We start from the raw sequence: 71,053 nt of genomic DNA, 5'->3' as shown, positions 1-71,053 counted from the left end.
AACAGCTGGAAGGTATCGAACTCACCAACGGTGACATAATGAAAGTGCTTGCACATGATGGCCAGTACAAATATCTTGGCATATTTGAATGCGACAATATACTGCACTTAAGAGTAAAAAATGTGACCCAGCGAGAGTACTTAAGGAGAGTACGAAAAGTGCTTAAATCAAAACTGAACTCTGGGAACATCTAAAAGGCAATAGACACGAGGGCCATTCCAGTGATTAGGTATTCAGCTGGCATGGTTGAATGGACCCAAAATGAACTTGAAACTCTTGACCGAAAAACCCGTAAACTGATGAACATTTACCACTCGCTGCATCCTAGAAGTGACGTTCACCAACTGTATCTACTGAGGAAGTTCGGAGGCCGGGGGCTTTTGCAAGTACAACAAACAGTAGAAGAGGAAAAGCGAGGACTGAATGACTATATCATGAGAAGCTTGGAAAAGTTGATAAAAGCAGTTCAGTTGGAAAATCTGATGAAAGTTACAGAAAGCAAAGAGGAGTACAAAAAGCAAGAATATGAAAAATGGGTCAATAGCTGGAGAGAAAACCCATTACCCCCATACCCCCCAAATAAAGAGACCAGACTCTGGCTTCGATATAAAATGGGCCACTTTATTAAACTTTAGCATTAACTGCAACAGAGCAACCTTCAAACCAATGTGCGGAGCCATATGGGGGAAACATTCCTAGCCGTCTACCTCCCCCCGCAACTCATAGGGCGTACCTCCTGGCTCAAGGCCCCAGCTGTCAAATAGCCAGCCTAGGTCTTTCAATGCCACCCCCCAAAGGGGGGCAAGGCCGCTGGACTTCAGACCAGCCGCCAGAGCGTCACTGGGCTGACCATCCAGGTGAGGGGTTTGCATGCCTGCCTCCTGGAGCCAGTCAGGCATCATGGGAGTGGTTCAGGCTCACCCCTCACCTTGCTGCCTTGGATGGACACCGAGCCAGATACCTACCTACCCCGCCCCGCATGTATCCTGCCAACCATAAAGTGACCGACCCTCCCAACCAAAAAACCACACCACCCCGTGCCAGTCTGAGGTAGGCGAAAAAAACAGTCATCACACTGCCAATCCAGATGACTGCAAAAAATTCCTACCTGGCCCGAAAAACGCGACCAGCTAATCCCAGACTGGTTACAGGGAGGGCGGGAGGGGTTGCTGGCTGGGAGCGAACTGAGCTCAGCCCGCGCGCGCACTCGGGCAGGTACTCCTGGCCCCGCTCACCCCTGGCCGCAACAACCAATTGCGGCCAAGCCTCAGCCTGGCTGCACGAGGCTGGGGGAAGGGGGCAATCCGGTGCTGGCGCAGATCTGGCGCCAACAGCCTTTACCCCCATACCCCCCAAATAAAGAGACCAGACTTTTGCTTGGATATAAAATGGGCCACTTTATTAAACTTTTAACATTAACATTAACTGCAACTGCCAGAGCGTCACTGGCCTGACCGTCCAGGTGAGGGGTTTGCCTGCCTGCCTCCTGGAGCCGGTCAGGCATCATGGGAGCGGTTCAGGCTCGCCCCTCACCTTGCTGCCTTGGATGGACACCGAGCCAGATACCTATCTACCCAGCCCCGCATGTATCCTGCCACAGGGGAGGACAGCCTGGCGCTTGTCCTCCCCACTCCCCAAAAGCAGAAAATCCTTCAAGCCCTGTTGCAGATTAGCCAAAAACAGATCATTACCGGTGGGGGATAAATGCACCCCATCGCTGTGGAACAGGGCAGGCTGCCTAAACCCAATAGCCGGGTGCTGAATCACGGCCCCGCCCTGCTCAACTACTACCCTCCCCAGGTAAGTGTTTACCCTTTTTCTGGTTACATCGATTCTACGAATGCTTTGAGCCCCACACCAAACATGATGGGGAAGTTGGTTGGACCAGAGGATAACAATCCCCGGGAACCATGATCTGAGCAACAAGAACTCCCTATGGGCCTGGAGCCTCAAGGACATCGACATCCTCTGGCCCAGGTCATTCTCCCCTAAATGTACCACCATTACCTGGGGCAGGGGGTGCAACTGCAAATAATCAAACAACACGGGCAGGAACTGTCCCCAGCGCATGCCCCATCTGGCAGCCCAGGTGACATTGGCCAGGCCGCCCAGCCCCAGCTGGGAACCAAAACTGCCTGCCAGCGCTCTCTTCCTTGCCCAAAAGATAATTGAATGACCACCAAGGCTGGTAGCGCCAGTCAACATGCCCCCCCTAACCACTAGGGGAGCCCGACACTTGCACTCCTACCCCACAACCAGTGGGCTTCAACGAACATAATATTTGAAGGCGGCCAAGTGCCAATGACCAATTCTTTGGATAGCTCCAGGCTGGAAACCCAGTGTGGCAGCAGTAGACGCAGCACCAATCCGAAAGGAATGGAGGCCAAACTGCCGTGGTGCCACTCCAAGCCTGCGCAAAGCCACACTAAAGACAGCCCGAAACTGATACACCGTCAGAGGAGAAACATCCTGGTGATGGAAGAAGGGCCCCTCTCCTTGAGGAGCCACACGGCGGTATTCCACCACCGCCTAAACTGGGCAAATCTCCGCACAGGCTGCCTTTTTCAGGTGGACCCACTGGCCCTTTCCCCTCTGATCCATTTTAGAGTACCTTAAAAACAGAGAGACACGGTTAACTCCCAACTGACAATCGCCCCAATGCAGAGCCCTGTCCCCAGGTGAGATTTTTGAAGCAGACAGCACCTCACTGGGATGGAAGGCCCCAAAAAACAAAACCAGGCAACAAGCCTTAGATAACACGGCCTCATACCACGAGGCGCAGTGCAGATTGAAATCGGCACATAAACCCCGCAGAAAGTCCGGGGTGACCGGACGCCTGGTGTCCCGGGCCACAGGAAGACTCCTCCTAACCCCTTCCAGGATCCGCCGGACCCGAAAATCTGATGTGCTGTCACTCCAACCGAGGGACTTGGCCTGAAAGGACAGCGCAGACATATACATGGAAATGGAGCATGCAGATAACTTCCTACCCCTAAGGGCGAGTACAAAATGCATCAGATGAGGCACAGGAACAGGCCAAGTGCCTGCCAGACCGCTCTGCCTGCGAAAAACTAAAAACTCATGAACTTTTCTTCTGTAACTAACCCTGGTAGACGCTGCTAAAGAGGCCCAAATCAGATTTTGGGCGGGTCCAAGCCAAGGCTCCATAGCCATAGAGGCATGGGTTCTGGGTCCAATCGAGCCTCCAGAGCCAGCTGCCGGAAACGCTCCTCCTGGAAATGAAAGAGAGCGTTGGCAACACTACTCTGAACCCCAGGCATGTGCCTAGCTGAAAAAAGGACACTCCAAACCCGTGGCCACCCGCCGCATCAGACCGTATCTCCAGTTCAGCTTCAATAAGCTTCCTATCCCTCCAAAAGGAAACCCCTTTAAACTGCTCAAGGAACCGCAACCACACAGCCATGTCATCCTGAAGGGCAGGTGGGAGGGCCTGCGGTGGGACGGCCTGCGCAGGCCCGACATCGTGTCGCACATGCGCCTCAAAAAGGCCCAACCGGGCGCCACGACCCGGCAGGCAAAATTAAGGTGCCCCACTAACACCTGCAATTCCCTCAGAGTCAACTTTCTGGCTGCTAGTGCCCACCGAAGCAAGCCTTCCAACTTGCGAAGCTTGGCCTCCGGGAGCCTACTACACTGATTAATGGTATCCAACTCAATACCAAGATAAGTAAGCCGAGTGGCAGGGCCCTCGGTCTTGTCGTGTGCAAAGGGGACTCCCAACTGTCCACACAAGGACACAAAACTCGCGAGCAGCATCTCGCATGTTCCAGTACCCGCTGGTCCCATAAATAAAAAATCATCGAGATAATGAGCAGTCGAGACCATCTGTAATGACCCCGTCTGAAACTGTACCGCCCATTCCAGGAAGGTACTGAAACACTCGAAGTGAGCACACGATATGGAACATCCCATGGGGAGCGCCCTGTCCACATAATAGGCGCCCTCAAAACAAAAGCCCAAATGACAGAAATCATCTGGGTGGATGGGGAGCAAGCGAAAGGTAGATTCTATGTCCGCCTTTGCCAGCAGCACCCCCGGCCCGCACGAATGCAGCCGGCCAACTGCTTGATCCAGGGAGGTATACCAGACTGAGCACAGGTCATCCAGTATGCCATCGTTCACGGAGCTACCCTCCAGGAATGAGAGATGATGGATCATCCTGTACTCACCTGGGGACTTCTTCGGAACCACTCCAAGAGGCGACACCCTCAAGTTCTGAATAGGGGGGAACGAAAAGGGGCCTACAACCCTGCCCGCCTCCACTTCCTCTGCAATTTTCTTTCTAACTACATGCTCCAAACCTTTAACTGAACGCAAATTCTCGGCCAGCACAGGCTCAACAGGCCGCTTGGCCAGAATTCGAAAACCTACACAAAAACCGGCCACCAAACGTGCGGCTGCAACTCTATCTGGATAAAAACTCAACCACCAACACAAACGGGGCAGCTTAATCCGTGTTGGCCCCCTTTGAATTGGGAGGAGGGTTCGAGGGAGGACCCCCTCGGCGGCCATGCCCAGGTCATTGCCCTGCACCCTGGCCACCTCCCCTGGGCCCCCCCACCTTCAGGCAAGAAGACACGGGGTGCTTGACCCCGCACAGACCGCACGCGTGCAGGAAAGTGCAGTTGTTCCTACCACACTTGCCAGAGGCGTTATACTCAAAGCATGTCCGCGGGTTTTGAACCCACGTGGCACTGTTAGGTGCCTTGTTGGGTTTGGACTTGTTCCTGGCTATGAGGTGACTGCTATCTGAGCGATCACCCCAAGCCGGCCTGGACAGAAGTACCAGCTGGGTCCACAACTCCCATTGCGGGATGCGCCAATCTAGCGCAGGATTGTGCAAAGCGCATAAACGAAAATGCTGGTCATAGGCCAACCAGGCAGGGCCAGTGTAGTTTCTGAAAGCCCTGTGTAAGATGTCTAAATATTTAAAAAGGGCCGAGGCATGGTTAGGGTAAACATGCAAAATAACAGAAGCGTAGATTACAAAACCGTTAAGCCAATTGGCCCAGTTCCTGTCAATCTTCCATCTCTGTACCAACTCTTGGTCCCGCACTGGCTCGCCCACCTTCGGGATGCGGCTCAGGTTCAATCTGGAGAAGGCTGAACATGTCCACATATTCACCCTTCCAGATTTTCTCCTTGACCGATAATGCCAAGTGACCCCCCCCCCAACGGCAAGGAGGCAATATCACCATAGGATACATGGGGCGGTCAACCTGATCCCTCAAAACACCAAAAGGCTTGCCAGAGGCCGCCCTAGGCAGCATCATGGTCCCCAAAGGGGGGAAAGCAGTATTTCCAAACAACCCAGGAGCCCAACCCGGGGGTGGAGGAGCATGAGTGCCTGCCGCCACCCCAGGAACCTGGGCGAATCCGCCAACAGCTCCAGGCTGTTGTGAGCCCCCAAAAAAATATGGGTAGGGGCCCCCACTGAGACCACGTCGATCCCTGCCCGCCCAGGGCAGCGGAGGGCCCTGCCATGCCCTCCCTCTCATCCCATACTGAACCCACACTACTTCCTGCATCCAACAGAGCCGCACCTGCAGTGCTCGGAGCCGGCTTCGTGCCCCTCTGCACTGCCTGCATGGCACCTGTGACCTCCACTTCTGGGACAGAGTCTCTCTGGGTGGATGATTCAGGAGTACCAGCGCTCCCCTGCTCCCGCACACGCTTCCTGGAAGATAAAAGCTTGCTGAGGCGGGCTCCGCGTCCCTTCCTAGTGGACCTGTGGAGTGGGGTCGCTACTCCAAACACCCCACCCCCATCACCTTTACCGGCCACCCGGATTGTCTTTTCCCTCTCCCTGGCCTCAAAACATGCAAGCAGCGCTCTTAATTCACCATAATCTTCCTCGCCCTCCGATGAGGACCCAAGAGGGGAAGGTATAGGAGCTGGCCATTTGGGGGCCTTACCCCCCCGCTTCTGACTCTTCTTACCCATGCTGCACCTGAAACCAAATGTCCCCCCTCCCAGTGCTAGATTCACAGAGGATACGAGTGCCAAAGGCACAAAACGTTGGAAGTGGGCCGAAGCCCCGCTCCGAGGTGCTCCCTTGCCGCCTTCACCGCCATGAAGCGGGCTCCGTGCTTTGCTCCCAGCATCCCGCGGATCCGCAGAGCTCCCTCCGCACACCCAGCCACGCGGTCAACAGCCGCACCCTCGCCGCGCGCTGCGGATGCATCCATCCTTCATCATTACCTCATCTACACCTAGACAGATGTCCGTGAGGATGAGGATTTACCAGCAGATAAATGTTGTGTTTTGTGTGTGTATACGATCATTATCAGTTGATTTGTCATTTTGATGTGAATAAAATAAATTATTATTATTATTATTATTATTATTATTATTATTATTATTATTATTATTATTATTATTATTATTAAGAGCTTGAGGTCTGTCTGCCCACATCTGGGTTGCTGGTCAGTCATTTTATGTCCTCCTATACAACTGAGATCTCAAGGACCTCCTCAAATGGTCATCTCTTCTGAATAAGTGAAGAGGAGTTTTATGCCATCCATTCATGCATCTGAATGTACCTACCTGTGGAAACTTGTAGTGGCTAAGAATGTTGGCCATTTGGATGACATACTCTACTGTGAATCCCCCAATGACAGACAAGACATCACCTTTCTTACCACACTTGTAATTGGGCACATTCCTTTGCTGTTTGAAGAGTAGGTTCAGGATGGACTTGTATGTGACCATTCCTTCAAAAAAGCTGGCATAGATTTTAAAACCCACTGTCACGTTGGGCAAGAGGTTGGGATTCCTGTTGATCTCCTGAATGGCAAAAAGGAAGGCCAGGACATGCTGATAATGTTTGTACTCTCTTCTGAAATTAGATTGACATTGAGGCAGAGATAAGGTGTAGCTGATTGTCATGTGCACCACATAAACATTTATTTATTTTAGAGATTGATATCCTGCCTTTCTATTCAATGAAGAACACTCAAGGTGTCTCACAATTAAGAACACATTAAAAAAATAACATATACATATATAAAAGACATTAAAACAATCATGTATTGGCAACCTTCAGTCTCGAAAGACTATGGTATCGCGCTCTGAAAGGTGGTTCTGGCACAGCGTCTAGTGTGGCTGAAAAGGCCAATCCGGGAGTGACAATCCCTTCCACACCGGGAGCAAGTGCAGTCTGTCCCTGGTCTGTCTCCCTGGCTATGGGCCTTCCTTCTTTGCCTCTTAGCCTCAGACTGTTGGCAAAGTGTCTCTTCAAACTGGGAAAGGCCATGCTGCACAGCCTGCCTCCAAGCGGGCCGCTCAGAGGCCAGGGTTTCCCACTTGTTGAGGTCCATCCCTAAGGCCTTCAGATCCCTCTTGCAGATGTCCTTGTATCGCAGCTGTGGTCTACCTGTAGGGCGCTTTCCTTGCATGAGTTCTCCATAGAGGAGATCCTTTGGGATCCGGCCATCATCCATTCTCACGACATGACCAAGCCAACGCAGGCGTCTCTGTTTCAGCAGTGAATACATGCTAGGGATTCCAGCACGTTCCAGGACTGTGTTGTTTGGAACTTTGTCCTGCCAGGTGATGCCGAGGATGCGTCGGAGGCAGCGCATGTGGAAAGCGCTCAGTTTCCTCTCCTGTTGTGGGCGAAGAGTCCATGACTCGCTGCAGTACAGAAGTGTACTCAGGACGCAAGCTCTGTAGACCTGGATCTTGGTATGTTCCGTCAGCTTCTTGTTGGACCAGACTCTCTTTGTGAGTCTGGAAAACGTGGTAGCTGCTTTACCGATGCGCCTGTTTAGCTCGGCATCGAGAGAATGAGTGTCGGAGATCGTTGAGCCAAGGTACACAAAGTCATGGACAACCTCCAGTTCATGCTCAGAGATTGTAATGCAGGGAGGTGAGTCCACATCCTGAACCATGACCTGTGTTTTCTTCAGGCTGATTGTCAGTCCAAAATCTTGGCAGGCCTTGCTAAAACGATCCATGAGCTGCTGGAGATCTTTGGCAGAGTGGGTAGTGACAGCTGCATCGTCGGCAAAGAGGAAGTCACGCAGACATTTCAGCTGGACTTTGGATTTTGCTCTCAGTCTGGAGAGGTTGAAGAGCTTTCCGTCTGATCTGGTCCGGAGATAGATGCCTTCTGTTGCAGTTCCAAAGGCCTGCTTCAGCAGGACAGCGAAGAAAATCCCAAACAAGGTTGGTGCAAGAACACAGCCCTGCTTCACTCCGCTTCGGATGTCAAAAGGGTCTGATGTGGAGCCATCGAAGACAACAGTGCCCTTCATGTCCTTGTGGAAGGATCTGATGATGCTGAGGAGCCTGGGTGGACATCCAATCTTGGGGAGAATCTTGAAGAGGCCGTCTCTGCTGACCAGGTCGAAAGCCTTTGTGAGATCTATGAAGGCTATAAAGAGTGGCTGTCGTTGTTCCCTGCATTTCTCCTGCAGTTGTCTAAGGGAGAATACCATATCAGTGGTGGACCTGTTGGCTCGGAATCCACACTGCGATTCTGGATAGACGCTCTCTGCAAGTACCTGGAGCCTCTTTAGTACAACTCGGGCAAACAGCTTTCCTACAACGCTAAGGAGAGAGATGCCGCGGTAGTTGTTGCAGTCACCCCTGTCACCTTTGTTCTTGTACAGCGTGATGATGTTTGCATCCCTCATGTCTTGAGGTACTCCACCTTCTCTCCAGCAGAGACAGAGGATTTCATGCAGCTCAGTGACGATGATCTCTTTGCAGCATTTTAGGACTTCAGCAGGGATGCTGTCTTTTCCAGGTGCCTTGCCAAAGGCAAGGGAGTCCAAGGCCACGTGAAGTTCTTCTAGGGTTGGTTCACTGTCAAGCTCTTCCAGCACAGGCAGGCACTCAATGTTGTTCAGTGCTTCTTCGGTGACTACATTTTCTCTGGAATATAGCTCAGAGTAGTGCTGCACCCAGCGTTCCATCTGCTGCGCCCGATCCTGGATGACCTCGCCTGTGGCAGACTTCAGAGGGGCAATTTTCTTCTGTGTTGGACCTAGGGCCTGCTTGATACCATCATACATCCCCTTGATGTTGCCCGTGTCAGCTGCTATCTGTATCTCGGAACAGAGCTGGAGCCAGTAGTCGTTAGCACATCTCCTGGCAGTCTGTTGGACTTTGCTGCGAGCAGTTCGGAGGACCTGCAGGTTGCGCTCACTGGGACAGACCTTGTATGCTGCTTGAGCTCTCCTCTTTTCCTCAATGACTGGTGTCAACTCCTCAGAGTGGGCTTCAAACCCACTTATTTGTCCCACAGGACAAATTAGAAAAGATATGTATTTAAAACAATAAAACACAATAAAAACCTGGATCGCAAATTAAAATCCATTTTACAAGTGCCATGCCCCCTGGTGTCAGTATAAAAGGCCTCCCTAAATAAAAAGATCTTAAGCCCCCGCCGAAAGGACTCTAAAGAGGGAGCTGTTCTCAATTCCAGGGGTTTTACAGTAGTACCACCCACAATGCAATTTCCTTGAGCACTGTTTTGCTACAGTGTTCTTCATCCTGGGCATGACTGACAGCTATTGTCAATCAGAGCAGTGTATTCTGGCCAATCAGTGTCAGGTTCTTGTCCCATCAAGAACAATGTCTTTTTTAGTGCTGGCTGGCACAACACTCAATTTTAGGGGACAATGGCACACACACTCTTGGATATACGCTTGTACAGTGAAAAACGCATCCCAAGGACAATGCGAAAAAGAAACAAAACTAAAACACCTTAGTGTTTATAAATCAGACAGCAGCCTCTAGGATCTGTAAAAAAGTTTGCAGACCACTGGAATATTGTGTAGTGGTGAGATGAGGAGTAGAACCACAGCAAAGTCCTAAAGAACTGCAGCCACATCCTCAAAAATCTGCTTTATTTGCAAGGCCCTCCAACTTCTCTTTTACTTATAACAGTGGTTCCCAACATTTGAGAGACCACAGACCACTGAGGCAAGAGTTGGAATTGTCAGGGACCACATGCAACCCCAGTACACTAAAAATAAATTTAAATTTGTAGTACAGCCAGTCCTTATTATCCACAGGGGTTCTGTCCTTGTAATCCCCACAGGTAATGAAATGGCGGTCGTCATCCCCCAAACTCCCAGAGGCTCTTCTGAAGCCTGCAGAGGACGTGTACATCTGCCCTCAGCCTCTGCAGGCTTCCATATGAAACCTGAACTCGTTTAAAGGGTTCTTCTGGTTTTCACCAAAAACCAGAAATCACTTTAAATGATTCTGGGCTTCATTCTGAAACTAGCAGAGGCCATGGGCAGTTGCATATATGCTCTATGGGCTTCGGAAGAGCCTCCAGAGGCAAGAGGAACACAGCTTCCTTCACTTCTGGGGGCTCCAGGTTCACCGGCACCAGAGTTTCGGAATTAGAAAAGATATGTAATTAGAAATGCCCTTGGCACCACTTTGGCGCCAGTGGCTGATTACCCCCCTCCCCGCCTCATGCTTCCAGGCTGATGCTTCTGCCGCGATTGGTTATCACGACTGGGGGAGGCGGGGCCAGAGCGCCTGCCTGGAGTGTGCACTCCGGCCGGGCTCAGTGCGCTCCCAGCCGGCAACGAGGGCAGGCGCGTCCTCAGTGGGAGCAAACTGGGCTGGCTCACGGCCCTGCCAAGCGGCTAGGCGTGCCTCTCGGCAAGGCGAGGGCAAGCAGGAGCAGGCAGGTGAGAGGCTGCAGAAAAAGATTGCTAAAGAGGTAGAAGTGGGCAGGGTGGTTGGACCTTTTCCAACCCAGCCTATTTGTAACCTGCGGGTTGCTCCTTTGGGGGCAGTGCCTAAGAAATCCCCAGGGAAGTTCTGGCTAATTCATCATCTTTCCTTCCCGGAGGGCAGCTGCGTGAACGATTGGATCCCCAGTGATCTGTGTTGCGTTAGGTACACTTCGTTAGATCAAGCAGTGGGGCGGCTGCGGTCATGCGGCGTGGGCGCGCTAATGGCGAAGGCGGACATAGAGTCCGCATTCCACCTACTGCCTGTCCATCCGGATGATTTCTGCCACCTGGGCTTTCATTTCGAAGGCGCCTATTATGTTGACAGAGCGTTGCTATGGGATATGCCATGTGGCTCCGGTTTCTCGAACAATTGAATGGGGTTTCGTTTTGGAGAACATGGAGGTTGGTGGAGGCCGAGTTGCAGGTGCAATCTGATGCAGGAGAGGGTCATGGGTTCGTAGTCTATTTTAGGGGTAGCTGGTGCGCTGCCCGCTGGCCAAGTGATTGGGTGCAGAAGGGCATCACAAGGGATTTGACCTTTCTCGGGTATTTTCCCATCCTGGTGGCAGTGTACTTATGGGCCCCCGAGTTTGCCAATTCTTCTGTTCACTTTTGTTGTGACAACCAGGCAGTGGTTAGAATCATCAACAAGCAAACGTCTAAATCGCCCAGGGTTATGCGCATGGTGAGAGCTTTTTTTCCCCAGTGCCTATCAGTTAATGTCCTCTTTTCTGCACGGCACATTCCCGGGGTTCAAAATAGCATTACTAATGCTCTCTCTCATTTTCAGGAGGAGCGTTTCAGGCAGCCGGCTCCAGACGCTCGTCAGGACTCAGAACCCATGCCCCTATGGCTGTGGGGTATGTGTTGGGGTCAATTTTTCCTGGCCTTTTTGGAATTCATTGGTCTCAATCCCCTGCCGCAGGTAATTGTGGTCTACTTGGGTGAGAATGACTTGGGGCAGAGGACGTCCATGTCCTTGAGGCTCCAGGCCCACAGGGACTTTACTTTGTTGGATAGTCAGTTCCCCGGGATCACTATCCTGTGGTCTGACATGCTGCCTAGGAGGGTCTGGAGGTGGGCGCGTTGTGTTAAAAGAGTCGACGTAGCACGCAAGAGTCCACCCTTACCTGGGCAGGGTCGTCACGGAGCTCGGGGGAGTGGTTATCCATCATCCTAGAATTTGTTTTGAGGATTCTGCTCTGTAACTTGGTGATGGAGTACATCTTTTCTCTATGGGTTATGGGCTGTTCTTAACAGATTTGCAACAGGGCTTGAAACTCTTTTTGGGAGCAGGGAAGGCCAAGATGCTCGTCGGGACCCAGAACCCATGCCCCTATGGCTGTGGGACCTTGCGTCAGCACCAACCAAAACATGATCTGGGTTTCCCTAGCAGCCGCTACCAGGGACAGTTATAGGAAGAAGGTTCAGGAGTTTTTGGCTTTTCACAGGCAGCAGCATCTGGTGGACGCATGGCCTCTGCCGGTGAGCCACCTGATGAAGTTCATGATTGCCCTTTGGAGCAGGGGGTTGTCCGCAAGCTCGATCTCGGTCTACTTGGCGGCTCTGTCTTTCCAGTCCAAGGCCTTGGGTTGGGTTGACAACACATTGGACTTTCAGGTCAGGCGGATGCTGGAAGGGATTAGGAAGAGCTGTTGCCTGCTCCCAGATGCCTGGAAGCCGGTTTCCCCGGGCCTGCTGCGGGGCTTATGTGCCAACTTTGGTCTGCATTGCGCATCGGGTTATGAGGCGATGCTGTTTAAGGCTTGTAGCCTGGTATTGTTCTTTGGGGCTTTCCGCCCTAGCGAGGTATTATCCATTTCTAAAGTCACCCCCGGGGATAGAGCCTTGCGATGGGGCGATTGTCTGTTGGGTGTTAACAGTGTTTCTCTGTTTTTAAGGTGTTCTAAGACCGACCAGTGAGGTAAGGGCCAGTGGGACCACCTGAAAGGAGCTGCCGATGTGGATATCTGCCCGGTTCAGACAGTTGTGTTACAGTGTATCAGTTCAAGGTGGTTTTTAATGCCACTTTGCAGAGGCTTGGAATGGCAGCAGGGCAGTTTGACCTGCATTCCTTTAGAATCGGTGCCGCATCAACGGCAGCCAGGTTGGGCTTCTGTGCCGGAGCTATCCAGAGGATCGGGCAATGGCACTCGGGTGCCTTTCAATATTACATTCGCTGAGGCCCACCGGTTGCAGGGCCTGAGTTTGTCAGGCTCCCCCAGTGGTTGGGGGGCGGCATGTTGACTGGCATCGCCAGCCTAGGTGTTAATGTGGAGGGATGGAGGGAGGGGGTTGGAGTCCCTGGTTGTGTTGCCTAATGGCATCTTCTTGCGTTCCAGTGTTAGTGGCTTATGTTACTTTTTCTGTTGCAGGTCTATGTTGGTCGACTCCCGTGAGGGTCCTGATCTGCGGTCACTCAATTATCTTTTGGGCCCGGAAGAGGGTGTTGGTTAGCATCTTCGGATCCCAGTTGGGACTGGGAGGCCTGGCCAGTGTCACCTGGGCTGCCAGAAGGGGCATATGCTGGGAACAGTTCATGCCATTGCTGCTTAATTATCTGGCACGGCATCCCCCTCCCCAGGTAATTGTGGTACACTTAGGGGAGAACGACCTGGGCCAGAGGACTTCGATGTTGTTGAGGCTCCAGGCCCGTAGGGAGTTCTCATTGCTTAGAAGTTGGTTCCTGGGGATTCCTATCCTTTGGTCCAATCTCCTCCCCTTGCATGCTTGGCATGGGGTGCAGAGTGTCCGCAGAATAGATGTCACCAGGAAAAGAGTGAACACTAGTAGTTGAGCAGGGCAGGGCAGTGATCCAACACCCTGCTATTGGGTTCAGGCAGCCTGCCCTGTTCCACAGCAATGGAGTGTACCTATCACCAGTCAGCAATGACTTGTTTTTATCCAACCTGCAGCAGGGCTTGAAGGATTTCATCCTTGTTGGGAGCGGTGAGGACAAGCGCTAGGCTGTCCTCCCCTGTGGCAGGATACGTGCGGGGCTGGGCAGGTAGGTATCTGGCTCAGTGTCCATCCAAGGCAGCAGGGGAAGGGGTGAGTCTGAACTGCTCCCATGATGACTGACCAGCTCCAGGAGGCAGGCAGACAAGCCCCTTGCCTGGACTGTCAGGCCGGTGAGGCTCTCTCTACTGGTCTGAAGTCTGGCTGCCTTGTCCCTTTGGGGGTGGCGTTGAAAGGCCTAGGCTGGCTATTGACAGCTGGGGCCTCGAGCCCCATGAGTTTGCAGGGGGAGGCAGACGGCTAGGACCATTTCTCCCATATTGCCCCACACGCTTGTATGTTATTGTTATTGCCCTGCTGCAGTTAAGACTTAAGAAAGTGGCCCATTTTCATCCAAGCCAAAGCCTGGTCTCTTTATTTGTGGGTATGGGGGTAAAGGGTTTATTAGAGATTTATTATTTATAAATATTAATAAGTGGCTCAGCAAGAAATTGGAAGAGATCAAAATAATTTTTTTGTTGTTGTGATGTTGTGGACCACTTCTCAGGGTCTCACGGACCACCTGTGTTCTCCGGACTATAGGTTGGGAACCAGTGACTTATATAAAAATAAAAAGAAGGCAAAACAGCAATCCCATGCTATCAATTAAGGCTGCAATCCTAACCACACTTTCCTGAAAGTAAGCCCCATTGAACACAATAGGACTTACTTCTGTGTAGACCTGGTTAAGCTTCTGCCCTTAGTGTTGTATATTATATACTCTTGCACTATCTCGAATACAGGTCACTGACTCGGAAATGAGTCTCCACACATGCAGACATGAGTCTGTCTCTGTCTGGGTGTGCTGGCTTACTTTTTCTGAGGCATGAAAGACATTATGGGGCCATCCTTCAGACAGGGCAAGCAGCAGGGAAATTCCAGCCAGGAGACAGGGAAGGGTTAATGTTTTGGTTTTGCACTGAGAAGGGGGGTGGAGGTGGGAGCAGGTTTTCTTGTCCATCTCTGAATGAACTGATAATCATTGGATGGATTTTTTCCCTAACAAGTGTGGGAAGAAGGTGTCGGCCAAGGGTAGTGGTGGTTCATAGTCATCCAGAAAAAATGGCATGGTTTCAGCAGGCTCAGAGAATGACTGGCCTCAATGGAACTACTTCTGAGTCAAGCTGCAGAGGAGTGGGTCATACTGGTCAACCTGCCAGCTGCTGCATGTGACCCTCCTGCCTCTCACCGCTTCTGTCCCCACTCTCACGCAGTTTGTTCCACCGCCTCCCACCTTGTTTACAGATGGGATGGGGATACCAGGGGAGTATCAAATGAGAACTCCAACATACACACACACACACCCTGGCAGCAGCTCCCTTTTTGTCCACAGAGCCACAGCTGACTTCTTTGCCAAAAAACTTGGGACAGGAGTCTTTTAATGTCCCCAAAATGCTCTCAGCAACTCAGAAAGTCTTCTTGTTAGCAGCGGTGTAACTAGTGAGCAGCAGGGGAGTGGCCAACCCCAAGTACCAGCCTTGGGGGGATGACACCACATATGACCTGTGAGGGGTGCCCCAAAAGGGGGGTCTCTTGGGGTCACCCAGCAGGGTGCCAAGAGTCAGCTGGATGGTCTCTTGGGACCCCTGGGTGGGGTGTCCACTTCCCTGGGATTCCTTGCAGGGTAAGCCTCAGACCAAGCCAGAGGGAAGGGGTTCACAACACCCTTATCCTCTTCCCTGGAGGCAGGAACCAAGGCCCTTGGTTTTCAGGAAGGGGCTCCTGTCTTCCTGCTCCAGAACTGCCTGTAATCACAGGCTTCCCTGCTTTTATCCTTCCCAGCCACACCCGTGGCTCCTCCCCTTCCTCCCTCTCTCTCTAGGCTTAAAGGGGCCCTGACCCTAGCCTGCTGCCCTCCTCTTTGGTGGTTAATGATGACCCTGCCCTGCTCACTGGTCTGGTCAGGTGAGCTCTGCAGGGCAATCTCTCCCACCCAGCTGAGTCTTGCCTGGTCAGCTGGAGAGGCAGTGGTGGCTCTGTGGCTAGGCAATTCTGCCCCTGGCCTGCAGCCAGGTAAGGCAGGGGTCGGACAAGTGCTCGACCCCTGTCATGACCCAACATCACTAACATCGCGGAGGTTAGGAATAAACCCAGCATGCTACATACCATTGGATGCCGATTTTCTAGCTGAATGCAGTGGAAAAAAAAACAGGGTAAGGTATCTCCTTTCCATCAGATGTTATGGCCAAAAAACAGGAAACCCAAAAATGCATGAAGCCCTATGGAAATTGAAATTGAGCCATATTGCATGTTTACTCATGAGTAGCTGAACGTGCCTTATTCCTTTCAAAAGGGCAGACTGAGAGGAAGACAAAGACACCAAATGGTTGCTTTCCAATGAAAGCAGCCCCCAAAAACACCTAAGAAGGAAGTCCCTCCCTCCAAGCAGATGAATGTATTGAGCCCTATGCAGAGCGATAGTAAGCCACATGTCATGTTTACTCACAAGTAAGCAACGTTGCCTCGGCTGCTGGTCAAGTCAGGCAAAGGGGAATGCAAGGCTAGCTACATGGTCCCAATCCGATGAAAGTAGAGCTCAACAAATGCTCCAGAAGGCAGCCCTCCCCCCCAAAGAATAGAACAGAGGCTTGAGCTGGTAAGGTCATTTTTTCTTTGTTTTTAGACTTATAAAGCCAGGTGGGTCCTGATAGTGATATGCTTGAAACATAAAAACTTACACTGAACTGGGCACTGGGGAGGGCTAAAATCTCACTATTTGGGGGAGGGGGTGTTATAGCAGACAAGCTACAGAGAAAAGTCACTTGACGAAACAGGGCTGGCTACCGTTTATTTAATTATTTGTTTTTCTTTAATTTAATTTTTTAATTATTTATTTTATTTTGCTTGATGATGCCACTTCCAGTCATGACATCACTTCTGGTGGCTCCTGGACACATTGCCATTCTAAAAAGTGGGACTCAGTGGTAAAAGGTTGAGAACCACTGCCTTAACTCAAAACAGGTCAATGAGACATCCTTGGCACAGTGGGGGGTGGGTGACACCCTAGTGACCAAAATTCTAGAAATCATGACTTTGAGGAATAATACCATCATGTTATATACCATTTGAGGCAGAATTTCATGCGTTGCTTGTGGGGAAATATTCACTGCATTTATTTTCTGGCCATTATTATTATTCATTTCATGTCATGACCATTACTATCTCTCAGTCTCACCTACCTCACAGGGTTGTGAGGACAAAATAAGGAGAGGAACCATGCACACCATCCTGAGCTGCTTAGAGGAAAAGTGGTATAAAAATGTGAATGAATGAATGAATGAATGATGTTTTATGGGGTGACAACAATTGATGGGCCTTGGGTGTCAAATGACCTGCTTGTTAGGGCTCCTTTTTGTGTCAGGTTAAAGGGGGTGGAGACTTATAACTTGACTCAAGTCAAACTGTGCTTGACTTGCCCATCTCTGCATATGAACACCTTATTGGTTGCCTGCTGAGTCACAATAACACCTCATAGGCTCTTGGAACAATTAGTCTCATTGATCAGTTTTGAGTTTAGTAAATCCACTTTTTGTTACATAAGGCAGTTGTGTTCGCTTTTTCAGATTACTTGGCCATAATGTATGACAGAATACAGATAATTCAACATGGTTTGTTTCATTACGTTCTTCATGAAACTATTCCAATAATATATAACATTGTGCTTTTATTCATAAATACACATTTTCCCAAAGCTTTCCAAAATGTTGGCCACTAGTGGTGCCATGCCTCTGAGGGTGTCATCTGGTCTGGTACACACCTTCCACACACACACCCCTGTGATGCCACTGAAGGTATATCGAGATCTTTCTATTTCTGACCCAGCGATCCCACCAGTGCAGCAGATTTGGGTGCATATTCTGATCAGATGCACCAGCCTAGAGCTCGTTATGACTAAGTGGCTGAGAACTAGATGATGAAAGTTGAAAGAAAAGGACCAGTTCTAAGTAACATGACTGAGAAGCAGTGCTTCATAATGCTCAGAAGAAACTGGGTTATTGCATCATGACCAGAAATATCCATGACTGGAAAAAAAGTAGATACTGCATGCAAATTTCCAATAGTCAAGTAGGCTATAAAGGTCCCTACTTGGAAAAAGTGTTCCTCTTGTGAAGGAAGGACTTCTTGGAGGATGATTCTTCTCTTAGAGCAGGGGTGTCCAAACTTTTTGACAGGAGGGCCACATAATCTCTCTGACATATGCATTGAGGGCCACGAAAAAAAGAATTCCTTTACATTTAAAATTTGAATAAAGCTTTTACATAAATGAATATATTGGAGATGGAACTTACATGAATAAATGAAGTTTTCATGATAGCTCAAGGCCTATAAAAGACATTGCACAAAGCCAGACTGGCCTTTGCTGCTGCTTCACAGATGTAAAACAGCAAGCAGAGGAGGAAGCCCTTGGCCTGCAACTCACACAAGTGGTCAAACAGTAGACCCTTCCACTGAGAGTAGTCACGTCGGGCCAGTACAAGCTCCAACAAGTCTGTGGAGGGCCAGAGGCTCATTGGAGACTGAGGACTCTCCATGGGCTGGATTGGGGGTCCCCAAGGGCCACAAATGGCCTCCAGGCTGGGGTTTGGGCAACCCTGTTCTAGAGGATGGAAACCATTGGGTTCTTTTGGTCACCTGTGCTGCCTTAGCATCATGCCTTTAATATGAACTTGGTATTTCCTTCTTTCCACATTTTGGCTTACATGAATAAATGAAGTTTTCATGATAGCTCAAGGCCTATAAAAGACATTGCACAAAGCCAGGCTGGCCTTTGCTGCTGCTTCACAGATGTAAAACAGCAAGCAGCGGAGGAAGCCCTTGGCCTGCAACTCATGCAAGAGGTCAAACAGTAGGCCCTTCCACTGAGAGTAGTCACGTCCGGCCAGCAAAGGCTCCAACAAGTCTCTCGAGGGCCAGAGGCTCATTGGAGACTGAGGACTCTCCATGGGCTGGATTGGGGGTCCCCCAGGGATAGAAATGGCCTCCAGGATGGGGATTGGGCAACCCTGTTTTAGAGGATGGAAACCATTGGGTTCTTTTGGTCACCTGTGCTGCCTTAGCATCATGCCTTTAATATGAACTTGGTGTTTCCTTGTTTCAACATTTTGACTTCTGGGTTGTATCTTGCATTATTAACATTATCCATGGATAGCTACCAAGGAGGTGCAATTATTGCTTCTGAAATGATTTCTCACCCCAAACTTATTTGTTTTTAAATTGTTTTTAATTATGTTGTAAGCCGCCTTGAGTCCCTTCGGGGAGAAAGGCGGGGTAGAAATAAAGTTGTTGTTATTATTATTATTATTATTATTATTATTATTATTATTATTATTATTAATTTTGAATTCCTTATCACAGCTGCTGAATCAAGAACTACATTCTGAGGAGTTATTGGAATTTTTCTTTCTCCCCACTTGTTTGAATTTTAAATGACTTTTTTTATCTTTTAGCTCTGCTCATTTCCCTAATAAGTTGCTAAATATCAGATCCCATTTGAGATCTTGCAATATTACTACTCAGAGAGTATTTAAGCAAGTTGGGTCTCGGATGAAATTTAAAAGGAAAGTCACAATGCTCCCAAAGCCACCATCCTGTTCCCCCCTTTCTTCCAGTTGTAATATAGATACAGAACATCTAATCAACTTGAAAAGAACTCAATCTTTCAATATTATTTGTGCTACAGAAATAGATGAAATAATCACAGAACCCACTCAGAAAATAACTCCCAGAGACTCACTCACAGAGACAGAGATGGATTGCTCAATTTCTAGTTTGGATGATTTATTGATGGTTCCAGTCCACCCCTTCTCAGCTTTTAATTACGCCAGCTCTGACAGCTCTGCTCAGCATCTTTCATCTTCACCTGTGCGACTTTCCCCTGTTGCCTACGTTTCTCCCACTTTTTGTGATGCAGTGAGAGCCGCTTCGGACCTTGTTCTCACCAAGCACGTTGCTGCTCTGGAGAATCTCAAAGACCTCCCGACTACCACCTTAATCTCAGCCGCTCCAGTATGGGCCGAAATGACAGATGAACATATAACAAACTCAAGGGCTGTTGTAAATCCTCCCCCCAAAGAAGATAACGTCCCTTGCATACCCAGGCCAGCACAGCCATCCGCAAATTGCCTGTTAGCCCTTGACAAGGGACCCTCACCTCAGAGTGCTTTATACCAGGATCACGGTCTTCCCCTGCCAGTTAACGAAACCCCTGACCTCCGCCCAGGTGCCATCTTCCTTAACGATCCTCATTTTGATACTTTTACTAGTCTCTTCCTATCTAACAATACCAAAACCTCGATCGCCGCTGTAGGTCCTGAGACTTTCTCCTATAACAACTCGGACCTTGTTCAAAGGGGTCTCTCCCCTATCAAATCTTCTATGGGTTCCCCCCTCCCCTGCAGGGGCAATCTTTCATGTTCCCAGCCCCTTCCTCTGCCTTGTCTAAAAGAGCTCCAGTTTCATTTGATGCTCCTGCCCCCCCCCTATGTACAGGAGAAGATTACTAGAAGTGATAGTGTGGTGGATTTTTCACCCTATATAATAATAATAATAATAATAATAATAATAATAATAATAATAATAATAATAATAATAATAATAATAATAGGTATTTATATACCACCTTTCTTGGTCTTTATTCAAGACTTTATTCAAGGCGGTTTACATAGGCAGGCTTATTTAAATTAAATAGGGATTTATACAATTGAAAGAAGGTTCTTTCTTTCAAGAACCACTATATTCAGGTGTTTCATTCCGATCTGGCTTCACATTCTGGCCTCCATCCTCCCACGCTCAGAGCAGATGGAATAGCTCGGCTTCAGCTTGTCAGCTGCTTCAAGGTCGCACAGTGCCGGTGGCCTCGAACTGGCAACCTTGTGGATGTTATCTTCAGGCAGATGGAGGCTCTACCCTCTAGACCAGACCTCCTGCCCATATATAGATCTTTCCCTTCTTTCTCTTCCCCCAGTAAAGTTCCCTTGTCCTTCCTTATCCTCCTCAGCCCCTGAAGTAGATCCCACTAGCTCACCTACTCATTGACTACAGTTTTCTTCTCCCGTCCCTTCATCCCCTTTTCCTTTTACCATAATAACCTGGAACATTTCAGGTTGGTCTTCCAAGTGTTCTGACAAAGATTTTGTCAGATTTCTTTCCCAGTTTGACCTTATCCTGTTGCAGGAAACTTGGTCTATGTCCCCAATGACTTTATCAGGTTATGTTTCCTTTTCTACTCCTGCCTTTAAGAGGAATGTTTTCGGAAGACCCTGTGTAGGTCTTTGTTGTTTTGCCAGATTTGGATCTGCTTTTTCCATTACACAACTTCATTCGAACTTACTTTATTTTCAAATTTTTCTCATACAGTTTAAAACAGTCCAAATTCTCCTTCTTAATGTTTATATTCCCCCAGTGAACTTGGCCCCCCCCAGATATATGGTCAGATCTTGGCAAGATTGTTTCCGTTTCCTTCAAATCTCATCCCCAGGCTTCCCTGATTATTTCTGGCGATTTTAATTCCAGAATTGGTCCCACAAATTCAGTTCTAGCTCAATTCATGAATTGGCATTTCGAAGACCAAATTCCCCCTGGTTCTCAAAGCCAAGACAATCCAAAGACTCTTCAATAAATAGTTTCGCCCCATTCCTTTTAAATTTGTGTATTTTAGCAAACGTTTTCATTTTAAATGGTGCCAGGGGTCGGGACATTTCCGGAGAGTATACCCATTTTTCTCCTAGAGGAGCCAGTGTGATTGATTATGTTTTAACCTCCCCAGACCTTGACCCTCTCCTCTTTGATTTCTATGTTAGTCCCCGCTCGGAAAGTGATCATTTACCCATTTTGCTTTCCCTCTCAATTCCTTTCGGGGCTCCCCCCTCCCCCTGCCTTTCCCTAACCCAACCCGTCCCTATAGATGGACCCCTGCAGCAGAACAAGTTTTATTTCATTGGATCCAGGCTCCTATCTCCCTCCTAGAGGATTTATTCTCTTCTAAGACCTGTCCCGACATGATTAAAGCTTTTAACTCTTTAACTTCCTCCTTGGTTGGCCATCTGAGCGATTTTAGTCCAAATCTTCCTCCCTCCCACGTCAGTAATTCATGGTTTGACGCTGAATGTTGGAGGCTTAAAAAGCAAGTTCATTCTCTGTTTTATTCTATTCGTAGTAGTCCTTCCTGTTACAATCTAAGAAATTATTTTCGTTTTCGAAGTGATTGTCGCAGAAAGTTCCAGGATAAACAGCAACACTATGCCCTTAAAAAGTGGTCCTCTTTACAACAAGCCATCTTGTCCAAAAACCATAAGGCCTTTTGGTCCGTAGTCACAAGAGCATGTCGTCCTCCCCTGTTATACACTCTCCTATCACAGAGGCTACTTGGGCTGATTACTTTTCCAAAACCTTTTATTCCCATCCTCCCCCTTCTCTTTCAAATGACACTCTCCATAATCTTCCTGATTGGCCACCGGTTTCCCCGACTGAGATTTACGATTTAATCATCTCTCTCAAACCAGCCAAAGCTCCAGGCCCGGACTTCATAATCAATGAGGTCTTATTAAGTAATCCTGGTTGGTGGGCAAACCCCCTAGCTTTACTTTTTACCCTGATTAATACCTCAGGTTGTTTTCCAGATGCATGGCGGCTTTTGTTTCTTCTCCCAATTTTTAAGAAAGAAAATCCTGCCCTCCTGTCTAATTATCATCCAATAAGTCTTTTGTCTAGCATCAGGAAGATTTATGCCAAATTCCTTCTTTTAAATTATCGTCCTGGGCGCGTTCAAACAACCTTCCAGGGATTGAACAATCTGGTTTTCGCCCAGGAGTTTCTACCCTTGATCATGCTTTTCTTTTATCATTTCTTGCAGAGAAATATTCTATTTTTAACAGATCCAGTTTATTTGCTGCCTTTATTGACCTTCAAGGCGCGTTTGATTCAATAAACAGAGACCTTTTATGGAACAAACTCAATAACTGGGGAATTGATCCCCATTTATTATTTTTAGTTCGTCAACTTCACTCTCATAACCGCTGTCAAGTATGTATTCCTATCTCTAATGTCCTTTCTGCTAGTTTCCCAATTAATAAGGGTGTGAGGCAAGGATGTATTCTTGCCCCCCCCTACTTTTTAATTTATTCTTGGCAGATCTTCCTTCTCATTTAGCAACAAACTCTTCCTTCCGTCCAGTAATTAACAAGCTTCCAGTTCCCATATTGCTCTATGCAGATGATGCTGTTCTCCTGGCTTTAACTAAATCTGGGCTAAGGGAACTCATAACCAAGTTTCAATCATACTGCAGGAAGAACGACCTTATCATTAATTCTAAAAAGACACAAATTATGGTTTTCTCTCGACACTGGTCCCCTTCCATTTGGTCAATCAATTCTCATACGTACCTTCAAGTTAAATCCTTTAAATATTTAGGCCTTTTGTTTCAATACAAACTATCATGGTCTCTTCATAAAAAGTCAATTATTTCCTCCACTATCACTCACCTTTCAGCTATTGCAAACTTCAACTTTAATTCCGGAAATCAATTTATTCCTGCTGCAATTCAAATCTTCAAATCCAAGATTATTTCTCATCTATTCTATGGGGTTCCATTATGGATACAAGCAGTTACAAAGGATATTGATCAGCTAGCTGCTTCTTTCTTTCGGAAAATTCTTGGAATCCCCAACCTTATCCATCTTTCCTCCATACTAATAGAATTAGGTCTTCATCTCCCCTCCACTTATGCCTGGTTGCTGACGTTCAAATTCTGGCTTAAAATTCACTTAACCCCGTCCCCTGACTCTCTTATTTCGGTTTTAATAAATGATTCCTATGTTTCCTCCTGGTTTCGATCAGTGGAAGCAAAACTCTCTTCCATTAACCTCTCCATTGAAGCATTAGCAGATCTAAGCTTACAACAAGCCTACAGTATTATTAGTGAGAACCTTTTCTTGGCTGAATTTAACTTCTTTAAAAGTACCCTTAACCCTACTTGTTCCCCTCTTTCCTTCGGTTTATCCCCTCAGCATGCTCTTACCTCAAATTATTTTTTCACTCTTACCAATCCACAGCTGAAAAGAGCTTTTTTTGTTAGCCCAGTTTAACATATTCCCTTCCGCAGTACATTACGGTCATTTTTTGCATATTCCTCGTGACAAACGCCTCTGTTTATTTTGCAAGGAAGTTCCAGACACCCTGTCCCATATATTATTTTTCTGTCCTTTTCATTCTTCCTTATGCAAATTATATTTAGCCACCTGGCTTTCCCATTATCCTCCCTCATGTGAATTTTCTCTTTCACGGTTTATGGAAGATGCTATAGGACCCTTGACATATGCTGTTGCCAGATACCTGGCTCTCATTTTATTAAAAATTCCCGCTTACAGACAAGTCAATTTGCCCTCGTAAAATGTGTGAACTGTCCAACTTTTCTAACCAGCATCGGGTATTTCTGGAACGTACTCATAGTTGGACCCAAGCCGTGAATTCCTAGTCATAGTACTAGTTGGATGAACAGTTTTCCCCCCTGTAATTTTTTTTTCTTATATATGTCGTTTATGCTACATATTTTCTAGTATCATTATCCCGTAATATTTATTTCAATGATGTATTTATGCCATTAAAGGTTACTACAACTACTACTGTATGGAAACATATAGAGAGAAAAACATGCAAAACAACTATCATCTTGGATTTCGATTTAATTACTTCTTTTCTCTGTTAACAGCTGCTTGGAGTTGAGAGCTGGTTTTAGAACAATTACATAGCATTTAGGGAGAAAAATGATAATCAGGAGGCCAGTGTTGGAGGCCAAGATGGCAAAGACCTCCATGGCCACAATGTCTTTCCCCTTGGTGCTCAGGTAAGCAGGAATGAAGGAGATCCACACACTGCAGAAGACCAGCATGCTGAAGGTGATGAATTTGGCTTCATTGAAAGTATCTGGCAGTTTTCGGGCTAGAAAAGCGACTGTGAAGCTGGTAAGGGCCAGAAAACCAATGTAGCCCAGGACAGAATAGAGCATGATGATCGACCCTTCATTACACTCCACTATGATGTGCTCAGTCTGGGAGTGCATGTCAACATCTGGAAAAGGAGGAGAGGTAGACAGCCATACAGTGCAAATCCCCACTTGAATGAGGGAACAGGAAAGAACAGTGGAGTGGGCCACTTTTTTCCCCAGCCATTTCCTCATCCTGTTCCCTGGCTGGGTGGCCATGAAGGCCAGGACCACAGTGATGGTTTTTGCCAAAACACAAGCAACAGCCACAGAGAAAATGATGCCAAAAGCCGATTGTCGGAGAAGGCAGGACACCTTGCTAGGTTTTCCGAGGAAGAGAAGGGAGGAAAGGTAGCAAAGCAGGATGGAGGTGAGAAGAATGCAGGTGAGGTTTTGATTGTTGGCTTTGACAATGGGAGTGTTCCAGTTCTTTAAAAAGATCAGTATCACCATAGCTGTTGTTGCTGTAAAGGAAAAAGAAATAGAAACAAAACCAATTCCTAAGGGCTCATTGTAGTTTAAGAAGGCCATGCGTTTGGGGATACATTGATCTTGGTTCTTGTTTGGGTACTGATCTTCTGGGCATTTGACACAATGAGCTGCATCTGAAAAGGACAAAGAGAGTGTCAGTAGCTGTATGAAGCTGTATGATGGAAGTTGGACAAGAATTCTTCATTTTTCTGGTGAACAATGCTTAGTATCAGGGGAATGACAAAATGCAGCAAGTGACAGGCACCAGTGGAGTTAAATGCACTGAACTGTGTAATGGACTGCCTCTGAAGTCTTTCAAGGTTCTTCCCTTTTTATAGTTATAGTTTCCCTTTAAGAATCTGTGCAACATGATTTAAGTGTTTGGAGAAGAACAGACCATACCTAAGCATATGTTATGGTGTTAGGCTGGACAAATATTTGCAAATATTTCCTGGCAATCCAGGGCACTGTTAATCACCTGTCTGGTTAGATATCATGTCATCTGGACACGAAGTACAATCATAGCAACAGATTGCTTTCCCTTCTCGAACCGTCTTGCTGTGTCCGACAGGGCAGCTCTCAACACAGGTTGAACCAGGCGGATTCTAAGAAGAAAGAAGGGGAAGAAACGCTGAAGTAAACATTTGATGCCCACCACCACGACCATCCTTCTCTTTGGGAGCACTTCAGCTGATCAAGAAGAGGAGATCAATTTGATCCTGACCAGCAACAGAGAACTCCCCTGTTGCCAACGACCTGCTGTAGACTCCTGTGGTATTTGACTTCAGGGAAAGTCAGTAGAGAGATCTGTTTTTCCTACTGGGATTCAAAACAGTTCAGAGCACATTCCAAAAGAAGTAGGACATACATGAGGATTTGGTTTTAATCCCAAAGTGCCTTTTTGCTAGCAGAAAACTCGGCGTGCTTTTATTTCGTCAGGGAATTGGCAATTGCACTGGCATTCCTGGCCCCTGTGCTCTCCGGGGCCAGGATCACAGAAGATTGCCCCCCCACACCGGTTGCCACCACTTACCATAGTGTCCAGGCCACACGTGGTCTCCTCTGGCCCTCTGGAGGTCTTATAAGGGCTTTTAAACAAAAGGGCTTTTAAAAGCCTTCCAGAGGTTTCAGAAGGCCTCCGGAGGGCAGGAGGAGGCCATATGCAACTTCCCTGGCCCCCAGAAGGTCTCTGAAGGGCAGCTGAAAGTGGTGAAAGTGGTGCTTGGGAGGCATGGATGGAGGCATGGATGCTGGAGGGGGGCAGAGGGGTGGAACCCTGGGACATCTGTCCCCCTTTACCCTCCGTGGTACACGAGTGCTCAATAGCAATTAGATTCTGAATGGGGTCGCATCTAAGAATAAAAAGAATGGGACATAAGAGGAAGCTGTCTTTTAATACTCAACACTATGGACATATTAACCCCCTGCTAATTGGGTAAGAGACACTTTTTCAAGTGGGTGCTCCTTTTTTAGCAGGGGGAGAGTAACTGGTCCATCTCACCCCAGCACTGTCTGTTCTAGTGGCTGTCTGCTGGCATTCATTTGCATTTTTTTAGATTGTGAGCCCGTTAGGGACAGGGAGCCATTTAGTTATTTGATTTTTCTCTGCAAACCGCTTTGTTAACTTTTAGTTGAAAAGCGGTATATAAATACTGTTAATAATAATAATAATAATAATAATAATAATAATAATAATAATAATAATAATAATAATAATACTCCATGTCTGGAAGGCATGACAGCGAACCAGACCGGTAAGCCCAAGTGCACAGAGCTGTACTAATGGTTTGTTTCAGCATTCCTACAAGACTTGTACAATACCAACTGTGACTGTAAGGCTGCAATCCTATATACACTTTCCTGGCAGTAAGCCCAATTCAACATAGTGAGACTTATTTCTGAGTAGTCAGGTATACGATTGCACTGCAGGGGTAAAATCCTTTGGTCACCCTGCACTGCTAGGACTCACATTCCAGCATTGCAGGACACTTTCTGGCTGCCACAAATGGAGACTCAAGTAAGTTGTTGGCAGGTTTGGGTTTTGGGCAGAGAGGAGGAGTAATAGGGCACTTCAGGGGAGGAACAGGGGTCGGACAGGGAGGGGAGGGGTTGATCTGGTGGGACTCATGCTTGTCGAATCCTATCCCCTAGTTTTCAAGCTTCCCCACCCTTGGGCTCTCCTTGGGCTTATACCAGTTATAGAGCTGGCATAGGTACAAGGAGACCCCTAGGCTGTCAGGGGGCCTATACTGAGGTAAGGGGAAAGTATGCTCCTTTACCTCTCAAAGGCCTCTCAATCCTGCCCCAACCATAGCATGCAATGCATGCCTCTAGGAATGCTGTCATGTTCAGGAATGTTCCCAAGCAAATGAAGAGGTCACCTTGCTGAAGGATTTTCAGCCCTACCTGCTGAAATCTGCTATTCCACACAATGGCCTCGTCATGGATGGTAAACTCTTGACTTGGAGAAATCTTTCCAGCTCGGATCTTAAGGAAGGATTTATTGGGGAAAGTGACCCAGTTGATGACATCAAGTCCAGAAGACAGTTGCTGATTGGCAAACCAGACTTCATGGCCAGCACCATTGTTAAAGTGGACATTCTTCAAAAAAGAGTGCATCTAAATTGGACAAAAATAGAAAACAGCTGATAGCTTCAATGTATATTGCGGAGTGTATTACCAAACCCCTGGTCAGAAAAGGCACCTGTACTCCTGAGATGTACAAGTTAAAAGAACTTTTTCATTTATTAAAAACAATTAGAATATGCTTGGCAGATCTTCCTCATTTTCCTCTCCTCTCAGCTCACCATCTTATCCAACATTTCCACATCTATGGGCCCAATCCAAATTTGGCAGCACTGATGCAACTGTGCCAATGGGGCCTGCTCTGCATCCTGCATTGTGAGGGTAGTCACAGAGGACTTGTCAAGGTCAGGGAACAATTGTTCCTTTACTTGGGGCTACGGTGCAACTCATTGGTGCTGGAAAAGTGCCTGCTTACACCTGAGGAGCCTCTCCTTGCTTTTGCTTTCTCGGAAGTAAAGAGAGCCTACTCAGGTGTAAGCAGGAGGGACAGCTGTGGCACTTTTCCATGGGCTACAAAGGGGCAGTTCTGTCTCACTTGAGGCTTGAATCACACGTTCCTATTATATTCTGCTTTTCTTACATTTTGGAACTTAAGGCTTCAACCCTATGCAGTTTCCTAGGAGTCAATCCCATTGAACACAATGGACTTACAACTGAGTAGACATGCATAGGCTTGGGCTATAAAGCAATGTGCATGGGATATCCAAGTGGTCTGTCATCAAAGTCCTGCAAGCTTCAGATCTGATTAGCTTTAGCAATAAGCCCCCCCACCCATGTACCTGGGAACATGATTTCACCCCCAACACCTGTTCAATCCACAGCAAGTTTACATAGAAGTGATTTCCACAGTGCTCCAATTATCTTCCTAGTAAGTGTGCTTGGGATTGCATCATACATAACCGTTTCAATACAGTGAGGAATGTACCTGCCAGGGTTCAATGTTCAAAGGTTTGCCTGCGTCTCTGTTCAGCATTGTTTTCGGCCTGGACGTATATATGGCATTTAAAGCATGTGCTACAGCATAGAGACCATTATAAATACGGTAGCTCACATCACTCATCTCCATCTCAAATACAGTCTGAGGCAGGCTCTCCAGTTTCTCCTCTCCGGTACAGTGTTTACAAGTTTTAATTTTCCCATCAGGGCAACACCCAAATGCAGATTTGTAAAAAAAGCAGAGAAAATGTGTAAGTGACTTTTTAGGCTTTAGAGTCTGAAGGAAGTCCTGGAATCCTGGCACGGCCTTCATGGAGGTTGTGAAAGACAAAGTCCCATGGAATGTTTTTGCACAGAAGCCCTCAGTGTAAACAGTGCTGACGAAATCCCACTGAGGTGATGTGATCCAAACCTTCCCTATAAGACGTTTATGTATAAATTCAGCTAGATATAAAAGGAGTCCCAATGCTTCCAGAGTCTGAGAGTCCCCGTCAACAATAACAACGTTGGCTGTCGTGGATAAAAGTGTGGAGCGTATCCTCAATATATTTTGCACAAATGCATTTTGAGTGTTATTCAAATTAGGATCCTTGAGAACGCCACTCCTTTCTAAGAAGGCAACACAAATGCTGTTCTGGGCCAGCAATGGTGACAGCCTCTGCAGGAAGCCTTCTCCACTATCATCATCTGAAACAATGAGACCAATCCATGTCCATTGGAAATGCAGCAGTAGCTGGACTATGCCGGTGTGCAGAGTACCTTCCCTTATTTCCATCCAGTATAGAGAAGGGAAATTATTTTTTGTGACTGGTTTCTCATACGTACCATAAGTAAACTAATGGGGGAAAACATGGCTTATAACAGCTTAGAAAATTAACCACCGTTTTCCAAACCAAAGTACTTATTGTACAATCCAGACTTTTGCTTATCAATGATATGCTAAGTGTACTGAATAATATATCTTTCTATACATTCCCATCAATAAATTATAGTAAGTCTGCAATTGTATGCACACTTTCCTGGGAGGAAGCCCCATAGACAGTGGCTTAGCTAAGGGGGTGCAGGGGGTAGCAGTTGCACCGGGCATCAAGCTTTAGCGGGACAGCAAGCTGAGCTTGACACTAGTGACCAAAGTTGTGAAAATATTGGTATGTATGAATAATAGCATCATGTTATATATCATTGGAAAGGTAATTTAATGCAGAATGCAATGAAACAAAATGGCATCGGAATATCTGTATTCTATCAAAAGTTGTGGCCAATTAAGCAGAAAATAAAAACAACTTTGACCCCAGGTAGCAAACAGATGCCTTAGCAATGCCACTGAGGCAGCAGAGCAAGTGGGTGGTGAGCTGCTGGAGGAGGAGGAGGTGTGTTCTTCCAAGTTTTCACTTTTTTAAAAGCCCGGGTGTGACGTCACTTCCAGTTGTGACATCACTTCCGGGGAAACATTTTGAACTTAGCACTGGACTACACAATCATTAGCTATGCCACTGCCCATAGAACACAATGAGACTTACTTCTGAGTAGTCATGCATAGGGTTGTGCTCCAAATGAGTTACAACACATTTCCTTTCACCTTGTCCACAAGCCATCACTTAATGTCCTGAAATGGGTAACGTCTTTGATTCAGACCAAGCTATTATTTTGCCGAGCTTCAAGTTCCCATTTTTTAAAAGATTAAAATCACTCTATGGTCTCCCAGAATATGAGACATGACTAAGCAATATTGAAATTAGTGTGATAGGATTGGCGTGCTTAAGCTTATGAACAGTATATACAACTGGCTGCATTTATGACACATTTTCTTGGGATTCAAACCTGGGTGCTATACACTGAAAAGCATGTTTAGGGCAGGAGGTCTGGCTCAGTGGTGGAGCTGCTGCCTTGTATACCTGAAGATCTGGGGACACCAGTTCGAAACAACCAGAAGTATCTGGGAGCTCTCGACATGCTGATAAGGAGTTGACCATCAGTGGCAGGGAGAAGTTGCTGTCAAGTTGCATTGGAGGCGAAGCAGCCAAAGGGAGGCCAGACTGGGAAGGAATTCAGCTGTAATGAGGCTTTCTATGAAAGATCAGAACTATTCCATTATAAAGGTTCCTACGGGGTTTAGAAAACCATGCTATGCATACCACCTTGAATTAAAGTCTGAGGAGAAATCGGATGACCAAGAAAGGTGGTATATAAATACCAACATTAGTATTGTCAGGCTTCGTGTGGGGGTGAGGCGGTTGTCGTCTGTGGAGCTTGGTTGCCTGCCTCCCAGGCCTTCCCAGCAAGGGAGAGGAGGCCTAACGAAGGGTGGAGGGGAGTGCCTCTGGAGCCTCAGCTGGGTGACCAAAGGGAGGGGGTCACAGCACCCTTCTCCTCCTTGCTGTCTCTTGAGGGTGGTATTCACAAGTGGGGCTGCAGGAACTGCTCCACACCTTGCCCTCTTCACCCTCATCACAGGCCTCCGTTATGAAGCCCTCTCTTCTCCCCCCTTCCTCCCTCACCCTCCTCCCACATACTTACAGGGGCCTGGGGCTCTGGTCCCTGCCTCCCTTCTTTCCCTCCTGTTTGGTGGAACAGGCAGCTGGGTGGGCTCTCCCAGGGTCCAGGCAGCCTCTCCTCCTCTTCCCGATGCTTTTGCTGCCAGTGTGGGGTCCCTCCCCCGGCCTCTCCAGGTCAGTCAGGGTGGGAGGGATGCAGCGACCCCGACTATGATGATGATGATGATGATGATGATGATGATGATGATGAGCTGGAGGTCTCTCTGCCCACATCTGGGTTGCTGATCAGTCATGTTATGTCCTCCTATACAACTGAGATCTCAAGAACCTCCTCAAATGGTTATTTCTTCTGAATAAACGATTTAATTATTGCACTGCATTGCCCCTTTGCAATACTTTTCAAGCTAAAAAAAGGCATTCACTGATAAAGTCCCAAATAATATAAGAAGTGAAGAGCGGTTTTATGCCACCCATTCATGCATCCAAATGTACCTACCTGTGGAAACTTGTAGTGGCTAAGAATGTTGGCCATTTGGATGACATACTCTACCCTGAATCCCCCAATGACAGACAAGACATCACCTTTCTTACCACACTTGTAATTGGGTACATTCCTTTGTTGTTTGAAGAGTAGATCCAGGATGGACTTATATGTGGCCATTCCTTCAAAAAAGTTGTCATAGATTTTAAAGCCCAAGGTCACGTTGGGCAAGAGGTTGGGATTCCTATTGATCTCCTGAATGGCAAAAAGGAAGGCCAGGACATGCTGATAATGTTTGTACTCTATTCTGAAATTAGATTGACATTGAGGCAAAGATAAGGTCTAGCACATTGTCATGCGCACCACATATACATTTACAGTAGTACCACCCACAATGGCATTTCCTTGAGTACTGTTTTGCTACAGTGTTGTTCATCCTGGGCATGACTGACAGCTATTGTCAATCAGAGCAGTGTATTCTGGGCAGTCCTTGTCAGGTTCTTGTCCCATTAAGAACAATGTCTTTTTAGTGCTGGTTTGCACAGCACTCAATTTTAGGGGACAATGACACCTACAATATTGGATATTTGCTTGTACAGTGAAAAACATCATTCCAAGTACAATGAGAAAAGGAAACAAAACTAAAGAGGTGTAAGGAAGAGGAGTGCAGGAATGGAGTTGTTCATCTGAGCAGAACAAAAATAATTGTGTAAGGGAACATTTCTTCCTTTGTCCTGAAGTAAGTCTGAGCTGCTGCAATGGATCTACTGTGCCTGTGATTTTGCAAGTGCAAGTCCAAGTGGATATGTGTAGGTCGTTTGTGGTCAGAAAGTGAGATAGCATATAAACAGAGGTGCTTTCAAATATATCCGCTCTCTTCCTGATCATGGCATTGCCCCAACCCCACCCTGTTCTTCCCAACAAGCTGCACCTGTTGAAATTCCACCCAGTGCAGTTGTTTGATCTCTAGTCTTCATATTTCAAACAGCATGATGGGTACCAAAAGAAATAACGTACGAGAAATTGCCTTTCTTCATTGCTGGTAGCCTCTGAAAATTAATTGCAGTGTGTACAGGATGTAAAAGAGAGAGGACCCCACCAATGACAGCATCTCTTAGCCTAGTATCCCCATAGCTTCCTTCAAATTCACATTTACTGGGCACATCCTCCCAACAGACAAGAGAAGGGAGAAGCAGCAGCAAGAAGAGCAAAAACAACCACTGGGCTGCAAATGCATGTCTAACCCAGCTGCAGCTGAACTTCTGCATCCTGAACTACAGTTCCAGCTACAATGATATCTCTGTGGCTGGCATCCTGATGGAACCTTACAGGAACCTCACTCAGGAAGTGGGGTGCAGGAATGGAGTTGTTCATCTGACCAGAACAAAAATGATTACATAAGGGAACATTTCTTCCTCTGTCCCGAAGTAATTCTTTGCTGCCGCAATGGATCTACTCAGTCCTGTGCCAGTGATTTTGTTGTTGCAAGTCCAAGTGGATAAATGCACTTATTCTGTGGCCAGGAAAGGGGTAGGATATAAACAGAGCTGCTTTCAATGCTCTCCACTCCCTTCCTGGCCATGGCACAGCTCCATCCCCAAACTGTTCTTCCCTGCAAGCTGCACCTGTTGAAATGCCTCCCCAGTGCAGTCTTTTGTTCCCTAGTCTTCATGTTTCAAGTAGAGTGATGGCCACCAAACACAAAATAACTTACGTGAAATTGACTCCCTCCATTGCTGGTAGTCTCTGAAAATTGATTGCAGTGTGTATAGGACAAATAAGAGAGAGGACCCCACCAATGACAGCATCTCCTAGCCTAGTATCCCCATAGCTTCCTTCCAATTCACATTCACTGGGCACATCCTCCCAACAGACAAGAGAAGGGAGAAGAAGCAACAAGAAGAGCAGAAACAACCACAGGGCTGCAAAAGCAGGTCTAACCCAATTGCATCTGAACTTCTGCATCCTGAACTACAGTTCCAGCTACAATGATATCTCTATGGCAGCTGCCTTGATAGAACCTCACTCTGGAGCCACATGGAAGCAGCATGTGTGGTCACAGAGTTTCCTCCTGAAATGTTTGACTGGTGTGGCGAGCTAAAGAAGAGATGCCTGATCAATCTTGGTTCCACCATTGAGTACTGACACAGTTCAGAATAAATCCATCTCCTTTAGAAATACGGATGTATTTCTTACTGACTACCCAAGGAAGGAAATTACAGTACTGGATAATTACAGAGTAGCTAAACACCTCCCTGATTGTCCTTGTGAAATGAATAACATACATGTTTACGAAGATCAAACAGTATGTAATTTTGGGAAGGGCAGTCTGAACTGGGATCATGGTGAGATGTGAGATGTGTGTTGCCTTTGCTGCGATTCCAGTTCTGATTTCACCCCTCATTACAGAACAGCTACGCTATGGTCAATAAAACTGATAAGGGAATGCTACGCAGGTGGGCCAAATCATATCATACTACATATAAAACATGGCCTGTTGGTATTTTTTTCCAATTGCAGTGGGAACAACATTTAATAAACAGAACAATGGTGGATGGGGGGGGGCTTTAAGACTATAGGGCTTATAGTTACACTTCCAATCATGCCCCTGTGTGAACATTTAAAAGGAAAGAAAGCTCCCAATAGCTGTCAATGCAAACACTGTTCAGTTTAAAATCGTGCAGCAGTTCCCAAACTGTGAGTCTGAAACCCACCAGTGGGGCATGACCCAATTTTTGATTGGTTGCAAAACTGACAGGGCAGATTGTGCATCAAGGGTTAAACATGCTGCTAATTGCGGGGTGGGGGCACTGCTGCCCAACCACCATTATGGGCACACAGCTTAGAGTTTATGAATCAGACAGCAGCCTCTCGGACCTGTAAAAAGTTTGCAAACCACTGGAATATTGTGTAGTGGTGAGATCAGGAGTAGAACCACAGCAAAGTCCTAAAGAACTGCAGCCACATCCCCAAAGATCTGCTCCATTTGCCAGGCCCTCCAACTTCTCTTTTACTTATAACAGTGGTTCCTAACCTTTGAGAGACCACAGACCACTGACGCCAAAGTTGGAATTGTCAGGGTCCACATGCAACCCCTCCACCCCAGTACACTAAAAATTCATTTAAATTTCTAATACAGGCGGCCTGTATTATCCACAGGGGTTCTGTTCTTGGAACCCCCACAGGTAATGAAATGGCGGTTCCCCCCCAAACTCCCTGAGGCTCTTCTGAAGCCTGCAGAGGACGTGTACATCTGCCCTCAGCCTCTGCAGGCTTCCATATGAAACCTGAACTCGTTTAAAGGTGACTTCTGGTTTTCACCAAAAACCAGAAATCACTTTAAATGATTCTGGGCTTCATTCTGAAGCTCGCGGAGGCCATGGGCAGATGCAAAGATCCTCTATGGGCTTCGGAAGAGCCTCCAGAGGCAAGAGGAATACAGCTTCCTTTACTTCCAGGGGCTCCAGGTTCACCGGCACCAGAGGTTCGGAATTAGAAAAGATTTGTAATTAGAAATGCCCTTGGCACCAATTTGGCGCCAGTGGCTGATTACCCCCCTCCCTGCCTCGTGCTTCCAGGCGGAGGCTTCTACCACAATTGGTTATCGCGGCTGGGGGAGGCGGGGACAGAGTGCCTGCCTGGAGCACACGCTCCGGCCGGGCTCAGTGCGCTCCCAGCTGGCAACGAGGGCAGGCGTGTCCTCGGTGGGAGCGAACTGGGCTGGCTTACGGCCGTGCCAAGTGGCTAGGTGCGCGTCTCAGCGAGGCGAGGGCGAGCAGGAGAAAGCAGGCGCGAGGCCTCGGAGCTTTCAGCCCCCGCCAACAGGCTGAAGCGGCGCGTTCCAGTGAATCCACCAGTGAATTCTAGCACACGGGGTGGGGGGACATTTCTCTTTCAGGCTCACTATGGGTAAGAGAAGCCAGAAGAGGGGCGGGAAAGCCCCCAAGAGACCTGCACCCCCTCCTTCCCCTCCAGTTTGTTCTTCGGAAGTGGAGGAGGATTACAACGAGCTGAGGGCGCTGTTGGCGCACTTTGAGGCTAGAGCAGGAGAAAGCCCTTTGTGGTGCGGGGAAAGGTGATGGGGTGGGGTATCTGGTACAGTTACCCTGCTACGTAGGTCTACTAGGAAAGGGCGCGGTACCCGTCTCAGTGAGCTTTTGTCTTCTAGGAAGCATGTGAGGGGCCAAGGGGTTGTTGATGTTCCAGAACCCTCTGCCGAAAGGGACCACACACCCAAAGTAGAGCACAGGTGCCACGCAGGTAGCGCAGAAGGGCGCACAGCTGGCGCTGAGCACTTCAGGTGAGATGGCACTGGATGCAGGTGGCAGTTTAGGAACGGTATGGGATGAGCGGGAGGGCTTTGCACCGCTCTTGGGGCGCATTGGTGGCCCTGGTCTCAGTGGGGGGGGAGCCCAACCCATATTTCCCAGGGGGTTTGTACCAGCAGGGAGCCCAGGGCGGGCTGGCACAAGCTGCAGTGGTGCCGGTTGGTGTGGCCACTCCCCCACGCCCTGTCTGGGCCCCTGGGGCGCCAGGCTTGGCAGCTTTCCCCCCCTTGAGGAACTTGATGGTCCCTTTGGCCACCCCTGGGGTGCCATTGGGAGGTTGTGTGGAGCAGGTTGAGCATCCCCAGGTCTCCTATGGGGACGTGGCTCTCCCCTTGGGTAGTCACTTGGCTCTAGCAGTCAAAGAAAAGATCTGGAGGGGCGAATATGTGGACATGTTCAGCCTTCTGCAGATCGAGCCAGAACCAATCCCAAAGTTGGGTGAGCCAGTTCAGGACCAGGAGATGGTGAAGAAGCGGAAGATTGACAAAAACTGGGCTAATTGGTTGAAAGGTTTTGTCATTTACGCATCCGTGCTGCTGTATCCCAACCGTGCAGATGTATCCCAACCGAGGCCCTGCTCTGCTCAAGTATTTGGACATTGTGCACAGGGCATTCAGGGACTATACGGGCATGGCCTGGATGGCTTATGTCCACCATTTTAGGTTGCGCTCCACGCATGATCTGGCGTTGGATTGGCGTGTTCCACAATGGGAATTGTGGACACAGTTGGTCATCCCTTCCAGGCTGGCGTGGGGTGACCGCTCTGACAGCGGCCATATTACTGCCAGGAATAAATCTGAACCAAGCAAGACACCCAATGGTGCCGTGTGGGTTCAAAACCCATGAACGTGTTTTGAATTCAATGCCTCAGGAAAGTGTGGAAGGAACGACTGCACTTTCCTGCAGGCATGCGGCTTGTGCAGGGCCGAGCACCCGGTGTCCTCCTGCCCTAAGCTGGGTGGGCCCAAGCAGGGTGCTGGACAGCAGGCAGGGCGTAGCCGCAGGGGCAGCACTCCCTCTTTCCCTCCCTCCAATAGCAAGGGGGCCAACACTGATTAAGTTTCCCCAGTTATGTTTATGGTTGGGTTCTTACCCTGACAAAGTTGCTGCGGCGCATTTGGTGGAGGGGATTTCTTGGGGTTTTCGAATTCCGGCAGCAAGGCCCATTGAGCCTGCAGTTACCCTTTGAGGGTAGTGCCTAAAAAATCCTGTGGGGAATTCCGGCTAATTCATCATCTCTCCTTCCTGGAGGGCAGCTCTGTTAACGATGGGATCCCCAGTGATCTGTGTTCTGTTAGGTGCACTATTGTGGCTGTAGTCATGCGGCATGGGTGCGCTGATGGCGAAGGCGGACACAGAGTCCGCATTCTGCCTGCTTCCTGTCCATCCGGATGATTTCTGCCACCTGGGCTTTCGTTTCAAAGGCGCCTATTATGTTGACAGAGCGTTGCTATGGGATGTGCTATTTCGTGTGCCCCTTTGAGTGTTTCAGTACCTTCTTGGAGTGGGCTGTCCAGTTTCAGATGGGGCGGGTCATTTCCGCTCACTATTTCGATGGTTTACTTTTCATGGGACCGGCTGGTACTGGAAAATGCGAAATGCTGCTCTCGACTTGTATTGCTCTGTGTGAGCATCTGGGATTCCCCCTGGGGCACGACAAGACCGAGGGTCCTGCCACTCAGTTGATGTACCTTGGCATCAACCTGGACACTGCTAACCAGTGTAGTAGGCTCCCAGAAGCCAAGCTGCAGCGACTGGCTGGTTTGCTTAGGCAGGCCCTGGCTGCCAAGAAAATGACACCGAGGGAGCTTGAGGTGCTAGCTGGGCACCTCAACTTTGCCTGCTGGGTCGTGGCACCGGGGCGGGCCTTTTTGTGGTGCATGTGTGACTTGATGGCAGGATGGCACAGGCCTTCTCACTGCATACGGGTCACTGCAGGGCGACGTGGCCGTGTGGCTCCGGTTTCTCGAACAATTTAATGGGGTTTTGTTTTGGAGAACATGGAGGTTGGTGGAGGCCGAGCTGTAGGTGCAATCTGAGCAGCAGGGGGTCATGGGTTCGGAGTCTATTTTAGGGGTAGCTGGTGCATTGCCTGCTGGCCAGGTGACTGGGTGCAGGAGGGCATCACAAGGGATTTGACCTTTCTCGAGTTTTTTCCCATCCTGATGGCAGTGCACTTATGGGCCCCCAAGTTTGCCAATTCTTCCGTTCGCTTCTGGTGTGACAACCAGGCGGTGGTTAGAAAGGCAGCTAGCTTGCCTGTATGGCACGCTAGCAATGATTGCCAGGCTTGACCCCCTATCAGCCGGCAGCAGGGCTTTGCTGCCAGCTGATTGGCTGGCTGGCCTGAGGGGGCGGGACAACTGAGCTTGATCTAGCGCGCAGGCGCTAGACCTGGCTCAGTTCCATTCCTGGAAGTGATCAGGTAGGACGCTTCTCCAGGAGTGGAAGAAGAGGCTGCTCCACGACGGGGCTTGGTGCGCGGTTGCTGCACAGGCTAGCTCCCGTCAACACAGCAGTGGGCAGCCTCTCCTGCGGGGGGTGGCTTTCTCTACGTGCTCTGCAGCCATGATCCAGGGGCGATGGGCTCGTGCACCCGCGCTTGGCGGCGGGGGTTGCCCCTTTGGTTCTTTGGGGCACGGCATGTTTGCGTGCCCCACGAGTGACGGCTGTTGGGTCCCCCTGGGGGTCCGCTTGGTGTGGCTGATGCCCGTGTTGGGTGGCCTGCCCGCGGCCCCTGCCCAAGGAAACCAGCTGGAGTTGCATTACAGCACTCAGTGGGGGTGTGCCTCGTGGCTGCACACCATTTTGGGGCTCCTGCCTCGTGGTGTTTCCAATTCAATGCCACAGGGAAATGCAGTAGGCAGGGATGCTTGTATGCCCATGAGTGTATGCTGCGGCATGAGTGGGGCATTTCGCACCCGGTCACAAAATGCCCACGTCTCAGTGGTCCTAGGCAGGGTTTTCGCCCCTTACAGGGCAAAAGTTCTGGCGGCGGCCCCGCAACTGGTGTTAGCGAGGGGTCCATCGCCGATTAAGATTTCCTCCTTGGTTTACTGGCTGCAATTTTATATTGTTTGTTCTGCAGCCAGACTGTTGCTGGAGGGTTTCCAGTTTGGACTTTAAGATTTGGGCCCCGCCACCGTGTTAGTCCCACGTTCTCTGGTCAGTTGCTGATGACAGGGTGGAGGTTGTGAGCGGTAAAATAGCTTAGGTGGTTGAGGCTGGTAGAATAGTTGGACCGTTTGCTGTTCCTCCATTGAGGAATCTGCTGGTGTCCCCTCTGGGTTTGGGGCCTAAAAAGCCCTGGGCTAGTTCAGGCTGATTCACCACCTGTCCTTTCCAGAGGGTTCCTCTGTAAATGACGGGATACTGCCCCAACTCAGTATGACACACTTCTTTGGACGGGGCTGTTGCCCGCCTCAGGAGGTGTGGCCCTGGGGCTTTGATGGCGAAGGCAGATATTTAATCTGCCTTTAGACTACTTCCAGTGCACCCCTAGGATTGCAATCCATTGCCCGCTACCTTGATCTCCTTTTGAGGTGCCATCTGGGTATGATGATGGAAGGGATCACTAGGGACCTAACAATTTTGGAGCTCTTCCCGATTGCCGTGGCGACTATCGGGCCATGATCCACATATTAAACATGCAGACCTCTGCCCGGGTTATGAATTTGGTTATAGTCTTTGCAAGCAGTGCCTTGCTATCAACACTGTTTTCTCAGCCAGACATCTACCTGGGATTGAAAATAGCATAGCCGATGCCCTCTCTCGAGTTCAGAAGGAGTGCGTTTGGTAGCTAGCCCCCGAAGCCAGTTAGGATCTCGAGTCCGAGGACCTAGAAGCCACCTGGGCATCGCTGGCTTCATCTACCCATGGCCAGCTACTTGAGTAAGATCTGACCATTTGCACCCCACACACATATGCATTTTGGACTGCATAACGGGGACATCCGGTGGATCTGTGTTCATCTATCAGGCTGCCATTTCTTTTCAGTCACAGGCCCGGGGAATTCAGGATTTCACCAAGGAGTTTAGGGTGTGGAAAATGGTGGCTGGTTTTGGAGGGTGATGACCTGCAGGCCCAGGCAGGTGCCTACCTATTACACCCACCATTTTGCACGGGCTGAGCATGGAGTTTAGTGCCATATGTTTCTCAGCCTGCTATTTCGGGCAGTGACTCTGATAATGTTCTATGGGGCTTTTCGCCCTGGGTTTGGTCACAGTTTGACCCCACTGACAGAGTCCTTCAGTGGGGTGACTGTGTTTTAAGGCCCAGGATGTCCATGAATTTTTGGGCTTCATGCCGCTCTGGTGCCTTTCACTATTATGATTGGCCGTGAAGGCTCCATGTGCAGCGCCATGTTGGCATGATATGTTGGTGCCGTAAAGGCTCCATGTGCAGCGCCAGTTGGCATGTGCAGCGCCATGTGCAGCTTACCCAGAGGCAAGGGGACACTCTTCCCCATACCCCTGGGTAAGGGCTGCTGGCCCCAATGGGTCTCCTTGGACTTGCACCACCACCTGAGGTGGCACAAGTCTGAGGAGAGCGGAGCAGCTTGAAACTGCTCCGTTCTCCCCGGGGACGGGGGTTGGGATCTGGCATAATTGCCAGTTCCCAGCCCCGCCTCCGGCTCCCCATGCGCCCACCCCCGGGGCCACCCATTGCCCTCCCTCCCCCTGCCCAGGAATGCCTCCCTCCCTCCCCCTCCCCACCTCCCCCACGCCTACCTGTCACCCTTGTATCGGCTCATCCGAGCTGACACAAGGAGCTGGGAGGAAGCCAGCACAGAGGCCTCTGTCGGTCTCTGCAGGCCAGCGCTTCTGGGATCACCAGCCTGGCTTCCTCCCGAGGAGGCGCAAATGTGCTTTACGGCACGTTTGCGACCCTCCCAGGCCGGCCCAAAGGACTTGGGCCAGCAGAACTCCAGGTTTGAATTGCGCCCATAATGTCACAACACCAACACAAAATGGTTGTGCAGACTGGAATCTTCTAATTACCAAACAGTCAGGCTCAGGTGACATTAGAGACAACTAATCCTTGTTAGTCATCCAAACAAACAGCCTGTTCTTCAAGGAAGTGAGTTTGGACATTATTGTAGGCACGGAGGAGGGATGCCCTGACTGATTTTTTGGCCCTTGAAGTGAAAATCATATCTGATATCGTAAAGAAAGTATTGAAAGGGGTAGCTGATTTGTGAATATTATTGATGGATGCAGGAACAAAAGTGGCAGGATCAGTGTGGAGAATCATGAAGATTTTTATAAGTAGATCTGAATCATGAATCCTCCTCAATTATTTTGCTCTCAGTGCAAGATGGGATAACTTCTATCCTTCTTCATTTCCACCACAACATTTATTTATTTAAAAGATATTGCCTTTCCTATGTTCAAGACAGTATGCAATTTTTAAAAAAAAAAATAAATATACAACAATAAAAACACAGTATCTGCTTCGTTTTTGAAATTGTGGACACAATGCAAACCAAATGGTAGATTTGCCAACATATTACTTTGAGCTGCTCTGGGTATCAGATGGGCCAGCAGAAATTTGCTAAGAATGAGTGGCTGTAGAATTGGTGATTATTGCTTGGCTTTATATTTTCTAGAAACAGGTTTGTCTGACACCATGATTTCATAAATGATTTCATAAAAATAAATAATAAATTTGATTGTAGTTTCCTTTCAAAGAACTTCCAGCATTCTTTGGCCTTCATTTTTGCTATTGATGAGATCAACAAGAATCCATCCCTGTTACCCAATGTCACCCTGGGCTTCCGAATCTATGATGACCTCTTCCAAAATACAATAACTGATATAAGCCTTTCCCTGCTGTCTGAATCAAATTACTACATCCCTAACTTCTGGTGTGGAAGTCAATACAAGATGGCTGCAGTTGTGGGAGGTCTGAGCTCTGATTTTTCCATACGAATAGCCACCATCTTAGGTCTGTACAAGATTCCACAGGTAGGGATGTGTGAAAAAGGGAGTTGGGGAATCTCCTTTACAGATGAACTATGGAAAAGAAATCTCTGCTGCACCACATGCTATGGACTGTGCTATATGCTATGTGGAGAGGTGATCGGACAGCCTGCCGGTGGTAAGTAAAAATCTGTGTAACTCCTGATAGGCTGCCCAATCACCTATGGGTCTCCTTGGGCATACAACAGGTACTTGGTGGTATATGTCTGAGGAGAAAAAAAGTGCACGAGGTATTAAAAGAGGAGAAAATTTCCCATCATTCCTTCTCTCCCCCAATATGCTCCCCACTTTCTCCCCCAAAACGTCCCTTACTCATCTGTCCCACCCACAAACAAGCTGCTCACTGGCTTACCTGGTCCAGTGCAGGCCACCAGGCCTGGTAGGGGGATTCTCCCACTGCTTGTCAGTGGCAACTAGAAAACGGCCACTAACTGCGTGCTTTATACATCTTCAACAGCCCATTTGCAACTATTTGCAACAGAGAACGAAGGTGCAAATTGCCGTTATTTCTTCTCTGCCAACTCTATCAAATAGTGAACATTATTTAAACAGAGAGATAAAAAGATATTACTAAAAGGAATTTTGCAGTAACCCTTCCTTTTCACATTTCCCTTTGTGGTCCATTCTGCTCTTTGTCCTACTTCTTTGGAGGAATTCTTAATTCACAACAGCAATTTGCTTTATTCTAACTATGACAAATCTATGGTAAGGCCACACCTGGAGTATTGTGTCCAGTTCTGGTCACCACATCTCAAAAAAGACATAGTGGAAATGGAAAAGGTGCAAAAGAGAGCGACTAAGATGATTACGGGGTTGGGGCACCTTCCTTATGAGGAAAGGCTACGGCGTTTGGGCCTCTTCAGCCTAGAAAAGAGACGCCTGAGGGGGGACATGATTGAGACATAAAAAATTATGCAGGGAATGGACAGAGTGGATAGGGAGATGCTCTTTACACTCTCACATAATACCAGAACCAGGGGACATCCACTAAAATTGAGTGTTGGGCGGGTTAGGACAGACAAAAGAAAGTATTTCTTTACTCAGTGTGTGGTCGGTCTGTGGAACTCCTTGCCACAGGATGTGGTGCTGGCGTCTAGCCTAGACGCCTTTAAAAGGGGATTGGACAAGTTTCTGGAGGAAAAATCCTTTATGGGGTACAAGCCATGATGTGTATGCACAACCTCCTGATTTTAGGAATGGGTTAAGTCAGAATGCCAGATGTAGGGGAGGGCACCAGGATGAGGTCTCTTGTTATCTGGTGTGCTCCCTGGGGCATTTGGTGGGCCGCTGTGAGATACAGGAAGCTGGACTAGATGGGCCTATGGCCTGATCCAGTGGGGCTGTTCTTATGTTCTTATGACATTCCAATCCAGTGCTCTACACTGCAATGCAGCAGAGCCAACATGGTGCCCACTGCTTCCAATTGGGTCTTTCAGCCTCTGGAAGCCTCTTCAGAGTATGGGAACATTTGTTGCCTTGACCTGGGTAGGTCATTGCCAGCCTGCTGGATCTCCTTGAACCTGTGCCAGCTCTGTAATTGGTGCAAAATCTCATTGGCCAGGGCTGGAGTATCAAGGAAAGGAAGGGGATTAGGTTTTGGCATGCACTTCTGCCACCAAAATTGTACCCTTCTCAATCCCAATCTGCCCTCTTCCCTGCCCCCCACCACTGCCCCACTCCTCCTATCCTTGCCTCCCTCCCAACTGCTTTGTGAGCATATCAGTGGCGGTAGGAGTCTGTTGTCTGCTGGCCGCTCAACACTCGCAGCTGTGGACAGGCTGGACGCACATACTCATCATGCTTCATGACTGCAAAAAGTTTCTTACACCATCAGAACTCTTGTTCTAGTGACATAAGGCCTGGCTAGGGTTGAACCATGTGTGGAATACATGGTTTTCTCAAATTGTTTCATTAGGTGTGTTGCGAGCCAATTTCAGATGGGTTGCCTAGCACCTAGCTCAGCTGCCACTGAAAATTCAGAGCTGAAAATGTAGGGTACAGAGCTGCTGGGCAGGGCAGCTCCTGGTGGGAGATACTGTTTTGCCCTAAATAGATGGGAAGATAGAAAGGGGGGGGGGGCTGTGTAGTTGGATAAGGATCCAAGCCTGCATTCTGCTTTGACTTACAAGCTGGAATGTTTGGATTCCGAGTTATGCAAAATAACAGCACAAGTGTACTGTATAATCGGATCTTTGGCTGATCACAGCTAAGGTTTGAAGCCGAAGGGTACAATCCTAACCAACTTTCCAGCACTGGCATAGCTGTGCCAGTGGGTCATGTGCTGCATCCTGCAGTTGGGGGGCAGTCATGGAGGCCCCCTCAAGCTTAGGCAATGTTTGTTCCCTTACCTCAGTGCTGCATTGCCCTTACGTCAGTGTTGGAAAGTGGGTTAGGACTGCGACCTAAATTGGTGATGTTACTTCTGGCCATGACCTCTTCCAGGATAATGACATCACTTCTGGTGGGTCCTGACAGAATGTCATTCTAAAAAGTGGGTCCTAGCGATAAAATGTTTGAAAACCACTGATGTGGATTGTCAGTTCTACTTCATGGCTCCAATAATCATTGTAATCTTACTCCTCAGCTCAGTTATGGACCAGTACACCTAAGACTGAAGGATAAAAGTCAGTTCCCTTCTTTATACCAAATGGTTCCGAAAGATGCTTCTAAGTATGAAGGAATGGTCCTGTTGATAAGGTATTTCAGATGGAACTGGATTGGCCTCATTCTTCCACACAGTGACTGTGGAGAAGATTTTGAGAAAAGTGTCACATCCACGTTCAGTAGGAATGGAATCTGTGTTGCTTTTGTGGAAAAAGTGCCCTCTGTATCCGTTCAACGGGAGGAAACCAAGAAATATGTATTTGCGAATAAAAACATTCTAGCAGTTCTGGATGTAACTAAAGCCAATGTGATTATTACATATGGGGAAATGCTTTCCATGGAACAATTAAAAATGCTGCTTAATTATTATCAACCACAGTCAAAGGCACCCATGGGGAAGATTTGGATCGCAACAGGTCAGTGGGACTTTTCCTCAACTGCTTTTCGGGATGCTTCATATATCAGGCAGGAGGTCTGGTCTAGAGAGTAGAGCCTCCATTTGCTTGAAGATTAACATCCACAAGGTCGCCAGTTCGAGGCCACTGGCACCGTGCGACCTTGAAGCAGCTGGCAAGCTGCAGCTGAGCTGTTCCATCTGCTCGCAGCGTGGGAGGATGGAGGCCAGAATGTTAAACCAGATCGGAGTGTAACATCTTGTATGTAGTGGTTCTTGAAAGAAAGAACCTTCTTTCAATTTGTAAAAATCCCTGCGTGGATTTAATAAGCCTGCCTATGTAAACCGCCTTGAATAAAGTCTTGAATAAAGACCAAGAAAGGCGATATATAAATACTGTATATTATTATTTATTATTATTTATCAGGCACTTCCACGGTTCCTTCTCCATTTCAGTCCACAAAAATGAAGTGCCTGGATTTTCCACCTTTCTCCAGACATTTGACCTTCACCACCACCAGAAGTATTTTTATTTGCAGGACTTCTGGTCTGTTGCATTTGGGTGTTTAACACCAATCACCTATCCCTACGTTACTGGACGGGATTTCAAGAACTGTACAGGGGAAGAAAAGCTGGAGAATCTTCCTGGGACAGAGTTTGAAATGAGCATGTCTGCTGAGAGCTACAGTATCTACAATGCAGTCTATGCCTTGGCACACACTTTACATGCCATGCACTCATCCAGACAGAGAAAGAAGGTGCAAAGACTCAAGCTGGATTTTCAGATGATAGCGCCATGGGAGGTAATGGAAAAGTTTTTTCTTTCAGCACTATTGCAGGAACTTGCCTGCTGTTTATACATACTCTTAGGAAACAATGGCATAGCTATGGTGGGCTTGGGGGATTCATTGCCGCCAGCTGTCTCCACTAGGGCTTTCTGACGGCTCACATGGCCTGCACCATATTCAGAGTGAGATTGGGGATGCTAGCAGCTCAACGCAGGGCAAGGGGAATGCAGTCCCCTTACCTCGGGTAATGCTGCGGCTGCCCCAATGGAACTACTCAGATCTGCACCACCTAAAGAGATGATACAGACCTAAGCAACCTGGGACCTGCCCCACTTCACCTGGGACCAGAGTTAGGATCCAGCACAAATGCCAGATCCTGGTCCCACCCCCTGCTCATCCACAGACTGCTCACATGCCTGCCCACCGCCTGCGCGCTACCCACCCTTCCCCCACATCAGAATGCCTCCTTCCCACCCTCCCCCACTCCCAAGCCCCCATGCCGGCCTGACTTGGCCGGTGCAGACTTATTGTTCCTCTGGCCTCTGGAGGCTGGTGCACATGTGTGCACCAGCCTTCTGACTCCCAACGTGTTATGAAAGTGCCTTTTAGCACTTTTGCTACATCTCTGAGCTGTTGCAAGGGACTTGCAGCAGCCCATCTCCAGGTAAGAATTGCTCCATAGGCTGAGTCAGAGTTAGAACATAAGAACAGCCCCACTGGATCAGGCCATAGGCCCATCTAGTCCAGCTTCCTGTATCTCACAGCGGCCCACCAAATGCCCAAGGGAGCACACCAGATAACAAGAGACCTCATCCTGGTGCCCTCCCTTGCATCTGGCATTCTGACATAGCCCATTTCTAAAATCAGGAGGTTGCGCATACAAATCATGGCTTGTACCCTGTAATGGATTTTTCCTCCAGAAACTTGTCCAATCCCCTTTTAAAGGCATCCAGGCCAGATGCCGTCACCACATCCTGTGGCAAGGAGTTCCACAGACCAGCCACACGCTGAGTAAAGAAATATTTTCTCTTGTCTGCTCTAACTCTCCCAACACTCAATTTTAGTGGATGTCCCCTGGTTCTGGTGTTATGTGAGAGTGTAAAGTTAACTGCCCCGCTGACACCAGCCCAAGAACCAGGATCAGTAGCGGGATTCCCTGGGCTAAATCCCTCTTCTTTGTAACATGAACTATTTAGTGGGCTCTCTTTAATTCCCCTCCTTTACTCCCTATAAGAGAGCAATGATACCCAGATACCTCAGAGAGAACCAAATGAAAAGAAATACAGAGTTTATTAAGATCCATTAATTATAGCAAACTAACAAAAGGGGCTTCTGCATAGTCCGGATGCAGTTGGCTAAAGGTACAACAGATATAGGAAGCTCCCAAACCTGCAGGACTTCCCCAAGGCAGAACCCTTTGGGAACTCGCTGAAAACAACTACGAAGAAAAGATAAAAATCTAAATAATGCAGTCTAAGAGCCCAATCATGAGCTTGGCAGCGCTCGCACGCACTGTCCCAGATGTGCTGTCAGCATCAGTTACGCCGGGCTACCACCCATGCTATCCCAGTGCTGGGTTAGCTCCAGGTTAGTGCAGGGCGGGCTTGGAGCCTCCGCCGCTCGACGGTCTCATGGACCGCTGAGCCATGGCATGGGAAGTGGGGGCAGAGAAGGGGGTGGGGAGGAGGCATTCCAGGGTGGGGGGAGGCCGGTGGGGGGGTGGAGAGATGGTGGGGGAGGAGGGGCGGGGAGAGGGTGAGCGGGAGGTGTGAGCGGGAGAAGGGGGTGGGGAGGAGGCGTTCTGGGGAGGGGGAGGCCAGTGGAGGGTGGAGAGAGGGTGGGGAGAGGCATGATGGGGAGGTGGCACGGGGAGAGGGCGAGCAGGAGGTGTGCCGGGGAGGGAACGGGGAGGCAGGAGGCGGATCCAGTGGAACTCATGTAGGCTTGGCACCCTACACAAACGCCTCTTATGGTCGGCCTCTTGTTCGGCGGTAAAGTGAGTAGCCCCATTGCGGGGCTGCTTCCCTTATCCGGGAGAAGGGGAAAAAAGTCCCCTTCTCCCAAGGCGCTGCCCGCGGCAGGCTGAGTCGCACAGGATGAGGTGGCAGCCATTCTTGGTGCTGCTGCAGCCGCGCGCCAGGCAGCTCAGGATTGGCTGCCCCTCTTTTACTCAGGATTAATCCAACTTCTCTCATTTACTCATTCCGCCAGAGTAAAGCGAACTCTCCCTTAGGTCTCACCCATCAGGAAGACAACAAAGTTCCCATCTCTAAAGAATTTTACCCTCTTCTCTGATAAGCCCAACCATTCTCACCTGACTCCTTTGCACCCATGGAGCCCCAGCCATGGCAGCACAGAATCCAGGAGTCCCGTGTTGGGCTGCGCAGGATCCAGTGGAGCTGAGCTTCGCCTGTCCCACACGCCTCCCCCCACGCTCCCTCCCCCACCCTCTCCTCCCTCCCCACCTCCCCCCACCTCGGAACCTCTCCCTGCCGCCTCCCCTCCAGCCCCCACTCCCCTCTCCGCCACCCAGCAGTCCAGGCGAGTGCAGAACACGGGCTCAGCACCTGAGTTGGCCCAGCACAGGCTTGGACTGGGCGACCTCCGTCTCTGGGCCTGTGGCATGTTTGTGACAGTGTGTGCCAGCGTGCCAGGCTCTGGATCAGGCCCTAAGCTGCTATTGTAGCTATTCCTTCATCTTTCAGGTCCTGATGTTCTGTTTGTTTCCCATGTAAATACTTGCTCTGTTATTTAATGGTCTTCCTGGTCACCTGGTGGTGGCAACAGCTCCCTACAGTTGCCATTTTTATTTCCCATTTTGCCTGAGATGCCATCTAATGTACATGCCTTGAGAGCCTGGGATGTGCATCAGGCAATGCATCTCACTAGAGGGCGTCTCTTCTTCAGGAGTGCTGCGTCCACTGAGTGTCCTAAAGAGCACTTCCCTTAAAGCCTACAGGAGCAACCCTAGAAAGGGACACTTCCACATCTCTGTCTAATGAAGGGGAGGAATCCAAAATTCCGTCTAACCTCATGAAACTACTTCTTGTGCATGTAAGGCAAATTCATCTCCTTCTCTGTCTCCGGAGCTCAAAGCAGAGGGGAAGTACTCACTGAGTAAAATGGGAAGCTGACCTTCTGCGAGAGGATTTACCCTGCCCCCCAATATTCCTAGACCTTAAATGAAAAATCTTAGAATGGATACAGAGGAATGGTTTTAATTTGAGTGCAGATTAGAGTGGGGCAGATAATTTTTAAAGTTGGCCAAAAATGATCCAGATCTAATTTTTTTTTTTTACTGGTAGCAGTTCAGAGATGAGCCTTTTCCAATCTACTGTTTTTAGAAGTGTATTACCCTGGCATCGAACAGAAAAGGGGGCAGAAGTTAAGAGTTTTAGTGGATGTAGAGCCCAATGCTGAACTCTGCACGCCTGTTTACCTCTGGCACGCATTGTCATCAATGTGCTGTAGGGCACATTTGCAAAGCTTAGTGCTGGCCGCCCAGTGTGAGCCGGCGCTGGGCTAGTACAGGTGAAAACCAAATGCTCAATCGCTCGGCATGTGCCCAAACCACCAGGCAGCGGAGAAGTAGGTGGGGGTGTGGGGGGAGGCAGATTGGAGCTGTTCAAGGGTGGGGGGAGGCAGGGGTGGGCGATAGGTGGGGAGGAGGCATGCCGGGGGGAAGGAGCAGGGTGGGAGGAGAGCAGGACTGGTAGAGTTCAGCTCCACCACAGCCAGCTCCATGTTGGGCTGCGCAGCCAGAGCTGCTGCAGAATTGAGTATCCCCATTCTGGGGCTACTGTCCTTACCTGGGGGAATGTCCCCTTCCCCTGAGGAGCTGCTAGAGGCTGTCCAGTTGTGCTCAGGATGCTGCAGCAGCCATTTTTGCACATGGCAGCCCCGTGCTCTGGGCAATTCAGAATTGGGCTGAAAGTCACTGTAATTTGGCCCATTCATAAATCCCCCCCAAATGAAGTAAGAATGAGAACTTTGGCATTTTTTAAGCCCAAGGACTTGCCTTCATGAGTCAATGCAATGGAAACCTTTCAGTGGAATATTAACCCCTGTAATTACCTGTTGATGTTCATGGTGTCAAGATGCACCTGTAGGCCATTCCCATTGTCAGCAAGGTCCATCTGCTTCACGCATTAGCACAGTGATTTTCAACCTTTTCCATCTCTCTGCACACTGGCAAAGCACTAAAATGGTCAAGGCACACTATCGGTTTTTTGACAATTGACAAGGCACATTGTGCTGTCAATGGGGGCTCACATCCCCCAATGGTCCTATTGATAAATGACCCTCTCCCAAATTCCCATGGCACACCTGGCAAACGTTTGCGGCACACCTGTGTGCCACGGCACAGTGGTTGAAAACGGCTGCATTAGCATTTTGCACCCTAACTTTTGCAGAGCTAGTTTATTTACTCCAGCCCAGTAAGGTTTTCGGAGGGCCAGAAAAAAAAAATTAAATATAAAATTTAAATAAATATATTAGAGATGGAACTTAGATGAATAAATAAATTAATGAATGGGTTCATTCATTCAACCTCTCGGGCCCTCAGAACACCCTCCAGACGCAACTAGAGCACAGCTTCAGTCGTGTTTGGTTGAGCGGGCCAAAGGCTTTCACAGGATAAGAGGCTGGCCGTGGGCTGGATAGAGGCTCACTGCAGGCCACTTCTGGCCCCCAGGCTGGGGTTTGGAGACCCCTGCTCTAATCCAATCACAGGCGATTCCAATTTCAATGAGCCAGGCAAGCCCTGACGCTTAAAAAGTTGCTAATTGTTCTCAACAAGTGTATGTGTGGGGGAAAGAAAGGTTTGTTTTTTAAAAGAATCCTGCCTCCACTAATAATGGATGATTCAAAGTCTTATTAGCCATACCATCATCACAGCTCAGTCAGCTCTCCGCAAATCCAGAGAAAAGAGCCTAGAAAAAAAATTCTTAACATGTGGCTTTTGCTACTGTTTCCACTGCTTGCCACAGTCAAAGAAAAGCACAGCTCTGTGCATTTGTGATTTTACAGAAGTTTTCTTTGCACGTGTGGATATTTCTGCTCCCTGGCAATGCCATGGGATTTCCATGTGGAGGGAAGCTGAGATACTGCGATTATTCCGTTCCTACTCAGAGCAACCTCCATTGCCAACAAATAACAATAAGCTGATAGGCCTCAAATTGGCTGGGGAATTGGGGTCACCTTTTTTAAAGATTGTTCAAAGTGTTGTACCCAGACAGAAAAGGGAATCTGGGCTGAGTCGCCCCCTTCAAATCTTTGTGAGCCTGTTACAATTGTCCAGAAAGCCCTACAATCTCCTTTGAGTTCAATGGGATAACTATAAGGTGGGTCTGTTTGCGGCATGGGGTAATTCTATTGCAGCCTGAGGCTTGAGGTGATTAAATTCTACAGAGTTCTCTCATAGAGTGGGTATCTCTGTTTCTTTCAGATGTGAATCAGTGTGATGAGTGTCCTAAAAATCAGCATTCAAACCAGCATCAAAATCAATGCATCCCTAAAGGCATCACTTTTCTAGCCTATGATGAACCTTTGGGCATGGGTTTGGCTATCGCTGCACTTTCTTTTTCTCTGCTCACAGCTTTGCTGCTTGGAATCTTTATGAAATATCAAGACACTCCCATCGTCCGGGCCAACAATCGGGATCTGACCTACCTTCTCCTGATCTCCCTCGTGCTCTGTTTCCTTTGCACCTTCATGTTCATTGGACGACCCGGCAGGATGACCTGCCTCCTTCGACAAGTCATTTTTGCCAATGCCTTTTCTCTTGCTCTTTCTTGTGTATTTGCTAAAACCATCACTGTGGTTCTGGCATTCATGGCCACACATCCGGGGAGCAAGATGAGGAAATGGGTGGGAAAGAGCCTGTCCAAATGGGTGATCCTTTTTTGCTCTCTCATTCAACTTGGAATATGTGGCAGTTGGCTAGTGGCATCTCCTCCTTTCCCAAATCTTGATATGTTCTCCCTACCTGGGCAGATCATAGTGGAATGTAACGAGTGCTCAGGCGCCATGTTTTGCAATGTCTTGGGTTACATGGTTTTTCAGGCCATTGCCAGCTTCACTGTGGCCTTCTTAGCCAGGAAGCTGCCTGACACTTTCAATGAGGCCAAGTTCATCTCCTTCAGCATGTTGGTATTCTGCAGTGTCTGGGGGTCCTTTGTCCCAACCTACCTGAGCACCAAGGGGAAGTACATGGTGGTCGTGGAGATCTTCTCCATTTTGGCCTCCACTGCTGGGTTGCTGGGTTGTAATTTTGCCCCTAAAATATACATTATTCTGCTGAGGCCAGATGTGAATACCAAGAAACTCTTCTTGAAGAAAAGGAATTCTGTCAACTAGCCACGCATACTTTCTAATTATGTAAATTTTTCCTGCGTATTATCTACAAAGATCACAGTCCTATGTGTCCTATGAGTGATATATACAATCCTGCATATATGCATAACCCCAGTGATGTCGCTAAGGGGGTGCGGACGGTGTGGACTGCAATGGGTGATGCGCACAGGGGGTGACATGCTAAAATTGCAGTGCTTAGGAGTAAGCCCATCATATTATATACTGTTGGATGCAGAATTTTGAGTGGAATGCAATACAAAAAAACAGAGTGAAATATCTCCATTCTATCAAAAGTTATGGACAAAAACTGGAGAACAGAAAATGCATGGATCCTTATGGAAAGTGAAAATGAGCCGTATCATACATATACTCATGAGTAGGCAAACCTGCCTTAGTCCTTCGGAAAGGGCAGGCTGACAGGAATCCAAGGACACCAGAATGGTCCTGATCCAATTAATGCAGCCCCCAAAAACACCTGAGAAGGAAGTCCCTGCCTCCAAGCAGATGAATGTATTCACCCCTATGGAAAGCGAAACTAAGCCTCATGGTCACATTTACTCACGAATAAGCAAACGTGCCTTGGCAGGTGTAGAATATCAGGTGAAGGAGAGTGCAAGGCTACCAGAATGGTCCTGATCCTATGCACCTGGAGCTCAACAAGTGCTCCAGAAGGCAGCCCCCCCCCACTAAAAAGGATCAAAAGAGACTTCAGCTGATAAGGTTAACCTTTCTGAGACTTGCAAAGCCAGGTGGATCCTGACAGTGATCTGGTTTAAACAGAAGTTCTTAAATTGAACTGGGCACTGAGCAGGGCTGAAAACAATCTGGTTTTGGAGGGGGGGAGTTATTGCAGGCAGGCTACAGAGGAAATTCACTTGGTGGACCAGAGCTGGATTCTGCTTATTTAATTATTTGTTTTACTTTAATTATTTATACTTCTTTATTTTAATTTGCCTGATGATGTCACTTCCATCATGACATCGCTTCTGGTGGGTCTTGGACAGATTGCCATCCTAAATAGTGGGTCCCAGTGCTAAAAGTTTGAGAACTGCTGCAATAAGGTGTTAGTAATTTGTCACCTGGGGTGTGTGTGTGACACCGCTAGTGACCAAAATCACTGAAATCACAGTTTGGAGAAATAATACCATCATGTTATATATCAATCAATGCATAGTTTCATGCAGAATGTGTTCTATCTTTGTTCTGTCAAAAGGTACAGCCAAAACACCAGTGGGGGCGGAGTGATGGTACATCACCATGTCTACCACCTGGGGTGTTGCCCCGCCCACTGCATGGGGGGGTGACACGCTGGCATCCTGCACCGGGTGATGCGAACCCCAGTGACGCCACTGCATAACCCCGCTATTATTGTGGTAAGCAAGGTGTGCATCTGAAGTGAAGCTCTGTAGGATAAAGTAGATGATCATGTACAATTACTGAAATTTCAATAAAAAGTGAAGCTACCCATTGAAATGTGTTCTTTACACATTTTGCTGCCTCCATTGAGACTTGGGATCAAACCCTTGGCAGTGTTGCATAGATCAGAGGTTCCCATGTTGCGTTCAGGTTTAGGTTCTGCCCGGTGCACAAAAGAAAAGACACTAGAGTCCGTGAAAAGGAAAAGAAGAAAACAAACTTTATCATGATAAAGGATGCCAGTAGGTGCACACCAAGAAGCATCACACCAGGTCAGTTCTTGTTACAATTTTATACACTCCTGTGGTACACATCACACATTCCTTTTCTATGTGAACTATGCTCTCCTAGAAGTAGACTCATCATTCATCTATAGCTTGTTATTTTATTCACTATTACAGTTGATTTAGGAAGTTTTTGTATTGCTTTCATTCAGGACAAGTTTACACTTTTTCTTTGTTTCCCACTCTCAAAAAACTTTCCACTACTAGAAAAACTTGCTTTCCCTGTCTTGGTTTTTGACAACACTCCTCAAACATTTTTTTTTCCTGTTATGGATTTCCTTTGCTCCAACCAATCCGAGCACTAAGGGCAAATAGAAGGTGACTGTGGGGAGTTCCATGTTGGCTTCCTGTGCTGGGTTGTTAAGGGTGCAATCCTATCCTGCGCTGGAACAAGCAAGCCAAGAGAGCCCTGGTGGCAGCCCACCGCCCGCCCTCCCCCCACCCAGGAACGCCTCCGTCCCACCTTCTCCCTGCCTACCCGAGAGCCTTATTTCGGCCCAGCCAGGCCGACACAAGGCTCTCTCCCTCTGTTGGCATGAAGGCTAATGCTAGCATCCGCAGGCCAGTGCACCTCTGTGTGCTGGCCTTGCCGACTCTTGAGGAGGCGCAAATGTGCCTTATGGCACATTTGTGACCCTCCTGGGCCGACACAAGGGACTTCAGCCCATGTGCAGTTCAGGATTGCACTTCACGTTGCATTTTTGCCCCTACTTTCTACATAAGGCCACAAGTGAGCACCAAGGACCTATTTTTTAAGAAGGAGAAATAAAGTAACACATAAGAACCCCAACCTGTGCTATGTTAGAGTACTGCAGTGGGTTGTGGGAAAGGGGAAACTAGGAATAAGGAAGGATGGCAAAGTTTATGAGGAAAGTCATGAATGGTTAATAGGGATCTGGGTCAATGAAGATAGACCTATGTGGAACATTATTATTGTTCCAATTCTAGGAAGAACTCAAAAGGGTAGATGTGTGAGATCACATGAGAAGTACACACAATTTTCTAATGCTTAGCTGCACCATAAATAGCAGAAACGCATGTTCCAAGATGACAAAGGCCTTTTTGATCTCACCTGTTGACCCATCAGAGTTGAGTGTGCCTCTGGGGACTCTATACATAAACATTGGCTCTGGATACTCAACCATACAGACAACCTAACGTGGAGCCTGTGAGTTTGGAATGATCATTATCTATAATTATATTGTGATTGAGTGTTCTCTGCAAGGAAGCCCCAGGAGATGTTCAGAAGTAACTTTGAAATTCATAAACACCAGAAAAGGGGGGGGGGGAGACAGAGAAAGCAATGGATTGGAGACTTTGTCAAACTTGCATAAGTCACAAAGCCTGCTATAAAAGAAGATGTTTTTGCTACTGAGAGCTGTGCAAATTCAGAAGACAGCTGAGCTCCTTCACAGTGAAGAGGAACAGCATCTCAGATCCAACACCAGGGCAAGAATAAGCACACTTACAATATTCAGCATTTAAAAAGTGCATTGAATGTTGTTAGCGATCTATGAAGATCCCAAATTTGAAAGGCAATGCAATGGTCTCCTCAAAGATCCTGCTCCTCTTCCTCCTCCTTCTGTTCCTGCCTCAGTCTATGAGCAAGCCCTTGGAAGGACTCTGCAGAGCAACAACTCCGAGATATGGATTTGATTATTTCAGGCCAGGAAACCATGTGGTTGGTGGAATTCTGTCCATGAATGTGGGTCTGTTACGAAATGAGTCCTTCAAGACTGTCCCTCTGAATGTCAATGATAATGTAGTGGTCTAGTAAGTGTGTGTGTGGTTTAAATCCAGTACAGTATAACGGGCACTATTTAGCAAGGTTTGTGCAGGTTGGCCTTTAAGTTTCTTTACAGATAGAGGGTTTATGTTTATTACACCTGACAAAAATCTTTCCTCACCACAGTATCCTTCAAATCGTCAGATTCTATTGTTTAAAAAAAGGTCTGACTTGATTTTGATAAGGTTGCTAGTTCTTTGAAAGTCTGGTATGTTTGTTAAATTGACAATGCCTCTTTACAGTTGAAATTCTAAAATCAACTCAGATTTTCTGGGGGTTTCTTTAAAAAAAATTGGTCTGATTCTGGTAAGGGTAATTTGTTCAAGGTCTAACTTATTTCATAATAAAATGCAGTTGTAATATTCAGAAACAAGTTGTACTTGAATCAGATCAATACAGAGGAACTTCAGGACTGTGAACTCTGACATTTATTGCTGTGAAAAGGAGCCTACTGCAAACCATGTATGAAATGATTAATCAGCATTAGGGATACTCCTCAATTATTCTGCTGTCAGTGCTTTTGAATGGGGCACACAATGTTTTATAGTTGCTCATCTACAACAGTATGCAACCATGATTTCCAGTGTTTTTGTCAGGATTACCAAGTCGCAGTTGCGGTTAAATCAATTCTCTTCAAATCAAACTCTGTGCGGAAAGAGTAGCACCATGAAGCATAATGTCTTTGAGGGCTCCCCATAACCTTGCACTGTCTGTAGTTCTCTGAAATCTGATAATCCCTACTAAACTAAACAATGATATCCAAAGACTTTTTTTAAAAGCAGCCCCAGACACCTTGCAAATCTGAATGGGACTACAGGGCTGATCTTACTGCACAGTTCTTACTTCAAACACATCTGGATGGCAGAAGTCAGTAATATTTGTCATGCTAACTGTAGAATTGGTTATTATAATTTTTGTTTTACATTTTTAGCAGGCTTGGAACATGGTGCTAACCCCAAGCCTCTAAAAGGCTGGAGTGCAATGAATGAAAATGAACGCATACAAAATTCAAAAAAAATAAATAAAAACTCACTTTTTTTTGGTAGTTTTATGGGAAAGAACAACCAGCATTCCTTGGCCTTCATTTTTGCCATTGATGAGATCAACAAGAATCCAAACCTGTTACCCAATGCCACTCTTGGCTTCCGAATCTATGATGACCTCTGCCAAAAGATAATATATGATATCACCCTTTCCCTGCTATCTGAACGCAATAAAAGCTTCCCTAATTTCCGGTGCGGAGATGAATATAAGATGGCTGCAGTTGTTGGAGGTCTGCAGTCAGACACTTCCTTCCGAATGGCCACGGTCTTAGGACTATACAAGATCCCACAGGTAGGGGGTGTTACAAGGGAATTGGGGATCTCCTTTACAAATTTGCTATGCAGACAACAAACTCTCTCTATTGTACCACACTTGGAGACCAATCCTATCCCCCGCCAGCCCAGATCATGCAGCTAGAGTGGAACAAGACAGCCCAGGAGGAGTCAGTAAATTTTCTTTTTACTTTTTTCTTTGTAGCCTGCCCAGTCTCTAGTGGGACTCCTTAGATCTAAGCCAGCTCTTTTGCTGACATAAGCCTGAGGAAACTCCTCAGGGGAGGTCCAGGCTAGGAAAGGAGGATAACAGCGTAGGCAAATGCCACCATGATCTTCCCTCTCATGCTCCCCAAATGCCCCTGGCACAGCTCGATCCCAACCCGGATCCCTACCTTTACTGTCCCTGATCATCCCCCAAACAGTCACCACTGCTAAATGACCAGTAATGAATGGTACTGCCTGAGCCAGTGGTGCCTTCCACATTAGAAAAATTTTTCCATTGCCCCAGAGTAAGTCCCAGCAGCTGTCATGGATCAACTGGGACCTGCAGCTATTCTTTCTGGTTCTCCTACTCCAAACCAATTTTGAAAATTATGAGCTAAGTAAAGAGATAAGAAGAGAGAATTAAAAAGGAATACAGCAGATGACATTTCCTTTCACATCTCCCTATGATTCTTCATGCTTCTGTCTTCAGAGAAGAAATGAGAAATGACCCTCCACTCTAAGTGCTTTCACATAGTGAGTGGATTAGGTGCCCAAACTGCCATTTAGCCTGGCTTTTAAAAAATCTCCCTCTTCTTACTCCTTAGCTCAGTTATGGACCTCTTCACTCAGTACTGAGGGACAGAACTCAGTTCCCTACTTTATACCAAATGGTTCCAAATGAAGCCTCTAAATATGAAGAGATTGTGCATTTGATCAAATATTTCGGGTGGACTTGGATTGGCCTCATTTTTTCACATGATGACAGTGGAGAAGATTTTGGGGAAAGGTTGACAACCATGTTCAGTAAGAATGGGATTTGTATTGCCTTTGCAGAAAGGGTGCCACTTGTTACTATAGATATGGAAAACAAGAAAAGCATATTCGCTACACAAAACATTCTGGTCGCTCTTAATGCAACAAAAGCCAATGTGATTGTTACATATGGGAACACACTCTACATGCAATGTCTAAAAATGCTGCTAAATACATATGAACCACCAGCAACCAAATTCATGGAGAAGGTTTGGATCACAGCAGGCCACTGGGATTTTACCTCAATACCTTATCAAAATGCTTCATATATCAGACACTTCCATGGTTCCTTATCCATAGCAGTCCACAAAAATGAGGTGCCAGGATTTTCCACCTTTCTCCAGACATTTAACCCTTACAACCACCAAAATTATATTTTTCTCCAACAATTCTGGTCTTTGGCATTTGGGTGCTTAACATCAATCCCAAATCCCTTGGAGTCTAGGCTGAATCTCAAGAACTGTACAGGGGTAGAAAAGTTGGAGAATCTTCCGGGGACTGAGTTTGAAATGAGGATGTCTGCTGAGAGCTACAGTATCTACAATGCAGTCTCTGCCTTGGCACATGCTTTACATGCTAGGTACTCATCCAGGCACATGACAAGGGTTCAAGGACTCAAATTGGGGCTTCAGATGACACAGCCCTGGGAGGTAATGTAAGACCTTTTTCTTTCAGTACTGTTGTAAGGGGATGGTTACTGCATGAAGCAGAACATGAAACAAAACATGCTAATTCTTTTCTGTAGGTTTCATCCCCATTCCTTCTCAGGGGGTCCCCTCATCTTATCTATCAGGATTGCTTTTCCATCCCCCCATTTTTGGATAGGCTTCCAGACCAGTCCCATCTAAATTCCTCCCCCTGCCAATGCAACTGCACCATGTACTGCATCCTTCGGGGGGGGCGGGGTCACTGTGATCCCCTCCAGGTAAGGAATAGTTCTTCCTTTGCCCTGGGCTAAGCCTCTGCTGTCCTGGTGGGATGACTCATACCTCCATCAGCAATTTTGCTGGTGCAAGTCTGAGTGATCCCAGATAGATGGATAGGATATTGGCAGAACTGCTGGTGCTGATAACTGTTTTTCCTGCCCTGCCTGCTTGAAGAAATGAAAGCTTTCCCTATGGAGAGACTATTCACACAGTTTCACATGCTAGGGTTCCAACATTCCAAATCTGGGAAAGAGAGATGGGGCAGGTACTATAAAAGCTTCAGCAGGGATCATGACTCGCTCACAGAACGTGCAATTTGATTACATCAGAAATGCCATTTTGAGAAAAGTCTACCTAAATGATATTCAGAAACTTCCAATGCATATAATAATGCCTTTCAGGAGAGAGAGAGAGAGAGAGAGAGAGAGAGAGAGAGAGAGAGAGAGAGAGAGAGAGAGAGAGAGAGAGAGAGAGAGAAATTACATTTTTTTCAGTGGAAATTCCTACATCCCTGCAAACCTGTGTACTGTTTTGTCAATCTTGAGGTTTTCTCTTTCTCTACAGCTCCATTCACTTTTGAGAATACTCCAGTTCAACAACAGTGCTGGGGACGAGGTCTTCTTCAACGAACACATGGAACTCTCCAATGGATGTGACATTGTGAACTGGGTGGTTTTCCCAAATAAATCGTTTATCCAAAGAAGAGTTGGAACGATGGGTGCACAGGCTTCTTCGGGCCAAAAATTTACGATTAAAGAAGGTGACATTACATGGCCCAGAAAATACAATCAGGTTGGCTTTCCATATGTTCAAGTTTAGGACTTGGCTGTTTCCTTTCTAACTCCTTTTGCAATTAAACCTACAAATATATATCTTACATATTTAGAGCAGTTATGATAACCTCCATAATTCTGACACATAGCAGGTGACCGTGTTTGCCTCCTGATCCAATAATACATTGCCAGAATGCTCTGATGGGTTCAATAAACCTAGAACAACAAAGATCTCCAACATAATTAGCTAACATAATTCAAACTCCTGAACTTCATGCAGGAATATTTTTGGGTTTGCTGAGATGCAGAATGTCTTCTTGCCATCTACACCTTTCAAGTTGAGGCTGAGCTCAACAAGTCTCAGTGACAGTAATTGGAATTTGCTCTCATCATTCCACCTACTCTGGCGTTGGAGCAAATCCTCTCTTCAGCAGAGGTCCTGAGTGTCCTTTGGCGCTGAAGAATAGATGACTCTCCAAGGGGTTCTGGCCTAGGCCTATCCCGCTGAATCAAAGAAGAAACATATTTGTCTATTAGCTGACACCAAAGGGTCCTGATTGTTCACTTAACTCATGTCCCTCATTGTTTATGGCCAGCTGAACAACAATGGACTTTAAATTGTCTCTCCTTTAGCTAGGCAGGTGTAGCCTCCCTCCCCCACAATCCTGGAATAAAATACTAGAACCCAGTGATTCACTACCCCTATGATTTCCTGAGAATGGATACTGCTTTCAAGTAAAGAATGTCAGCGTTGGGTGATCCTGGAATTCTGATACCCACGGGAATTCTCCTGCTATGCACTATTGGTGATGCACTATTGTGAGAGTATGTATGCATCCCAATTGAATCCCTCATTATGATACAGCCTAGAAGTTTGTCATCTTCATCTTGCCTTTCCTCAGCTGGTAGCAAGACTACACCTACACCCATTTGCAGGGAAAGAATATTGAAATATAATTCCAATAGTAATTGAGTCAGTTTCAGGAATTCACTGGATATCTTTCAGATTTTCAAGGGAAAAAAAAGAAAACAGATAAACTAAGGAACACACCTTGATGCGAAAATTCTAGGTTCTGCTAGGAAGCCAGTATCTGTGAAGTATCAGATCCTTAAATATGGATATGGGCAGGAGGTCTGGTCTAGAGGGTTGAGCCTCCATCTGCCTGAAGATAACATCCGAAGGTCGCCAGTTCGAGGCCACCGGCACCACGAATGGTGAGACCTTGAAGCAGCTGACAAGCTGAGCTGAGTTATTCCACCTGCTCTTTGGAAGGAGCTGCTTGTCAGCCTGTGTGGGAGGAGGCCAGAAAGTGACAACAGACCGCAAAAGTTCCATCTGAAATTTTGTGTGGTTCTTGGAAGATAGAACCTTCTTTAATTGTAAAAATCCCTATGGGGATTTAAACAGCCTGCCTATGTAAACCGCTTTGAATTAAAGTCCGAGGAGAAATCTGACGACCAAGAAAGGCGGTATATAAATACCTGTACTATTATTATTATTATTATTATTATTATTATTATTATTATTATTATTATTATTAAAGCCATAATAATATATTAATTATGGATTTAACATAGTCATAGTATATGGAATGGTCATGTTATTAACACTGTGATTGGATGGTTGTTTCCAAAGGGAAAGCCAGTAAATATTTGACTTTATTGTATTTCACATTCATTACTGTGCATATGTTAAAATAAAATAAAATTTGAATAAAATTACAGGTAGCAAAAAAAAAAAAAAAAGAATCAATACATTAGTGTGCAATCCCAACCCATTTTCCAGCACTGAGGTAAGGGAAATGCAGCTCCAAGGTAAGGCAACAAATTTTCCCTTGCTTTGAGGAGACCTCCATGAGTGCCACCCAACTGCAGGATGCAGCACATGTCCCATTGGTGCAGCGATGCCAGTGCTGGAAAGTTGGTTAGGATTAGGGCCTAAATCACAGTCATTTAAATCTCATTCTCTGTTATCTCTGGGTAGATGTTGCCCCATTCTATCTGCACTGAGAGATGCCAGCCTGGCTATCACAAAAAGGTTCGTGAAGGGGACCCGTCTTGCTGCTATGATTGTTTTCGGTGCTCAGAGGGGACCATTTCTAATCAAACAGGTATGTGATTCCACAGATGCTATCCAAGCGTTCTCAAAGATGAACTATGTGGGGAAAAATAATGTTCCCTTTTGCCAATTCCAGCCCTTTTCTGTTTCACATGAGGTATATATTAGGCTTTCTGCAGTTGTTTTCATTAATTTACAGCCCATTCCTAACCTCCAGAACCATGTCAGCCCTGCCACCCTGGCAGCCCTTCTGCCGGTGGCTGCAGCATAGATGCTTGTGCAGCAGGGGGAAAGCTGCAGGGTGGTACAGACTGGCTGTTGACAGGATTGTGACAGAAGGGTAGATATTGGGGTAGGATGCAGTGAGTCACAGTGGACACACACCCAACAGTTTCCCTATGCAACAGTTTCCTATTTATGCCACCAACAAGGCTGGCACAGATCTGAGAAGTCCCACTGCGGTTCATGTGGTGGGCAACAACCTGCTAAGTATTTTACCTTCCCACCAGTCTTGCTTGGCCTCCCCCCACCCCAGGATGGTGCATTGGGTGCCGCCGCCAGCGTGCCAGCAGCCCTTCATCCAGTGCAAGATCCCTAGATAGGGTGGGCCATAAGCCTCCACTCATTTAGTTATTTTTTCATTTGTCTCCGTTCTTTTCATGACTCCCTATTTGTCATTTTGTGTTCTTTGCTCTCTGCAAAACTGCCTTGTGATTGCCATTTTTAATATCCCATTATATCCTGGATGACATGCTTTCCCAGGGTACTGTTGGAGGAAGATATCAGCTCTTCCAAAACCACGATGGCTCTCAGGCTAACTGGGTATCTTAAAAAAAATATCAAATGGCAGCTGCAACAAATAACACCTTCGGTTCCAGAGAAGATAACACTTCTCCCTCTGCACAGCCTTGCTTGGTGCCAGCAGATTGTGTCTTTGCCACCAGCAACTGTGCTGGCAGCCTCATTCCGCATGCCTGCCATGTGCCAGCACTTTTGCATGGATTCTGCAACCTCTACCAGCAGAACATAAGCTCCGCCAGTGAGCATTTTTAATAGGATAAGTCTGCTAGAAGATTAGATGTTCCACACTCTTTCAGTGCACTGAACATTTCTCCTTCTTCCAGATATGGATCAGTGTGAAGAATGCCCAGAGGACCAGCATCCAAACCAGCATCAAACTCAATGCACCCCAAAAGACATCACTTTTCTAGCCTATAATGAAACTTTGGGCATAAGTTTGGTTTCCACCACAGTTTCTTTTTCTCTGCTCACTGCTTTGGTGCTTGGAATCTTTATGAAATATCAAGACACTCCCATCGTCAGGGCCAACAATCAGGATCTGACCTACCTTCTCCTGATCTCCCTCTTGCTCTGTTTCCTTTGCTCCTTCATGTTCGTCGGACGACCCGGCAGGATGACCTGCCTCCTCCGACAAGCTGCTTTTGGAAATGCCTTTTCTCTTGCACTGTCTTGTGTTTTGGCCAAAACCATCACTGTGGTTCTGGCATTCATGGCCACCAACCCAAGGAACAAGATGAGGAAATGGGTGGGGAAGAGACTGTCACATTGTGTTATCTTTTTTTGCTCCCTAATTCAACTTGGAATATGTGGCAGCTGGCTCAGTACTTCTCCTCCTTTCCCAGATCTTGATATGTTCTCACTACCTGGGCAGATCATAGTGGAATGTAATGAGGGTTCAGGTGCTATGTTTTACCTTGTCCTGGGCTACATGGGCTTTCAGGCCAGTGTCAGCTTCACTGTTGCTTTCCTGGCCAGGAAACTGCCTGACTCTTTCAATGAGGCCAAGTTTATCACCTTCAGCATGTTGGTCTTTTGCAGTGTCTGGGTCTCCTTTGTTCCAACCTATCTGAGCACCAAGGGCAAGTACATGGTGGCTGTGGAGATTTTCTCCATTTTGGCCTCCACTGCTGGGTTACTGGGTTGCATTTTTTCCCCTAAATTGTTCATTATTTTATTGCGGCCCGAAATGAACACAAAAAATGTTGTTTTGAAGAAGAAAAATCCTACATGCTAAAGATGATATTTTGTAACTATGTATATGTCTTCCTTGTTCTGAATTGCAAGGAAGGGAGTCAAGGATTGATAGTGTGAGCCATATTTCATTTCCTCATTATCACTATGGCAAGCAAGCTGTACAACTGAAGAGAAGCAATGTAGAACAAGTTATATGATAACTACCCAGCTAGAATGTGATTTGGGAGCCTTCCAAGGATCCAGAATTTTATGTACCGTAGAGACCTTAGCTTGACACAATGCAGACCGGAATTGTTGCTTCAGATTCGAGTAATAGGTTGCTGATCAAAATCTCCCCCAGATTAAGGGGTTTTTGGCCTACTGCTGCTGTGTAGCCGGAGGGATAGATATGTATTATTTATTTATTTTTCACATATTTATACTGCCCTTCCTCCAAGGTTCTCATGGTGGAATATTTCCTTCTTTCTTTTGTCCTCATGATGTAGATGCACTCTGAGGTAGATGAAGCTGAGAGGTAGTGATTGGCCCAAGGTCACCAAGGAAGCTTCATGACTTAGCAGGGATTTGAACCTGGATCTTCCAGTTCTTTTTCATTCATTCATTCATTCATTCATTCATTCATTCATTCATTCATTTGTTTGTTTATTTATAATTAACACACACAGACATACAAACATATAATATACATTTAGGAGTGCTAAATACCATATTCCATTACTAATTAATCATACTATATCTCCTAATCTACTTACTCATCTATTTCTACCTCTTATTGATTTATCCATTTATTTATATAATATACAATAAATTTTCCCTAATTCCCTATACTATATTTTCTAAATATTAACTTTCTACCAAGCATAAACTAACTTCAATTGCTCATTAATATTAAAGCAAAATAATCTAATTACCAAAATTATCACCTCGGCTATATCAACTCCAATCTAATTCTCCAATCTAATTACACTTTTTTTCTTTGACATAATAACCACATATAAAACAATTCTTCCACACGTTTACATTTCCAGCTATGTTTTTAATAGTTTTCCCATATTTTTTTAATACATTCTAATTCATATTTATCAATTTCATACGTATTCTTTTTTTTTTTTTTTCTTCAAATAAATTTGGGCTAATAAATATTAGCTGAATAAATTGTCCAATTCTCTTTAACCCTCAGATTACCCCTCAGGGTTCTTTTTATTTCTTACTTTCCATTTTTTCTCCCGTAATATCTTTAATAATTTATCTCTATAACAGAATCTGATAGATCCACGCTTTCTTATATAGGGTGTGTTCATTCTTCCAGTTAACTGGGATATATTTTCTCCTTCTTGTTCCATCAAATTTGTGCACACCTGTTACTCTGTCCATCTTATCTTTCTTGATCTCCATCAGCGCCTCTTCTTCATCCTGTTGATCATCCTGTTGATTTTCCTCCTTGTCCGCTTTTTCACTCCCTTGTTTATCTTCTGCTTGTTTCTTCACATCTTCCAATTGTTCCTTGCACATATCTATCTGTTGGGAAAGAGTCTCCAGACTGGCTTCAATCTGCGAGGACCAACTCAGTTGTTGTCGCTCCATAATAAGCAATCTCTCCATATTAATCCAGATTTTCTGTATCCACATTTCTGGAACAGAATCTATTTTGCAATTTCTCTCTAGTCCACTAGATGCCCACAATGTATTATTACACAACTCCGAAGCTAGGATGCATAAATCTGTGTGGGAAGGATGTTGAAATTGCAAGTGTTCTTTCATATTTAGTGGATATGTCTCAAAGAATATTTTTTGGGGGGAAAATGTTGGCATGATTGTTCTTGGAATATAAGATTCTAAACACTCCACATTTTCTCTCATTCAGATTGTCATATAGTTATGTGCTATATGAACTATCATTCGAATCTTTAACAAAACTAAGATTCTTGTAGGTCAGTGGTTCTCAAAGTGGTGGGTCATGACCCACCAGTTCATGTAACGCTTCCCCTGTCCCTTTAAAGCATGGGGGAAGGGGGGAGGCAGTGAGGCAATCCCCAGGATCACTTAGCTAAGGGGGGTGCGAGGGGGGTGCTTTCCACTTACTATTAACTAGGTAGGGCTGCTGGAGTCTGCAGGAAGTGTGGGGAGCCCTTCACAAGGCTCCCCGTTCAGTAAAAGTGGGTGCAAAGTACCTCCTGCAAAACTTTCCAAGCTTTGGGGAGCCCTACAGAGGGCTGCGCTGGGATCCCCACACCTCCTGCATCCTTCAGCAGTCCTACCTAGTTAAAAGTAAGTGAAAAGCACCCTCTTGTCCCCCCCCCCCCAAGTGAAGCGATCCTGGGAATTGCATCGCTGCCCTAGCCCCTCCCCTGCAAACACTAACTGAGGGAGTAAAGTTCCCTCAAAGTTTGAGAAACGCTGTTGTAGGTAATAAATATACTAGACCCCCCCACTTTTAAATCTTGAGTTCTTAAAAACGGAAGAACTGAAGAAATATCCTAACTGGACTATGCATGGCACCGTTTCTAATTGCCTGTTCTCCTTTTATGAACTTTTAAAAGAGATAATTTGACATTATAAGGTAATTTTGCTTTATATGAAAACGTGTCAATTATAAAAAAGTCTTAATATTGACTTATTGTTTTCTCTATAATACAGTGCATTGCATAATTGTAGTTTCATGTATTGAAACTAAAATGGGTGGGAGGCAAGATGGCAACTGAGCTCGTTGTATGTTCTGTTTGTTCCGGCTTTTAGTATCTTTTTATCTTTATTTTTTTACGGTTGTCTACAGCTATCAGCATTTTTTCGATACTGTTGTCTTATCTGGAGAACATTTGCCAACTGTAAGTTTTTTTTTTCCTCCTTATCTAGTGGGAGTGAGCTGCCTGATTAATTGTGTTTGACTTTGGCCAGCAGCCATCGCAATGGGGAAGAGACGCCGCTCAAGACATTCCTCCGAAGTTGGGCTGACACTTTCTAAACAGTCTAAACAGCTCAGACTGGGGGATTTACCCTCTTGGACTGATATTGGGGCTAATTCCCCCCCCCTTGCTGTATCTGAATCCATGCACAGTCTCCCTAAACAATCTTCTTGTACCCTTAAGAATTCAATGCCTGCAATTACAATGGTCTCCTCGAAACAACTACAACCGTCCGTCCCGCAGTCTGTGTATGCTGGATCTAACGAGCCCTCTTTTTTGTCCAAAGGGGGAATGCCTGGCGTTAACCGACTTCCAGACAATTATTTCTCAACCCTCACAAGTTTTTGTTACAACATTGGAGATACTGTTCTCTTTATTTGTAAACAACTAAATCTGGCTCTCCAACAGTTGAATTCAATACATTCAGCATTGCCTAGGGCGGCTCAATATAATAGGGCCTCTTCACTACTTTCTGTGTTGGTTCAGGCGTGCCCAGACTCAACAAAGCCTCCCAAGGGATCCTGTTTTTTTCTTCCTGATCAGATTACTTTGGAAATTTTTCCCTCTTCTTATAAGGCCTATAAGTGGACTGGCAAATCTCAAATCCTCTCCTCATTAACCAAACTTTTAGCCCTGGACCAGTTGGATATTGATTTAATTTCTGTGGAATATTTGCCATTTTTTCGGTTTGCCTATAGGATTTTGTTAAAGTTTGCCTCTGGTCGTATCCCCAAGCTCTGCCATGAAAGGAAACACTCCCTGTGTGCTAAGGGAATACGGACTAGGAGGGTATTCCAAATACCTGAGGTTAAACCTCTATTTCCCAGAAGCTCTCATGTATCTAGGAGTCCAATCAAGAAGCCGCACTCTTCCAGTGCCAAGGTTCCCGGCCCTCTGTTGGCACCGATACCTCTCTCGCCAGCCTTGGTTCCTGAGTCACCATGCAAACTTACCACGGATTTTTTTGCCTTCCCTTTCTAATTGTGATGCAGTGATGGCTCCGCTGGAAAACGGTATCGCTAACCTTAAAACATGGTTTCCATCTGAAACTCGCTGCAGCTCCGGTCTCCACCACCTTGATTCTACAGCAGCTGAGCCCTTTGGAGCAAAAGCAGAGGCAGTCGCGTCCAGTCAAGTTTTATCTAAGGCTCAAGTGGCTCCCCCTTCCTCTTTAATCTCTGGAGCAGACCTTATCTTCTTCTGTGAACCTAGTGTGGCCATGTCTCTTGACTTGGTCCTCTGCGCGATGCAACGCTGTGAACAGGAGTTCTGCCTGGAGTTTCCTTCTGCCTCTTATCCCTTAAACTCAGTACTTTCTCCAGTTTGTATTGACAAAGGTCCTTGGGGACCTTGGTGGATGCTAATGCTCAAACTGAGCCTCCACTAAATTATGATTATATTTCCTCTAAGCCAACCCCTTCTACGAGTAATCAATCCTGTTCTGTGGTATCTCCTGAACTCGTAATGGACCTGGTACATCTTACTCAGGCATCTCAAGAAATTGACAGCGGACCGGCAGAGACTCCAGACTCTAATGGACTTTCTGGCTGACTGATTAAGCCTGGACCTTCTCTTGCGTCCACTCATATGGATTTGAAGTTTCTGTCCTGGAATATTGCGGGTTGGGGGAACAAATCGCTGGATCCTGACTTTGTTAATTTTTTGGGAAAATTTGATATTATTCTGTTGCAGGAAACCTGGTCCTCGACTACCCTGTATTTCCCAGGTTTTATTACCTACCGTGTTCCTGCTTTTAAATCTCAACTGATGAGTCGTCATCGCTCTGGTCTTTGTTGTTTTATTCGTTCTTCCCTGAATTTTGTTATAACTCCCTTCCCTTGTAAGTCCTTATATATTCAACCGTTCATTTTTAATGGTGGTGAGTTATCTATGTTCCTTGTCAATGTATATATCCCTTCTAGTGGGCCTTTGGCCTCCGCTATTTGGTCAGACTTGATGACTCTGTTAGACTCAGTGTTGGTTTCATACCCAGCAATTCCTTTTATTTTAATGGGTAATTTTAATTCTAGAATTGGCCCTAACAATGAAGCATTGGCCAAATTTCTGAATTGGGATTTTGATGACATCCCCCCTGCTTGGCTTTGTTCTGATATGCGGTCCCAAGACAAATCTTTTAATGAAAATACTCACTTTTTAGCTTCTCTTTGCTCTTCTTATGACCTCTACATTATTAATGGGTCTATTATTTCGCCTCACTCTGGTATTTATACTTTTTTTTTTCCCCTATTGGTTCCAGTGTGATTGATTATGTTTTGGTCTCTCCTAAATTATTATTCTCTTGTTATGACTTTTCAATTGGTGCCCGGGTGGAAAGTGATCATCTTCCCTTGTTAATTAAGTTTAGGAATTTTTTCCCACGGACAGTCAATGAGGAACTTATTCATCAGTCCTGTCTTTGGCCCAGGTGGTCTCCCAGGATTAACTCAGCCATCGAACAATGGTCTTCTAACCCGGATATAGCGTTCTTAAGGTTAATAATTAGTTCCACCACTATTCTGTCTTTGGCTGACACATCATACCATTTGATTACCCACTTGCTGACAGAACTACTTGGGTCTGCAACTGTCCCCAACAGCAAGGTTTCCACCCCCTCATGGTTTGATGCCGAGTGCTGGGCCGCTAAATGTTCTGTCCGTCTTTTGTTTCTTTTATCCTGGTCCCACAACACTACTGAGTCCAGGGCTTTTTATTTTCGTGCTAGAAGGTACTGGCAACAACTTTTAGCCGCTAAGAAACATGACTTTGCTCTACGTAATTGGGACCAGTTACTTTGTGCCATCTCATCCAATAATAGTAAGATTTTTTGGAAACTGATAGCACGCTCCAATCTTAGAGCTCCCTTTCATTCTCCTATATTTATTTCTTCCTGTGATTGGTCATCTTATTACTCTAAGGTTTTTTCATCTCAGTCTCCATCAGCGGTATTGCGTGCTTTACCCCAAGAGCTCCCACAGTGGCCACCTGTCACTAGTGAGGAAATTATTGAGCTTATTTCTTCACTGAAGACGGGAAAGGCCCTTGGCCCAGATGGGATCTACAATGATCTTTTAATTAACAATGCTTATTGGTGGGCTGCCCCACTGGCAAATTTATTTACTTTATTTACATGCACGGGGTCATCCCAGACGATTGGCTTAATTCCATCTTAGTGGAATTCCTTTAAAAAAGGTGACCCTTCAGTCCCTGGTAACTACAGGCCTATCTGTTTACTCTCAGCTCTTGGGAAGTTATATGCTAAGCACCTCTTAGTCCATCTTGCCAATTAGGCCTCCTCTAAGAACCTGCCCGGGTACGAACAAATTGGATTTCGGTCTGGTTCCACTACATTGGATCATGTTTTTATTCTCTCTTATTTAGCTGAGAAATATTCTATCCATTTCAAGGGTAATTTGTTTGCAGCCTTTATAGACTTAAGAGCTGCATTTGATTCAGTCTGCAGAGACATTTTATGGGAGAAATTAGCCTCTTGGGATATCCCTCCTCATTTACTTTTTTTAATTCGTAAATTACATTCTGCCAACTCTTGCCAAGTTCGTTACAACAGCAATGGTTTGCTCACTGGGAAGATTCCAATTACTAAAGGGGTCAGACAAGGCTGTATTCTAGCCCCTTTTCTGTTTAATCTTTTTTTTGCTGATCTTCGGGCTCATTTATCAGTGACCGAGAAATCTGCCCCTGTTTTGAACACAGCGCCTGTCCCTATTTTATTATATGCAGATGATGAAGCCCTTCTCTCACTTTCCAGTTCAGGCCTTAGGCACTTTTTGGTTCTATTTCAATCTTAGTGTCTGTGGAATAATTTATCTATTAATGAGGAGAAAACCAAAATATTGGTTTTCTCCAAGTCATGGAGGCCTCTTCATTGGGCAATCAACAACCGGCCTATCGATCAAGTTAAATCATTTAAATATCTTGGCATCCACCTACATTACAAACTCAATTGGTCCTTCCATAGAAACTCCGTGACAGCCTCTTCTTCACACCTAATCAGGGTGATAGCTAAATTTCACCATTCAGATGGGAACCAGTTTGTCCCAGCTGCGCTCCATATCTTTAATACAATATTGGTTAGTCGCCTGCTTTACAGGGTTCCTATTTGGATTCATGCCATGTCCAACAAAGTCGATCAGTTGGCCGCCTCCTTTTACAGATGGATTCTTGGGGTCCCTAATTATATTAAACTTTCTACCTTGTCTTTTGATTTGGATGTCCACCCCCTTCAATTTTGGCCTGGAAATTTACTTTTAAATTTTGGTTACGGCTCTTTTTTAAGTCTGATCCTGATTCTCTTCTTGCCCATTTTCTTAAAGACCCTTTCCAATCTTCTTGGTCTTTGTTTTGCACGTCTAAACTAGCATCTATTGGTATTTCTCTAGACTCGCTTCTCAACAGTGATTTTAACCAGGCATTATCTCTTATTTATGAAAGACTTGG

General features: G+C 46.8%; 3 protein-coding genes across 3 annotated transcripts; 2 read left to right on the top strand and 1 right to left on the bottom strand.

The window, feature by feature from the left end:
- Window positions 1-24,402: 24,402 nt before the first annotated feature.
- On the bottom strand, window positions 24,403-26,897 carry LOC136652496 (vomeronasal type-2 receptor 26-like). The gene is made up of 4 exons (XM_066629437.1): window positions 26,893-26,897; window positions 26,473-26,525; window positions 25,652-25,717; window positions 24,403-25,307 (listed from the first exon to the last, which is right to left on the bottom strand). The coding sequence occupies exons 1-4, from the start codon at window positions 26,895-26,897 to the stop codon at window positions 24,403-24,405; spliced, it is 1,029 nt and encodes a 342-aa protein (XP_066485534.1).
- An 11-nt stretch (window positions 26,898-26,908) lies between these two features.
- Window positions 26,909-52,123, top strand: LOC136652495 (vomeronasal type-2 receptor 26-like). The gene is made up of 7 exons (XM_066629436.1): window positions 26,909-26,927; window positions 31,365-31,447; window positions 35,250-35,460; window positions 35,647-35,746; window positions 35,840-35,971; window positions 36,340-36,509; window positions 51,213-52,123. The coding sequence occupies exons 1-7, from the start codon at window positions 26,909-26,911 to the stop codon at window positions 52,121-52,123; spliced, it is 1,626 nt and encodes a 541-aa protein (XP_066485533.1).
- A 4,533-nt stretch (window positions 52,124-56,656) lies between these two features.
- LOC136652494 (vomeronasal type-2 receptor 26-like) lies at window positions 56,657-63,735 on the top strand. Its single transcript, XM_066629435.1, has 4 exons — window positions 56,657-56,941; window positions 59,433-59,537; window positions 61,626-61,752; window positions 62,825-63,735. The coding sequence occupies exons 1-4, from the start codon at window positions 56,657-56,659 to the stop codon at window positions 63,733-63,735; spliced, it is 1,428 nt and encodes a 475-aa protein (XP_066485532.1).
- The last annotated feature ends 7,318 nt before the right edge of the window (window positions 63,736-71,053 follow it).

The sequence above is a fragment of the Tiliqua scincoides genome, chromosome 5 (genome assembly GCF_035046505.1).
Source record: "Tiliqua scincoides isolate rTilSci1 chromosome 5, rTilSci1.hap2, whole genome shotgun sequence".
NCBI classification, from domain to species: domain Eukaryota; kingdom Metazoa; phylum Chordata; class Lepidosauria; order Squamata; family Scincidae; genus Tiliqua; species Tiliqua scincoides.
This window is presented reverse-complemented; position numbering and strand designations above follow the sequence as displayed.

What these genes read in the sequence shown, in the direction of transcription:
- LOC136652496 (XM_066629437.1), bottom strand. An exon ending in GCACTCGTGTACCACGGAGG is followed by an intron (nt 25,718 to 26,472) that starts GTAAAGGGGGAC and finishes AGACGGTTCGAG; the next exon opens with AAGGGAAAGCAATCTGTTGC. An exon ending in CATGATATCTAACCAGACAG is followed by an intron (nt 25,308 to 25,651) that starts GTGATTAACAGT and finishes TGTCCTTTTCAG; the next exon opens with ATGCAGCTCATTGTGTCAAA.
- LOC136652495 (XM_066629436.1), top strand. An exon ending in GGGCGAGCAGGAGAAAGCAG is followed by an intron (nt 35,461 to 35,646) that starts GCGCGAGGCCTC and finishes CTTCCCCTCCAG; the next exon opens with TTTGTTCTTCGGAAGTGGAG. An exon ending in CCTTTGTGGTGCGGGGAAAG is followed by an intron (nt 35,747 to 35,839) that starts GTGATGGGGTGG and finishes TTTGTCTTCTAG; the next exon opens with GAAGCATGTGAGGGGCCAAG.
- LOC136652494 (XM_066629435.1), top strand. Translation starts at nt 56,657, where the DNA reads ATGGGAAAGAACAACCAGCATTCCTTGGCCTTCATTTTTGCCATTGAT. An exon ending in GATGTGACATTGTGAACTGG is followed by an intron (nt 59,538 to 61,625) that starts GTGGTTTTCCCA and finishes ATCTCTGGGTAG; the next exon opens with ATGTTGCCCCATTCTATCTG. An exon ending in GACCATTTCTAATCAAACAG is followed by an intron (nt 61,753 to 62,824) that starts GTATGTGATTCC and finishes TCCTTCTTCCAG; the next exon opens with ATATGGATCAGTGTGAAGAA.